Source organism: Pocillopora verrucosa, chromosome 5, assembly GCF_036669915.1.
Source record: "Pocillopora verrucosa isolate sample1 chromosome 5, ASM3666991v2, whole genome shotgun sequence".
Classification (NCBI taxonomy): domain Eukaryota; kingdom Metazoa; phylum Cnidaria; class Anthozoa; order Scleractinia; family Pocilloporidae; genus Pocillopora; species Pocillopora verrucosa.
Window position 1 is genome coordinate 12,724,011 of NC_089316.1, and position 60,948 is coordinate 12,784,958.

Genomic DNA, 60,948 nt, shown 5'->3' on the forward strand with positions numbered 1-60,948 from the left:
ATTTTGTACCTAAGGAAACTTTGATGTCTCAGTGAAGAAAGTAGTTTACAGGGTGTTCTCGAGGTTAAGATACCTGGCTTAAATACGTATAAACCTCGCGCAGAGCTTGTTACGCAAGCTCTTAAGGCCATGAAAACGTAATTAAACGCAAGTATTTCATCTGCCAGTTAATCCATACATCGTCGAGTCTCAGGCACTGAGATTTAAAGACTCGAAAATCTTCCCCATTTTCTTTAAATTGTTCTAGAAATCACTCTCTGAATGATGCAATAACTTTGAAATGGTTATGAATTTTGCCGAGAAACACAAAACGTGTGACGTAAAGACATGTTTATCGACCAGTGAGAGTGCGAAAGCGATATCGAATATTTTTCAAACAAATGAATTTAATTTCTCTATTCTTTACTGCTGTTTTTCTCTTATTCAGCAATTTCTTCTCTTTTTCACCCTATTGAACGGTTAAGGGTATCGGTAGAAAATTTTTGACAAAACAGAATATCCCTCGGCTAAAGAATTCTTTTCAAGATGCTCAGCCTAAACCTAACTTGGTGTGAACAACAGACAGTTGTATTTGTTTTTGTGGCAATATTTTTCCCAATAGGTTTGAGTGAATCAATTGCAAAGAAAACATGAGCGCCAAAATTAGTTACTTTTCTGAGAAAACATCAAGATGTGAAATGGGGAATGGAGATAGCAGCCCACCTGGCCTCTTAATTATTCCGCGCACCATATTAACCCATTGGCAAGCATGAAAATAATGTCTTCAAGCGAGAAATGAATTAATGGTTCTAAAATAGATTTCTCACAGTTTTTGTATTGTAATTCCTTAATTTTTATAAGCTAGAGAATTCTGTGCTTAGACATGTCGTGCATATTATGTTAAGAATAAAGGCAAAGATTGACTGAAATATGCAAATTTTTTGAACGCAGAAGCCTTTGATAACTGCTTCAGTAATGCTGTTGGAGTTTCCGATTCAAGTATCATCCTTGACGGCTTCCTGAGGGCATCAAGTCATTATCAAAGAAACGGTTACATAGCCCTACCATCGTATGGACGTCTGAACGGTACCAGAGGCGATGGATGGTGCGCCGAAAAAAATGATGATAATCAGTGGCTTCAAGTCGATCTCGGGAAAATTATTGAAGTTTGCGCTGTTGCAACCCAAGGAGACATCAGTGGCAATCAAAGGGTGATAGACTTTAAACTAGCGCTGTCTAAATCCTATGAGGAAGTATGGCCAACTTATAAGGATGCTAACGACTTAGAAGTGGTACGATTTGCGCCAAAATATTGTTTTACCCCGGAAAATTGATCATTTTATGATGGTGTCCAATAAGATCTTAAAGTACACAGTTTGAACCCAGGATTAACTCTAAATGAATATGAAAGTGATATTCGCAGTAATGAATGCTACTTTAGCAGTTGTCAAAATAAGGCCCGAAAAAATGAAATTCAGGACGTTACGGGATGACCTTTGCGATACCGATGCAATGCGCTACCAACTGAGCAAACAACCGGGTTAGTTACGTTAGTTATATTAATAACGGTGAGAGCATTTGATATTTTAACCCGCTCCTTGTCTACGACTAAGTTCGTCTTTGTCTTCAATTTAGACAACAAACTACGTCGCCTATCATCGGTGTGTAGGTAACGGAAGTTGTTTGGCTGTAGGATTCACGAGAGTCGCAGACCTACTTATTGTTCGGTTTATGTACTGAACTTATAGGAATTGTTTTGCCGTTCGTCGTTATACAAGCAGATTGGGAGAGGGGTGTTTCGTCGGAAGAAGTCGTTTCGTAATTTTTCTTGGAGTGAGACGGTTTTGTTTTCTTCTGATAAACTGTCTGGTGTGTTACTTATTATTACATGTTAGAATCCAGATAGCGGTAACTTTGTGAGATGTCGGTCCCTTGTTCAGTTAGAGCGATAAATGTATTGCCAACGTAACATAATCAAAACTGCATCGTCTGTTAGTAGGTCGAAAGGATACGATCATCAATGTACTGCTTCTCAATTTCGACAACAACATGGGAAAAATGGGGGTCCATAGATGTTCCATATAGCTGTCTGAAATTTTTATCGTCATCAAAATCGTTTTTTTAAGTAAAAAGGATTTTCCAAAATATGTTACTTCATCAGATTTTCTCGTTTTGTTAGAAATTTCGCAGGGAAGGTGGATCCAACACAATTAACCAACATCCATTGGGAGTTCCAGTTTATGCAAGATACATTCGTTTTCTTCCAGTTACTTGGGAAGCTCTTATCTGTCTCAGAGTTGAGGTTTATGGATCCGTTAGTAAGTTTGCTATCTATAAATGAGCTTACAATAAAGAAAAGAATGGTAGAACTTTTTTTTTTTTCCGGCCTAATCATGGTGGCAATTAATTACGCGTAAAATGTGTGGAAACTTTAAACTTCAAAACGTAAATGAATCAGATGTAATTCATATCGTGTGGTGCCACTGGGGTTTGTGCCAAAAGGCTATGATTTATATGCTTCTTTTGGTAACTGCATCAAGAAGTATTTTGAAAACTCAGTTGTTATTTCCGGAGAAACTGAGTGAGAGTTGAGGGTAAAAATTCAAATTTAATTAAATGACTTTTGAGGTGGGGTTGTTCTTGAAGTGGAAATTGAACTTATAACTGAGGTCGTCGAGATTTTTCGATTTTGCTTGCAAATAATTTAGAAACTTTCCTGACTTCTCGGTAAGTTCATTGCTGTTCTATTCATTAACCCTATGACTCCTTTTTCTCTCATAAACCGAACGCACTATCACACCTACTGGAAAGAGCTTTCCGTATTCAATGCTTGTTACATAAGTTTTCATTGATTCGGTAAAAACTTGGTGTAGATGTTGTCAATATGATGTAATGAAACAGAATAAAACCGTGGAGTGTAAGAATACTTGACAAACGAAAAATTAGGGCACGCTGTAAATTGACTTGAAGTAGCTATTGCAATAAAAACATGATATTTGTGTTTAATACAAAACATTAATGCTACTCAGGGTGTGCAGAAGCTCTAGGGATGGAGAGCAAGGCCATCGCCGACAAGCAAATTAGTGCCTCTTCTCAATGGGATCACAATCAAGCTGCTCATAATGGAAGACTTCACTTTAAACAATCAGGTTACAAAGCAGGGGCTTGGGTGGCTCGCATAAATGATGAAAACCAGTGGCTCCAGATAGCGCTGATTAATCCAAACGTTAAAATAACTAAGGTTGCAACGCAAGGACGAAACGGTCCAACTGTGGTGTGCTGGGTAATCAACTACAATTTAACTTACAGCAACGATGGAGTAAAGTTCCACATTTATAGAGAACGTGGACATATGGAGGCGAAGGTTTGATAATTATCTTAAATAATCTTCATCAGTAGTCCATCTGTATTAACTGCGATTTTATAAAAAATAAATACACTATAACAGGCAAACCATGCACTTCTCTAAGCGATCAATTCGAAAGTACAAATTTCAGCGTGAATTAAGATGAACCACTGCGTTGCTTAAGGGAATAAACACCTAAGTCTGTGCTGTTCATTTCCCACAGCCTCCTTCTGTGGTGAATAAAATAATTAAAGGAGTCTAATCAAAGTTACAGCGGAAAAATTAAAATCACGAATAAGATAATTATATCAAAAATCACGTGACTTGATTCGGAATCTCGCTCTTAGCACACTTTTATCTTAACAGTCGTTCGGAATAGAGTCTAAAGAACCTCCAAAAAGTGTTAGCTCTCAATTTTATAGGAGAATTAAGTCTTTAATGTTCTGTGGATATTTTTGTTTTTCAAAGACGGAAAGTAGTTTAAGTGATGATACCAAAAATGTGCTGTTCACTTTAAGAAATAAGTCATGTTCTCTGATAAAGACTGACATTCATGTCGCGCGGACTATGGATTCTTGCGGACTATTTTAAAATGGTGGATTTAAATTTGACTTAGATAGTTGAGACAACCCAAGGTAGACGAATGCAGTGCATGTAGCATAGACAGCAAGTTTACGTTTCACAGCGTGTTCATTTCATTCTAGAATTTCGTTGGAAACACAGACAAAGACACTGTCGTGTCCCATGATCTTTTTCCACCAATTAGAGCAAGATACATCCGTTTTCGGCCGACAGCTTGGCATGTGCGGATAACAATGCGAGTAGAGCTGTACGGCTGTTTAGGTAAAGATGAAATTGATTTGTTGATAACGAGTAATACGTTGATTGACGTGTAATTCGCAATTCACTTATCTTCTATTTGTGTTTCATCATTCCATTCCTTTTCCATTTTACGCCCAATACAAATGCCTCGGTTAGTCTTAATTTTATTTTATCGGTTTTTTTTTAAATTTCTTCAGTAATGACTCCAACAATATCATTTTTCCCTTACGTTTCAAAGTTGATTGACATACCCAGTTGGAATATGCTCTACCATGAATATCTACTTCTCTTTGTCCCTTTATAACTCAGTTTTGGCAAGGAAGGCAGTTGAATATATATTCTTAATTAAAACTTTGTGTATTTTATCTGTAAATTTAAAGAATGTCAAGACCCTTTTGGTATGGAAAACGGTGCCATTTCTGACGGAAAAATTACTGCCTCTTCAGAACTGAAAGCAGCTCATGCGGCGAATAAGGCCAGACTAAAAGCTTTAGAGGGAACTTGGCTGCCTCTCACGAACAATGCCGACCAATGGCTTCAGATTGATTTGCTAGAAAACAATATCATCGTAACGAGAATTGCCACACAAGGACTGAACAACCCTAACATGGCTAAATGGGTTACTAGCTACAATCTACAATATAGTAACGACGAAATTAATTTCCATTATTACATAGAACAGGGGGAGACAGTAAAAAAGGTATATTAGAGTACTACGGGCTAAATTAGTATTATCAACTGAGTTGAAAACGTAAATTGGCCGCCGTAAAGAGTTTCAAACCCGAAGTTTCGAGCGTTGGCCCTTCGTAAGAGCAAAGGACCACCGCTCGCTTCGCTATGACGAAATTACCCTCTTATACCCTCCCACCGACGCAGCATCACAGTTCCCTTATATTTTTGCCTTAAAAGAAGCTAGTATTGTGAAACAAATCCATAGATTGCATCATGTATATCATGAATTTGTTTTTTTTTCCTTTTATTGTTTCAACTCATGCATAGATCTGGAAAATCTGTATAAAACATTCTGAAGTATCATTGAAACCTTTTGAAGTGGCCGGGGTGCGCGGTCAGTTAGATATGTCATCGGAAGAAGGAAAATTCTTTTCATTTTGGTACCAAATCTCTACCTCTCCAGACGAACATCTTGCATGAACATTTTATACTTTTACCACCTCGACCACTTTACTTTTGAAACTGCCGTCCCACGCTGACCAAGAACTGCCATATCCTCTTTAGTTGCTTTTTACTTTAAATTTTAACTTACAATTTCAAAAATTTAGTGAGATTTAATTATCGTAACTTTCTCGATTGAAGATATCAGCAAATTCTTTTCCATTTCTTTTTTTTTACATATCAAGGCTTTTGATGGAAATAATGACAGGTATGCAATAGTTTACAACGACTTAAATCCCTCCATCGTGGGACGTTACGTCCGATTTCGTCCAATTAACTGGAACGAGGGAATTGCCATGAGGGTGGAGCTGTTCGGTTGTTCAGGTAATTCTAACAGTTGGACATAAAGTTTCATGTTAAGTCGTCACAAAGCCGTATCTCGTATGAAACACACCCAAAAGTGACGTGAAAGCCCCATATGCAGTTGTAATCTCCCATTCCCCGATGGAAATTGTCCTTGCAACATCCTGAGGCAGGATGATAAGTTCAAGACATAGATTCATGGGTTCTCATTCCCGCGGACCAAGGCACCATTAGCTCCGACTAAGGAACAACTATCATCCAACAACATGCTGGGAAAACCGAGACAGCTCAAGCTAGCCACTTGGCTCATGAACCTTTTGGTCACATCGCGTACGCTTTTCTGCTTTTATAGAAAAATTTTCCCGAAAAAAAAAGGAGCCTTATACCAAGTAGAAAAACATGTCCAATACAATCTATGCGCGAATTTGTCTAACAGCGTATTAGTCCTGTTAGGAAACACACGCATACGCACACTGAAATGTACCAAGAATTACGCTCTCTGTACTCTCTAGGACGGACATGTGGTAGGAAGTACGATTCGACAGACTGACAAAAAAAATTAAATAAGATAGGATAGGCAGGACAGACGCACACAGGTACTTACATCATCTGATATGATTTTTGCAGATGTGGATGAATGTCAAGAGCAGAAACACTATTGTCACGACATGGCACATTGTAACAATACTGTGGGCTCATTCAATTGCACTTGTCTTCAAGGATTTACTGGAGACGGTTTTATTTGTGTTGGTATGATATTTGACTGACTCCACCTGCTCAAATATTTCTCGACTGAAACCGGGAATACCCGGTTATAAAGACAAGTGATTTTCCGTAACCTTCAAACGGAATGCACAATTTAAGATAGGATTGTCTCATTTTGTTGTTTAGGATGCATAAACGTCTTTTTCCTACTTGCCAAAGAGCTTTGGACGATAAAATTTTGTCCCAAGAAAAAAAAAGCTATTTGAAAGATCATCAAGTCAATATTTCCTAATAGGCTCGAAAATATGCTCGCAGATATTTTCTTGAAAAGTATGTGTGTTCCCAAGCTCCCAGTTTTCACCGTGCTCGCTCTCGAAAACTGGTACCCTTCTCTGAACAGACGATGTTCACAGTCAAATATTTGACAATTTTTGATATGAATAACTCTTCAAAGATTCATATGCAGCTCAGCCCAATCTTATCCCTACATGTATGCTCACATTTCCTGTGATATTAATGCGTACCTTGGTATCGTACCCATTTTCTCAAATAAAGTGAATTATAGATCACTTTGAACCACGTAACCCTTTACAACTTGACGAGCAACATTTAACTCCAGATTTGGATAGGGTATGCTATACAATATTTTCAAACTCCGACGAGATCGTTCCATCAATAATGATTTGTTCTCATGCAGAAAAATAATGCGTACCAGTACAGAAAATGGGTACCAAGAATTCCTTGTTGGATTCTCAAAAGACTCGGTATTTTGCGAGTTTTGCTGATGTTTCTTAGTTTTGAAATTTATTTAGGAAATGGAAAATTTCACTAATTATCACTGAGAAACGTATACCTCAACAAGTAAGCGCGTTGAAGATTTGGATGTCTGGTCATGTTTCCTGTATCATTTTTGCCTCCTCGTTTCAAAATAAAGTCAATGTTTTCTTTGAGGTTAGAAACGAGGGCCATTTTCCAAATTGGATCAAAACAACTTCTTGTTTCACTTCATCTAATGCAAGCTGTTATTTACTTTTATAATGACCTCTAAATCCATAGATATAAACGAGTGTAAGGAAAAACTGGATGACTGCGCTCCTGAGGCAAATTGCTCTAATGGAAATGGATCATTTGTATGTACATGTTTACCTGGATACTCTGGAAATGGACGATTTTGCAATGGTATGTATAACAAGCTCAATTCTTTGGCTCACCTTTACGAACTCTACCGCTGACATTCTGAAGGAATTGTTAGCTAAACGTTCTGGTGAACTTTGACATTACGTCGATGAAACTGTTAAAAAAAGACCTTAGATACTCATGCGACTGGAAATGTTGATAAGAATTAAAATAATAACCTTGATTAAAAGACAACAATGATAATGGTGATAATAATAACAATACTATTGACAGAATACCTGTCCTTACAATATGGAAATTTTCAAAATGTAATCTTACAGCTTTTGATGTTTATGAATAAGATCTGTTTCATGACATTCTTTAGAACAATTTGAGAGTCACTTGATAATCATCACTGTCAATGACAAAACATCATTCATGTCCCATTCTTCTGGATATGAGCCATGAGAAAAATTATGAGGTCTTTTTTCTTTGTTTGTTTGTTTGTTTCTTGAGATTAGGTTTTAGAGCTATATAGTCTTAAATACTTATTTCTTTTTTCGTAGATATTAACGAATGCAACACAAATGTGCACAACTGCAACCCATGGGCAGTTTGTAATAACACAATTGGATCTTTTAATTGCACATGCTTGAAAGGATATGAAGGAAATGGTACAAGTTGTGTTGGTAGGAAATATTTGCAAGATAAACTCTTTCTTGTTGTCTTTTATTTACTGGGGCACTCATCCTTGTAATAAGACTGAAACACATTTATTAAATTATTTAGATGTCGATGAATGTGCAACCTCAACTCATAACTGTCATGGAGTTGCTCACTGCTTTAACAATCCGGGATCCTTCAGTTGTGAGTGCCGCAAAGACTATATTGGAGATGGAATAGCATGTGAGCCAAAGGGTAAGATTAAATTCAAATTTCAGCCAAACAAAACCGGGCAAAAATTAATCAGTTCGTTAAGTTCTATAAATTTCTATAATCGAGCAAGGTAGTCTGAGTCCAATTATTATATTTAGTTCAAGGTTTTGATAAAAGTGAACCAAGCCTTAGAATACTTCATAACAGAAGCCCTGGTGTGAAACACCAGAAGATAATTGAGTTTGTTGTTAAAAGCATGTTACAGAAAGCTTGTTTCTTTGAGGTTGAAAGCTACATGCAGATGTTTTTCCAATATATTCTTAGGAGACTTCTCGGTGACCATCAGAAATATTTCAAAAGACAAGTACCATGCCACACCTGTAAGTCGTTCAGTCAAAAAGGTTCAGGAAGCCGTGATACAGGGTCTAAATGAAGACTTGACTGTACTGAAAAGCACTTTCGAATGGAGCGTGGTTAGTGAAATGGAGCTTGCTGCTTCCGAGTCAGCACTAGGTACTTTAGTTAGTCAGGGAACAACGGAGTGGACAATAAACAGAAGATCCATACCAGCAGGTATCTACCAGGTCAAATTCAATGCTACAATTACAGTTGGAGGTCAAGAATCCCCACGGATGCTCAGTGCTTTTGATTATGGTTTCATCGAGGTTATTGCAGCTCCAGTGCGAGCAATCATTGATGGGGGAAGCAGTGTTCGATGGGGATCCAAAAACATTGTGACTGTGGATGGTTCCCTGAGTTACGATGCTGATGTTGGTCCTGGAATACATACTGGGCTCAACTTCACGTGGAGCTGTCGGAATCAAACTGGTGTGAGCAACACTTGTTTCGGTTCCTTTCATGGTGAAGGACACTTAAGCTCCGCAATAATTAGAATTGATCCTAGTGGACTTGAAACCGATACGACTTACTTCCTACGACTTACCGTTTCCAAGGATGTAAGAAGTTCATTTGCTGAAATGTCCTTTGCCATAGCTGCTGGAGAGGTACCTCAGGTGACTCTCAGGTATTTTTTTTTCGAATTATGACAAACCAATGTTCACAGGCCGATTCTAAAGTACTTGGGAAAATATTTTGATTTCGAGAGATTCGAGGAAGCAGACAGTGGTATATACATCGTTATTAAAAGATAAGATTAGAATCTTAAGAATAATTTCAACAAATTGGAGGTAAGAACTTCATTAGGTATCTCAGTGTTTTGCCAACGTGCAGTGCAGCTATTAAAGACCTGCTCCACTAGTGACGGGTAGGTACTGATTTTTAGGAGTCAAATCGCCATGCAACTGAAACACTTTTTTCAAGCGCGTGGGCATATTTGAATTCAACTATAAATCAATAATTGCTATTGAAGCTGCAACTGTTTTGATAGTTCTCCTCACTGCTCCTTGCTTTTGTTTATGTTTGTGTAAGTTCTTTTTTGTTGTTGTTGTTGTTTTTCTTTTTGCTTTTATAGTTTTTTTTTTCTTAGATGCTTTGTGGATTGCGGCGCAATAGTGTCTACATCAAACAAGCTCCGGGTGACATCAGAGTGTCTTAACACTCCTTGTAATGGATCCACTTATGAATGGCGCTTGTCCAAATTGAATGGTTCAAAATGGGTAAACCTATCTATTTTACCCAATATGACTTCCACTGCTGTAAATGCTACTAATATGATCATCAGGAAGAATTCATTACAATCCAAATCAAAATACAATCTAACATTATTCGTAAAATCATTGGAGGGAACATACGGGTTTTCTATGCTCCTCTTTGAAACTGCAGGAGAGCCGCATAGTGGTTACTGCACGCCTTCAGTCTTTGAGGGTGTTTCCCTAGAGACTGAGTTTACTTTCAAGTGCTTCGATTGGCAGGATGCAAGCTTACCACTCACTTATGAATTCGCCCTTGGAGAGGAGCCTATATCTTATGGCACATCACCCTCGTCTGTATCGACAGTGTTACCGACTGGATTACCGGACAAAGATTTTCTGCTAGAAGTCACTATTGTTATCAAAAATGCAGTTGGAGTAGCTGTTGAACAGAAATTATTTGTCAAGGTGCAGTGATTGATATTACAAAGCAAGAAAAATTCGGAACTCAACCAAAGATTTCCATGTTTTAAAATTTTGATCTATATAAACAGTATGTTCTAGGTTTTTTCTGTACCTACTAACCCCTAGAGTTTTTCTTCCAAGATCCTCCATTATCATGGCATCGTTGCTAGGATCCATTTAAAATCTGTAATATTAACTACAACGCCTAAGAATTCTTACCCCTAAGAATTCTTACCCCTAAGAATTCTTACCCCTGGACACAAATTTTCGATTCTCCTCACAAAAGACTACAATAAAACTTTTCCTCCGCAGGTAAAGCCATCATATAGCCTTGATCCGTGTGTTTCATCACCCGAGCAAGTTGCAAACAAGTTAAAAAGTTTTGTAGTCATGGAGGGTAATAAGCTTGATGGATTTCTCAACAAAGGTGAACTTAGCCAAGCTGTTCAACTCGGTATATCTGTCATAAAGTCTGCGAATGAAAAAAGCGAATGTGAAAAAGAACTGGACCCTCAAGACAAAGCTTTGGTACGTGAAAAAGAACTGCTTAATTGTAATATGCAAGACTTAAACATGTTTACAGTAATTTCGTTTTCATTATCTGTATTACTACACAATTTTATTGCGATTTCTATTTATCTTGAGTGGTAGGTGAGCGTTGAATATCTTTAACACAATTCTTTTTGTAGATCTTCAGCACATTAATTACGAAGTTTACAGCCATAACACCAGAGAATCTTGAAATGTCTCGCCTGGTTATGTCAGTGGTGAGCTTAGCTATGGGTGCTGAGGTTGATGTCAACGATAACAGCAACAATGAAAACCTGGTGCGCCCTATAAATATATTGAATTTTTCCTCTTTTTCTATACTTTTTGATTGAAACATATTCGATAAATCAATTTTGGCTTGTGCATGGTAATGGGAAACGAACTGATCTCTGTTGCAAGTCCATTAAAGTGATATTGAGTTTAAGCTAATGCCTCCCTAATAATAGATAAACTCGACTACTAACTGAGCAATGCTCACTGTGTTTGAGCGAAAGAGTCTCTTACTTGCCCCTAAAGCACTCTGATTACAAAAAAATGAGAAATTTTGACCTGAAGATAACAACGAGAAAAGTAACGATGTCAAACCTACAGGTAAACTTAATTAAAGAACTTGCGTTTGACTTACGTTAGAATCTCAGAAAATGCCTTTTTTTTGTTTTTTTTCCCCGAACATTGTGATCCGTTTTCTTGCTATTAATATTCCGAAGAGCAAGATGATTCGTTGATATTTTATATATATGTATATATATATTTTTTTTTAATCTTTAATTTTTTATTATTTTTTTTTTTTTAACAGGAGTTGACAATGCAATTGACCGAGAGTACTTCAAATATGATGATCTCTACCCTTAACGATCCAGAGGAGCCTTTTACACCGGCGTTGGAACTAACAGCTTCAAGTGTTACAGGCTGTCTTGCAAATGTTCTGAAGTCTGCCGCAGGCTCGAGTCAAGATAAAGCCGAGTCGGCAGCTACCACGCCATCTCAAGAGGTACGGTTTGCAAACGCAGCTTCCACAATAAAAATGTATTCCCCCACGTATTCCCTTGCTGGAATAAGTTTTTTGACGACAATTTTTGATGACTCGTTTTATAGGGCTATGAAGGAAAATTAAGAGTCTAAGGAAATCTAACAGTCATTTTTCAAACACGATGTGGCTTACAATCTCTCTCTCTCCGTCCAGTTTGTAAAAAAGGCCTCCGAAATACTGAGCAGCATGAGTGATGCATTTCTTGGCCGTTTGGTGCCATCAGAAGATCTGGTCCTAAAAACTCCGAACTTAGCAATATCTCTGAAAAAGGTCACGGCCAATGATGCCAAAGGACTCAGCATGGGAGATGGGCCAAGTAAATTCAAACTCCCCAGCAGCCTTGGAAATATAGGTAGTGGAGAGATAAATGTAAAGGTATGATGCCATTCTTATCTTCATCTTTTAACGAATATGAGAAAAGACAAAGGTCATTAGTAATCGCCGATAATGACGTTAGGTTGTTCTTTAAGAAATTCAACTGCATGTAGTTTATTCGCGCGATAAAATATGAAAGCAATCTGCATTGATCTTCTCTGAATTCAGAAGACATAATTTCGTCAATTCAATTGACCGAACAACCATAGCTGAAGTCATCACAAGAGTCAGTTGCCAGAGTTGGAGAGTCAGACTCTAACAGACTGTGTCCTATTTCAGATGCAAGCTGTTGATTTTAATCCTTTTACATGGGACAATAGCAGCAAGAAAATCAAATCAAGCGTCACGAGCCTCGAGCTTAAAAGTAACAGTGCAGAAAAGCTAAATGTGTCAAATCTTGATAGTGACATCGAGATCGTCATTCCGATTTCTAATCCACCAAAGAACGCCAGCAACACAACACAACATTATTTCCTCAAGCCTGACCGCACATCATTCCGAAGTTATTACGCAGACCTGGCCGACGTCCCTGTCTCTTTAAGCTTGGGTTTGGCCATAACAGGAGTGCAAATTGAAATGCGGATTAAATTTGGACAGCGACCAACGATGGTGGACTTCGACCACAACTTTACCTTTGCGTTTAAGTCTAAATGTGACAACCAAACAGTTTTTGATACAACCTGCTTTACCAAAGGTGGGTCTGTTAAAGTAACGCCTTCTAAGCCGGGTTTTCTCTACGTGGGCTTGTTGGTCAAAGGCTCTAAGAATGAAAGTCAACATTTAAGGCAAAGAAGATCATGTTTCGATCATCATCGCGAAAGACGGTCATGTGTCGGCGTTAAAGATCCACCACCGAAAGGAGTCCTTAAAACTATGGTTCCGCAATATGATCCAAATACAGACGTTAACTACACTTTAACCATCAGCCAGTCAAGCTGTTTATATTGGTCAGAGAAAACAGAAACGTGGACTACGGAAGATTGCAGGGTAAAGTAAATAAAGCAAAATTTTTCAACTCCTGATAAACCTATACATTAGGTAGGTGAAGTCCTTCGTGTCTCACTTTTGTCCACAACGAGGAAACCTACCAGCTCTGTATTAAAAGTATATCAACTGGAAACAAGTTTTTGATTCCAAAATTTCGGGATTTTGTAGTCGAGGAGATGATACTCCTTGGAAGGTGCGTCTTTTAGAGCTTATGCCAAAACTTAGCCATATCCGATATCGGTTCCTTTTCTTGCGGACTGAGTTAAGGTTGGTAACTTAAGGGGAAATCGATTTACCAAAACTCTTTATGTTGAATTTAGATGATATCTTTGAGGACATTTATATCCACAGGTCAGCCAAGATTCAAACACCACGCATCTGGTATGCCTGTGCAATCATTTGACATCTTTTGGTGGAAACTTCATCCAAGCACCGAATCCAATTGACTTCGACAAAGTTTTTACTGAGTTTTTAAACCTTGCTGAAAGTGGCAATATTTCAGTACTTGTGACAATTACTTGTTGTTTCCTTCTGTACTTCGTCGTATTGATCGTTGCAAGAAGAGCCGACAAGGGAGATGAAGAAAAAGTATGGTCATGGCTGCTAGTACATCTAATTCAATATTTTTATTCCTAAATAGACTGATTTTTTCTTTTTAAGCTACTATTGAAATATAAATCAAACGTGCTACGTTCTTACCGGTAGATGTCAACCCTCAGGTGAGTATTAGAGATTATTTTTAACACCAGAATATATCCTTCTTTTCAGATTTGCCCTCCTAGATTGATATCAGTTGTTAAGGGAGGAACATATTACTACGATATGGTTATAAGCACCGGAGTTTGGAAACATTCAGCAACAACAGCTAACATAAGCATTAGTATCAAGGGCGACAAGAACGAGCAGAGTCAAATTCCATTGCGAGAGAAAGGGGACACGAGCCAGTTTTTCGGACGAGGGAGTATCAATAGCTTTGTTCTGGTGGTGGCTGAAACCATTGGCACATTAAAAGAAATTACTTTGGAACACGACAATTTGGGTGATAACCCGTCTTGGTTTGTGGAGACTGTGGTCATTAAAGACCGGCAGACGGAAGAAAGCTGGGTGTTCCCCATTAATAGATGGCTTGCGTTGGAGAAAGGCGACGGTCAAATAGAGGTTACTGTGGACAGCGCTACTTACTCTGCCTTCTCGGCTCAGGTTCGTTCGCGCTTTGCTCGAAAAATTGCCGACAGTCACCTGTGGATGTCAGTGTTTGGAAAAGCATGTAGCAGCACCTTCACACGTGTGCAAAGGGCTTCATGTTGCCTTTCAGTTCTGTTTAGTGCAATGATAGCTAATGCCATGTTCTATAACATTGGTGGTGAATCCGATGGTACTATACAGGTTGGGCCTTTTAAGTTTTCTTGGAGACAGATAGTCATCGGAGTACAAAGTGGCATTATCATTGCACCTATAAACATAATAATTGCCTTCCTCTTTAAGTCTAGTAGACCGAGGAAGAAAAGGAGTGACACATACCAAGTGACAGACGAGGCCCAACGACTTTTGGATGAAATAACGGACACTGGCTGTATGCTTCCTCATTTCTTTGTCTATGTGGCCTGGTTTCTCTGCTTCTGTACGACAATGGCAGCAGCAACGTTTACGCTGTTTTACAGTCTGATGTGGGGAAAGGAAACCTCTGAGCAATGGCTTGCTTCCATCTTGATTTCCAATGGACAAGATATTTTCGTTATGCAGCCCACGAAGGTTATGATAGCAGTCATCGCTATTTCCTTTCTCCTGATCAGAAAGAATAAGGACCAACGTGTAGAAAAAAAAGAGGAAATCGCAATCGATCCAATTTCAATTAGAATAGACTTTGTAGGTGATGATCCCAAACAGCGATTTAAGAAATATCAGCGGGAAAAGATGAGGGAGAGATCAAAAAAAGAAGCTCAGTTAACAAGCATGACAAGAGACATTATCCTTCATCTGATATTTATGTTTCTTCTGGCTATCGTTTCTTATGGCAACAAGAATGGAAATCGTTTCCTGATGACAAATGAGATGAGAAATCGGTTCACTAAGTTCAATGTGGTAAGATTATCGTTTTAGCCAAAACACAATTTCAAGTTTATAGTTAGAAGGCATTTTTGTCATTATTGCCCTCTTGCAAGACAATCCTAAAACCGTTGAAGAATTGAAACGACCTTTAAAAGAAAAATTAGAACCAAGGTGAACCCTTTAACTCTCAGATCAAATCTGTAATCTCCTTACTGTCAACCATACTATTCTTATAAAGTTAGTTCGGAGAATTTAGTATTAGATCAACTTAGTATCCCCAAATTGATATTTTTCTTTATTCTCTTTACTTATCTGGCTGATATTGTAAGGAGAAATTCTGTGTTGGTCACTCATGGGAGTTAAAGGGTTAAAGCATTGATCCCTGTAGGTGAGCTGCAATTAGAGAAAGAAGGCTCTAAGGCTTCGACAGGATGTCAATCTGTGCCTTCCACATCCCAACTGATCTACAAAGCCATTTGTTGGAAAATGGCTAATTGTAGTTAGTTTTTCACTCCCGGTAAGGAATCTGAACACTTTTGATTAAAAATACATTTCAATTTAAAAAATAAAGTATTTCAATCAAATGCAAGAACGAATACAGTACTGTGAAAAAGTAATGCAAACGATTATCGCGTTTATCGCGCTTTATTCTTCCGATATATTGTTGATTTTCTTGACACCTTTAGAACGATAAATCGACGAGATATCGGAACTTTCCTGCGAGATCTCGTTCCAACGATACATCGTTCCGGGGATATATCGCTAAAACGATATATCGTAGAGCGTGAGGAACATCATCACGATATATCGCTTCAGCGAAATATCGTTTCAGCGATTTATTTTTACAGCGATTTAACAAAACAACATAAAAATAATTTGGTTGAAGAACATAATACATTTCATCTAAGTAACTCTGTGTGAGGGTTACTTTTTGTCCGGGTCTGATAGGAGACGGATCAGCTATGTCCGATCGAGACACTTCAGAATACTGACTTCGGCTCCACTTTACTTGAACGAGTGTTTCTTCAATGTTTTTTTTTTTCATTTTGGTTCTTTGTGCAATGGTGGGAACTGTTTATGTTAAATGAATTAGGTTTTCCCCTCTTCTAGAAATTGATGCCCGTAGATGGATCGAGATTTTTATCAGATGACTGGTTCCTACTTGGTGTTTTGTTCTCCATAACAATAGAGGCGTAGGCTTCATGAGAGCTTTTCATATTTAAATTAACTACACGCGAAAGGATGTGAAAAAGGTGTGATAAAGCGACTTAATTTTTTGATAGAGTTAATGGAACCGCGGGCTAATTTCGGTCCTTGGATTGTTATGTGAGTCGGCGGGTAATTTGAAAGTGCTAAAATTCTTGTTTTTGAGTTTAATGAAATATGCACACACGCTTTTGTTTTTGTAGCACGTGCAGAGAATAAGTAAGGAAACAAGGAATATCAATGCCCGATTCTGTTAGCTCTTAATTAACCATATTGTATTTTTTGGAAGAGCGAGGTTCAACTAAAACAAAGTTTTTGTCTCAGTTTTGGTCTCGTGCGCGCAAAAAAGGTAAACGTATTGATGATATGACCTACACATGAGTAGCCTATTCTTTAATGTTTAAGAGAGCGGTTCATAAAAGTGCCAATATTCTTGTTTGTCTGTTTGTTAAATTGATCAACAATCATAAGTTTTTGTAAGCATAAAATAATAGGGTACATAGAAGGCAACTTTCACGGTGTAAGTCGTGCAAAGACTGTTTCACTAATAAGATATCAAGATTATTGTTTTTTTTTTTAAGTGTAAAAAAGGCATGTAGTTACAGTTTTAGTCGTTTTAATAACCACTGTTAATTTTTTATTGGTCAATGACTTTTGTGAAATTTGTGGCTCCTAAAGGAGCAGTTTTGTTTTGAGTTGTGAAATCGATCTTTAAAATTGCATTGCTGCTCCTTTTGCCTCCACTGCCGCTGGGACGACTTTCTTGAGCACGTGGTCGATGTACTTAGTGCATTTCTCTTCCGTCACCCTCTCAGCCCAAAACGCCTTTATTTCGTCAACCAGGTCTTGTTTGTTTTGCGGCTTCACTTTCGATTCTAAGTAAAATTTCAGTTCGTGCCATAAGTTCTCGATGGGATTTAAATCCGGACTCTCTAGGGGAGTATGCCAGCAGTTTATATCATTCTCTTCGAAGAAGGCCCTCGCTCGTCTTGACGTATGTTTGGGATCATTATCCTGCATAAATCTGTGGTCTGGCAGCGTCTGATTGATGAATGGTCTCCAGAATACGGCAGTGCAGTTCTAAATCCATTTTACCATCGAATATGCAGTTAGTAGCTCCCTTTCCGCTGATTTCTGCCCATACGTGTAATTTAAGTGGATGTTTAGGTTTCGATGTTCTTTTCAATGGCTCGTCGACCTTTCGGTAACATGTACGTCTGTATTGTTCCAGGGAGACTGAGCATTCATCAGAGAATGCAACATTATGGAATTTATCACCGGAATCCAGGATTTGTTGTGCATACTCTAGTCTTTTTACCTTATTAGCTACTCTTATCAGTTGACAGTAGTGGGTGCGCTGCAGTGTCTCTCCCTGTTTGGCTCGCGATCTTTGCACAGTTGAGGAGTTCACAACGATTGCACGCTTGGCCAGTTGTTTTTGAATCTGAATGCTTGTTGCCTCGTCTTTTGTACGCATTTGCTTTTTAATAAGAGCTTTAGCATCTGCTGGAAGCTTTGTCGGCCTTCCTGATCGAATGCGGTTTTCAGTGGATCCAGTTTTCTGTATTTTGTTGATGATCCTGGTGACACTTGCTAGGCTTCCTTGTAGATTTTCGCTTCTCAAGGCTTTCAATATTTGTACGGGATAAAATACTTCCTTATGGAGACAAGCAATTCTTTTTCTCGTAGATAAAGTAACCATCGCTTATGGTTAGGGTTAGGGTTAGGTTACGCTAAAACTGACTGTCAACGGTAGTGTCCCGCAGGTACATTATATGCAAATACAGGTTGGTTTCCATGGGGATGCAATAACACATCGCAACGCGTTAAAAAAAAGTAAGCTTTGCACCCTCCCTGAGTACCGTTTTCACGAGCTGTCTTTTTCTCGCTCTCGCTATTCTCGTTTGTTCGATAGTATCATAATAAATATAGTATTTCTTATAATTTGTTCTATTTTGTGTAGTAGCGAACTTGCTTAACTGATGTGCAGCGAACGTGTGGCAAACTTCGACCATAGCCGACTCTGTATGTAGCGAAACTGGCTTATATTCATTATACTGCCCTTTTCACGCTGATGAAACAGACTTCGAAAAGAATGATACACTAGATTTACTTTCCTACCCACTCAGACAGTATCAGTCTGATGAAAAATTCGCCGAGCGGCGCAATGTTGCCTCACCGATCTAACACTTAGCCACGGCGATATCCTACCGACGCAAACCATATATCGCTATGCTGCAACGATATGTCGCTTAGTTTAAACGAGATATCGTTAGGTGGCAGCGACATATCGCTGAGCTCAAAGGATATATCGCTAAGGGAAACGATAATTCGTGAGGAGCTCAACGATATATCGGCAATATCCCGCAGTTGTTAGAGCAATAGCCCTGCGATATATCGCCGATATCTCGCGATTATCGCGATAAACAACGATAATCGTTTGCATTACTTTTGCACAGTATTGTATTAGGATCCGCCTTTTTTTTTTCTTAAACTATTGTTTTTTTTTCAATTTAAATATATCATCCTCATCAGATAACAATGTCAACAGCTTTCAGAGTAATTTTTTTTATTTTAGGTATCTGATGCACAAAGATTTGAAGCATGGTTAAGGAACGAATTTCTATCGAACATTTATAATCAGGTTTGGTATAACGGACTTAAAGAGAAAAACGACGTGTACATCGAAAACAAAATGTCCATACTGGTTGGAATGCCCTGGTTGCGACAGCTCAGAGTTAAAAGAGGTACTCAATTGAGATTGATCTATTTTCTTTTTTTCTCTTTTTTCAATGCACAGAATAAGTTTCGAAGGCTCTTGTTGCAAAGTGCATAGACCAATGAAACTCATAAATTATAGGAAATGTATAGAACGCCCTATTATGAACTGCTGCGGCATACCCACTTCTACTAAGCGTATTTGCTTCTTATTAAAGTCAGTTTTCACCTTTGATGATCATACTGTTGCTCACTTCCAGGTGTGCTGAAAATTAATCGAACAAAATCTTCCTATTTACACACCTTGGAAATCGCTGGATTTTTCAATAGGACACTGATTTTGAGTTATAAATCTTAAAGAATCAGTTTGAGTATTTTCTTTTCACCGTAACGTCATTAATAGAAGCTTAAGGTTTTAAGTTCTGACTTTGTATTTTTCCTTCAAGGTTCCTGCGAATCCCCTCCTAAAATCATTTCAACTTGCTACTACGAATATTCCTCAGACAGTGAGGACACTACTCTCCTAAGCCTTCCCGGCTGGAAGCCTCTTCCCTTCAACACATCGTGGCCAAATGCTTTAGAAATGTGCCCGAAACCTTGGCGATACCAATCAGCAGCAGAACTTGGCAACCATCCTATCCAGGCCGCATACAATTCATATGAAGGGGGTGGTTATGCAGCTGTCATGGGATATGACGAAACCACTGCACAAGGTGTCCTCGACGAAACTATCGGCCACGGTTGGCTTGATCGCCAGACTCGAGCTGTAATTCTAGAGTTTGCTGTTTTCAACGTCAATACAAACTTGATTAGCGTCGCCACATACTTTTACGAGGCCATAGCTACTGGTGCAGCCTACCCTACAAGTAGAATTGAAACACTGGAGTTGTACAGCACTGAGTCAGGAGCTCTGATGTTTTTCTTAATTGGCCAGTTTCTGTTCATGGCAATGGTTCTCTTTTACTTCATAGTTATGTTAGTTCACCTTTATCGACAACGCTTCGGGTTCTTCAAGTCTGTTTGGAACATGGTGGATTTCTCCTTGATAATTTTCTCTGTAGCATCTGTAGCATTCTACATGATCAGAGCTAAAAGCGTTTTGAACACTATCAAATCTATTCAATCAAATCCATATGAAGTCATGCATTTCCACACAGCCTTGGATTGGCTTAACCTGGAAAATGCATCTATTGCTGTTGCTGTTTTCATAGTGACAGTCAAGCTTCTGAATCTAATTCGTTTTAATCCACATGTGATATACCTGTTTTCATCTTTTCGGCAGTCTGTGGGCTATCAACTCTCGTATGTGTTCTTCTTTCTGATCGTGTTTAATGCATTTGTCGTAACAGGTATGCAGTTATTTGGTGGTATAGTCCTTGAGTATTCTAGTTACCTTAATGCTGTAATGTCACAATTCGAATTCTTGTTAGGAAAAGCGGTTCCGTTACAAGCTCTGCGAAGTGACAAACCCTTTATGGGTCCTACGTTTGTATTTTTGTTCTGTCTATCCACTACTATTTTCCTAATGAATATGTTAGTTTCTATACTCAATGAGTCCTATGGTGACGCCAAAGCAAACGCCGAGGAAAGCGCAGAAGAGCTTGAAATGGCGCGCTTCATTGAAGAACGTGCAAAGGAAATGTTTCATGAAGGGAGCAGTCGGACGGAATTTAGGTTATTTTGTGATGAGACAACTTTTGTTAACATGTGCCTTTTTGAAGCAGAGCCCTTCTGTTTGAATTCTGAAGCTATTATCCGGAGCACAGAGCTACGAATGGAAAACGTGGAGAAAAGATTGTTTGCGATCACTAAACGAACAGAGAGCATGAAAGGTGATCTCTTACAGGAGGAAAATGACTTTATGGATCTCCTGCACACAATAGCAAATTCGTTTGAACACGTTTCAGACAGACAATCGGAGCTTGATCCCTGAAATAGAAAGTCCTCCTGCTTATTCTTATGAAGATACAATTACATTAATTATGACGAGCAGTAAACTATATCGCACTTACGAATGTTGTTTTCAAAGGTATCCAATCTTATTGCGGATCTAAAATCTGGCGATAGTTTCTCCATAACCTAGGCCCATTGGGTTCTTTAACCCTTTAACTCCCAGATTAAATTTGTTATTCTCCTTACTGTCGACCATACAATTCTTATAATATTAGTTTAGAGAATTAAGTATTGGATCAACTAGTTATCCTCGACTTGATATTTTTCTTTATTCTCATCACTTTTCTGGTTGATATTGTATCGACATTGTTAGGAGAAATTCTATGTTGGTCACTCAAGGGAGTTACAGGTTAATAGGTATTGTGACTGAGATGATTTATTTTCTGCCACATGCAATCGTTTTAATGGAGAATTTTGAACGTGGCAAAGAATAAAGCAAATGAAAGAGCAGCATGTTCCATTTCAGTCCAAAAGATTGCGAACTGAAAGCCTACTGTTTCAAATGGATTCCTTCGCACTTCGTGGATACTGTCATGCATAAACTTAGCTTTTATAATGTAAAACACAATTGCAAGCGAGGCACTCACAGAGAAGTATCGTGATATATACTGATACCTTAAAAATAAATACCAATGACACAATAGTTAAAAGCTGTATGCCATAGTTTGAAAATTAAACAATTGTATGGTGTCAATCCTTTCGTAAGTAAGCCCAAGTTCGAAAGGAAGAACTTCGTAATGGTATGTGATGATGCTCATTAAGTTACTAGTCATGTTTAGGGCTTGAAATTTAAGCAGAATTGCCCTTGTTCTTCTATCAATCCAGTCCTTGTCTTTAACAGCCTCCATCATACGGATAGCAGTCGGTTTATCGTATTCCAAATCGAGAACGCTTCCTCCACCGCCATATATGTGATTTTGTGCCCAGGAAGGAGAGTTATTGAGTTCCTCTGCAGTGGAATAACGCCAAGGCCGGACAAAATCGTGATAGATTGTTCCAGCTAAGCTGTGAGTCTGACAAGTGAACCCAGTGAGGAAGAAAAAGGCCTGTTGTATCCTCCTCTGACATCGAGCAAAAGTCGTAGCATTTTTGAAACAAGTTGAGCAGAGACTACACATTAAAACTCAAACCTTAAGAGATTAACAAAGTACTTCTGAAAATGATCGTCATTTTTATTACACAACCACTTTCTACTTTCGACATACGCAAAGTACGCAAATCTATCACTTTAAGTCTCTGTGGAAAATCATTCCATTTCTCTCTTTACGAACATGATAAAAAGGTTGAAAACGACAAATACCTTCATTTATCCTCAACTGTCGAAGACGAGGCATTCCAATAAGCATGGAAGCTGTGTAAGCTGTTGGTAAATCAGGAATAAAATAACTTTGTAGACGTTCATCATTTCGGGAAATCTGGATTTGAACTTCACCTGTACTGATAGCATATATAATTAAATTGTAGCTTAAAAAGGAGTAAACGTGAGGGAGTCCGTAGACTTCAAATTAAATTTCAGTGGGTAAAACTTCACCGCGAATTTATATTCAATCCAATGGGTTGAAGTATCACTAAGAAATTTTTGTTGTGTGTTTTCCGAAAATTCTCTATCGTCAAGACATATTTTTGCACAAATCTTGTAGAAATACGCAAAACCGTCACGCGTGGCTTTAGTCATCAGGTACCTATGATAATCCACCAGGTGGAGCGTTGCCAGTCACGTTGACATCCTTAGTAGAACTCTCAGTTCCGTAGATTTTAGCAAATATGCTTGCCGATGTCTCCAAACTCCGGTTGTTATGGTCACATCGTATTTGTGTGAGCTGTTCTCGTTGGGTTTTACGAGAACGTATTCGGATGCCGTGGGATAGAAATCGCAGTTGGACCCAACGCTGATTGATTTCAGGACGATTTCTTTTTCCTAGGTGAGCAAATTTGAAAATCGTCTGATACCATCTGTGGTTAGAATCTTATTGAGTCGTATATATCAATATGGCAGTGAAGATGAGAATAAAAAAATATTTTGAAGAACTTGGGACGAAACCCCACAGCTCATTTCATTGCTGCTGATAGCATCTGACAGCTCCCACAGGTCTATGGTGTGATAGCAGCGCTGTTTCTCTCTGAAAAAGAAAAATTGGTCCATCGGAGCGTGACTCGGAAAAGAAATTAAAAGATCATCTCTGAATGCAGAGATGTCTTACTGTATAATTTAGCCAACTTTTCTTTAATTGAAATTGTTTTGGCTTTTCTTGGAAGCGTAGATATTATTGAATGTTTTTTAGGTAATTTATCTTATAAGTAAGGCTTGATGGAATATTTTCAGCAAATAAATTGGCAAATGCAATAAACGACATTTTTTCGTAGTCGGATGTCATTGTAAATGCGAGTGCCTGTACTAATACATTTTATTGTAAAAAGTTTTAGAAAACAACGCAGGTTGTGTTTTTCAGTGACGCCGACGTAGTATACCTTAGGACTCTAAGATGTGCGATCATGTTCATCAACATCCTGTACCGGGCTCTCAGTCAGCCAAAACAATCAAAACGTGTGTGTACCAAGGTTAACTCAAGGAAATCACTAAGCGTCGCTCACCTGCTATTTCACTTGTTTTCCAAGACCAATGGCCCGAAAAAGGCTACTTCAACCGATTAAAAAAAACAAAACTCCACGAGGAGGTGAAGAAAGAGATGTATTGGGAAATTATTCTGTCTCATAACAACAAGAGGTACAAAAATAAAAGATAAATTTCCTGTTACATTCAATCTAAAAAATTATTCGTATCTATTTGACTATATCACCATCAATTTCCCTTCTTCAACCATTGCAAAAACCTGATTAAAAAATTGATTTTTTTTCCTTCACTAGAATCTCAGCGGGGAAATGTTTCCTGTTAGTAAGAAAATTATAATTTAGAGGATTATGTATTGGAAATATGATTACGTAACATGCTTTTGCTCGGTTTGGAATAAAGAAGAGACAAGATGAATGCTCAAAGGCTCTTTCTTACTTTTATCAAAGGTGAGCAGGCTGACTTTTGAATGTTTTCCTTTCATGACTGTTATACTGAGAGATCAACGTATTTTTTAACCTACAGAACAAAAAATCCCTCTCTCGATAGGTTCAAATCTTGATCGTGGTAACTAGTAGAGGTTTAGGGAGTTGAGGTATGTTTTATCTCGTGTAATTTTATACTAAAGGACACTCATATCTGAAAATTTGGTTTTTATTCGAGATTAGGACATTTAATGAACGAATTTTTCTTGCTTGGTATCTATCGCCTTTATTCAAGGGATGTTTTATGTTACAACGAAATTATATCGTTATGTTACAACGAAATTATATCGTAAGTAGGATAAATGTGTTTTACTGGAACAATCATCGTAGAATTGCATACAGGGCTTCCACGCTTCATAAGGCATTACTAAAACGCTGCTGACAAAAGTTTATTATTGCAATCTACCAATAAAGATAAAAGAGCTTTCAAACTTAACTTGTCAAGGCAAAATAATTCAAAGACATCCTCGTGGAGCACGATAAGTTATTATTTAAAAGAAGTTGAAAGTATTGCATTCCAGCTTACGCGAAGTGTATGTCTAAAATCCCAAGCAGGACGGTTTGGACGAGGTGAATTTGCCGAATTTGCAAAGTATTTTCTAACCTTAGATAAACGAATTATCAAAATTAATCTATTATAGTGCGGAAAAAATGTTGCAATTTTTTTATTTCATAGCCTTTTTTTTGTTTGTTTGCTGGTGGATTCTATCCCACGGCATCCGCCCCTGTACCTTTTCACGCGTCCTACGTCCCGCTTATAGGTAACAAAAAAGTCCAAAACTTTCCCTTTTGTAAAAGGAATGATCCTGTTACTTTTAGTGGACAGTGAACGGCGATAAGGTAGGTTAAAGTTGTGATTAATTGAGTATTCAAATTTGCTGAACGTAGAAACCCATTATAACTGCTACAGTAATGCTGTTGCAGTTTCCAATTCGAATATCATTCTTGACAGCTTGATGAGGGCAAAAAGTCATTACCAACTCAACACCCTACCATCATATGGACGTCCAAACGGTAACAGAGGAGATGGATGGTATGCAAAATTAAACGATGACGAAGAGTAGCTTCAAGTCGATCTCGGAAAAGTTACTGAAGTGCGCGCTGTTGCAACCCAAGGAGACATCAATGGCAATAAATGGATGATAGACTTTAAACTATAGCTAGCGCACTCTAAATCCTATGAGGACGGTTGGCCAACTTATATGGGTGCTAACGGCTTGGAAGCGGTAAGATTTGGGTCAAAATGTCCTTTTAAATCCGGAGCATCTAACATTTCACGGTGTTGTATGGTTAGATTCAGCTTTCTAGAGTAACTCACTTATTGCTGTAGGTCAGATGCATCGCATAGAGGTTCATTCTCATTATCTCCTGGAAGGCTTAGTTATCTTCTGATCTAAATTTTTTTTATTAAAATTTCAAATGCCGCCGAAATTGCTGACCTCAGCGCGCGCCATATTTGTTAACAGTTACTCAATCTTATATCGTGATTTCTATATTATCGTCAATTATCATGCACCATTTGAACGAAAACGTGATAATCTATGACAATGGATGAAACTTTAAACAATGGTCGACTATCATCAACTATCATGAGCGTTTATCGGGGCTTAACTCAAAACTATACAGGTACCAATGTCAAACATATCCCACCACCAAACAAATTCAAACATTCGCCGTATTTTAAGGTGATTTCTTGACAGAAAAATTATCAAACATTTTTTCAAAACTTTTCTTAAATTCTCTCTAAATTGAACAATTTGAATTGTAATTTTTTTTTGAAAAATCGCGCTATTCTTAATGAGATCAGCTCAAAACGTTCCTCGAGTAATCAGGCTTCGTAAACGCCTTCAGCTTTATCTTTTTTTCCCTCCGATGAATTTTTTAAAAATTTCTCCACTTTTAAAAGGATGATTTGTACACTGAGATGATGCAATAATAATGTAGTCACCGTGCTGCACTTCAAGAGCAAGGTTTTTACGGACAAGTAGTTATGATGACTTTAAATCGGCTTGATGGAATACCCAACTTATTTCATATTACTAGTGGAGTTTTTCGATAGGTGCTCTCCATTTTCGCAGAATTTCCCACTTGTGTTGCTGAGAATTGCGCACACGCTGGTTCGGTAATCTTGGACTGTATACTTTCTCTTGATTCAGGCTTTATTGGCGACAATTCAGCATTACACGTTCCGTTCTGCGATCTATCTTCTCTATTACAATCTAATCTTAGAGTTACAAAAATGTTACATTTAATAGCTGAGGAAATCCGCACCCAGATGCGTAGTTCCGTGTGGGATTCAAGATTCACTCACGTTCTACAACGATCCGTAGGCAGTTATTTCCTATTAAACATGGCTTTACTTGAAAATCATGCTGCTAAGTTCCTACGCACTTAAACGCCCTGCAAATACCTAATTTCATTCATCACTGCTGGCTGAACTAATTTGATTTTCCTATGCCGCTCCCAATTACATGTTACTTCTAATTATAACGTTGACTCTGTGCTTTAATGGTAACGAAATTACAACTCACACAATAAAATTCATAATAAATCTAGGAAATAAATTTTTGCATGGAAACATTTCACAACATCCATAAAAAATAAACAGAAATTATCAACGTTTCTGTGTGTTAAATTGCAAAGAAAGTAAGGGTGAGACTCGGTCATCAAATAAACAAAGTCTTTTGATTGGTCTAGTGTCCCCGTTTCCTCACTCTTGTATCACACTCTGTGTCCGTCGACCTTTGCCGATTCGTACTCTGCTTCTCGTAAATTTACTTTGGGGAACAACAGTCAAACTGTAGCCACAGTGCACAAAAACACAGTGTGACATAGGCCCTTCTTTAGAGGTTATTGAGGCAGAGGTCCGCCAAAATATTCATTTGTGCACAACAATCGAAATGTGACGATGTGTAACGGCGAAAACTATAATAACCATGTACGAGAAAAAAAAAGGTTAAAAATAAAAGAACATAAGCAAGAATACACCGAGACAGCATTTTATTTCAAGAATTAAAAGCTATATTTAAATAATTCCTTTAAGAAAATAATTGTTTTCGGGAGACTGTGTTAATTGAAAACTATCAATACAAGCTGCTATTGAACCCCAGTTATCGCTATTGTCGGTAGATCCAAATTAACTGCGTATCTAAGAAGGTGTATATATTTATAGTGCTTGAACTTAGCAGCAACAATAATTGTTTAACCGAGAAGCTCCTATTTACAGCTAAAATTTTGCAATATTAACACACATTTCTCTAATTTTCCCGAAAAATACATAATACTCTTTTTATTCTTCAGGAATGATTCATTATTCGAACTTAGGCGTGATATAAAATTTACGCAGTTTCCCTACTTCAATTACGTTACTAATATTTTTAGAACATGCTTTTTCGTGGCCATTGCGAAATTGATTTTCACACTGGTTAATTGATTTTTTTTCTAAAATGCAATCTCAGCGGGGAACGAAACCTGTTGATAAAAAATTAAGATTAGGATAGTTATGTAAACAACATCAACATAACAAAAAAACCTTTGCTCGGTTCGGATGAAATAGCGACAAAATGAAACTTCAAAGGCCTTTAATTTTGCTACAGGTGAGCCTGCCGGTCTTTACATATGTCTTCTTTGTACTTCAGAGATAAAACTATTTTTTAACCTTTAAAAAATATCTATCCTTCCGCCCTATAGGTTCAAGTCTTGATCATGGTAATTAGCAGAGGCTCAGCGAGTGGAGGTAAGTTTTTCTCGTGGGATTTTGTGCCCAAGGAACCTTTGATGTCTCAATGAAGAAAGAAGTTTACAGGGTGTTATCGAGGTTAAGATACCTAGCTAAAATATGTATAAATCTCGCGCAGAGCTTGTTACGCAAGCTCATAAGGCCATAGTTTGTCTGGTATCAAACACCTTTTCAGGAGATATTTTATATAATGAAACTGTAGAATCGTAAGCGTTTGCCGTTTCATCTTGATAACGAACAACAAATACAATTTTATTTAGCCGTGCCACTCTTTTTTACTTAAACGCAAGTATTTCGTCTGCCAATTAATCCATACATCGTCGAGTCTCAGGCACTGGAGTTAGAAATGACTAGAGCGTTAGACTCGACATTTTCCCCTTTTCCTTTAAATTGTTCTAGAAATCACATTATGAATCTTGCAATAACTTTAAAATGGTTCTAAATTTACATTATGAATCTTGTAATAACTTTAAAATGGTTCTAAATTCACATTATGAATCTTGCAATAACTTTGAAATGGTTATGATTTTTGCCGAGAAACACAGAACGTATGACGGTATAGGCATGTTTATCGACCAATGTAAGCGCGAAGCGATATCGAATATTTTTCAAACAAACAAATTTAATTTCTCTATCCTTTACTGCTGTTTTTCTCTTATTCAGCCATTTCTTCTCTTTTCCACCCTATCGAGCGGTTGAGGGTATCATTAGAAATTCTCGACAAAACAGAATATCCTTCGGCCGAAGAATTCTTTTTAAGATGTTCAGCCTAAACCTAAATTGGTGTTAACAACATAAAGTTGTTTTTGTTTTGTCGCGATTTTTTTCCCAATAGGTTTAAGCGGATCAATTGCAAAGAAAACATGAGCGCCAAAATAGGTTACTTTTCCGAGAAAACATCAAGATGTGAAATGGGGAATGGAGATAGCAGCCCACCTGGCCTCTTAATTATTCCGCATCCTATTAACCCACTGGCAAGCATAAAAATAACGTCTTTAAGCGAGAAATGAATTAATGGTTCTAAAATAGATTTCTCACAGTTTTGTATTGTAATTCCTTAATTTTTATAATCTAGTGAATTCTGTGCTTAGACATGTCGTGCATATTACGTTAAGAATAAACAGTGATAAGGAAGGCAAATATTTACTGAAATATGCAAATTTTTGGAATGCAGAGGCCTTTGATAACTGTCTCAGTAATGCTGTTGGAGTTTCCGATTCAAGTATCATCCTTGACAGCTTCCTGAGGGCATCAAGTCATTACCAAAGCCACGGTTACTATACACCACCATCATATGGACGTCTGAACGGTACCAGAGGCGATGGATGGTGCGCCGAAATAAATGATAAAGATCAGTGGCTTCAAGTCGATCTCGGGAAAATTATTGAAGTGTGCGCTGTTGCAACCCAAGGAGACATCAATGGCAATGAATGGGTGATAGACTTTAAATTAGCGTACTCTAAATCCTATGAGAAAGTATGGCCAACTTATAAGGATGCTAACGACTCAGAAGTGGTACGATTTGCGCCAAAATGTTGTGAAATGTGAAAGCGATCTTCGCAGTAATGAATGCTTTCTTAGCAGTAGTCAAAATAACGCCCGAAAGAATAACTGTACGGGATGACCTCTGCGATATCGATGCAGTGCGCTACCGGCTTGTTGTCATACCGTCTTGTGTTAAGGTTGTTACGTCTCTGTGATCTAGATGGCTCCACAGACAGAGCATTTGATCTTTCAACTTGCTCCTTGTCCACGTTTAAGTTCGTCTAAGTCTCCAATTTAGACGGTAAATTACGTCTTCTATCATCGGTCTGTAGGTGACGGATATTGTTTCGTTGTAGGATTCACGAGCGTTGCAGACCTACTTTATTGTCCGGTTTGTGTACTGAAATCATAGGAATTACGTTACCGTTCGTCGTTACACAAGCAGATAAGGGGAGGGGTGTTTCGTCGAAGGAGGTCGTTTTTGTAGTTTTTCTTGGAGTGAGACGGTTTTTCTTTCCTTCTGATGAACTGTCTGGTGTGTTGCTTACTATCACACTGTAGAATTCTGATAGTGGGAACTTTGTGAGATGTCGGTCCCTTTTCTAGTTAGGGCGATAAATGTATTGCCAACATAGCATAATGAAAACTGCATCGTTTGTCAGTGGGTAGTAAAGGTGCGTTCCTCAATGTACTGCTTCTCAATTTCGACATCAACATGGGAAAACGGTGGGTCCATAGTTGTCCCCTGTCACTGTCTGAAATTTTAGTCGCCATCAAGATCTTTTTTGAAGTATAAAGGATCTCCAAAGTATGTTACTTCATCAAATTTTCTCATTTTGTTAGAAATTTCGCAGGGAAGGTGGATCCAACACAATCAATGAACATCCACTGGAAGTTCCAGTTTATGCAAGATACATTCGTTTTCTTCCAGTTACTTGGAAAGGTCATATCTGTCTCAGAGTTGAGGTTTACGGATTCGTTAGTAAGTTTTCTATTTATAAATGAGCTTACAATAACGAAGAGGATGATAGAACCTTTTTTTCGGCCTAGTCACGGTAACAATTAATTACACGTAGAATGTACGGAAACTTTAAAGCAGCTTACATTTACACCCAGAGTTGAAGCGTAAACGATTCAGATATAATTCATATCGTGTGGTGCCACTAGGGTTTGTGTCAAAAGGCTACGATTTATGTTTCTTTTGATAAATGCTTCAAGAAGTGTTTTGAAAACTCAGTTGTTATTTCCGAAGAAACTGAGTGAGAGATGATGGTAAAAAGTCAAATTCAATTAAAACGACTTTTGATGTGGGGTTGCTCTTGAAGTGGAAATTGAACTCATAACTGAGGTCGTCGAGGAAATTTGCTTGCAAATAATTTAGAAACTTTCCTGACTTCTCGGTAAGTTCATCGCTACTTTATTCATTAATTGTATGACTCATTTTTCTCATATAAACCGAATGCACAATCACACCAACTAGAAAGAGCTTTCCGTATTCAATGCTTTTCATATTATTTTTGATTGATTTGGTAAAAACTTAGTGTGCATGATGTCAGTATGATAAAATGACATGGAATAAAATTGTGGAGTGTAAGAATACTTGACAAACGAAAAAATTAGAGCACGCTTTGATTGACTTGAAGAAGCTATTGAGATAAAAACATGATATTTGTGTTTAATACAAAACATTAATGCTACTCAGGGTGTGCAGAAGCTCTAGGGATGGAGAGCAGGGCCATCGCCGACAATCAAATTAGTGCCTCTTCTCAATGGGATCACAATAAAGCTGCTCATAATGGTAGACTTCACTTTAAAAAATCACATGACAAAGCAGGGGCTTGGGTGGCTAACACAAGTGATGAAAACCAGTGGCTCCAGATAGAGCTGCTTAATCCACACGTTAAAATAACAAGGGTTGCAACGCAAGGACGAAACAGCCAATCTTCGTTGAACTGGGTAACCAGCTACGAGCTAACTTACAGCAGCGATGGAATAAAGTTCCACACTTATAGAGAACATGGACATATGGAGGCGAAGGTTTGATAATTATCTTAAGTAATCTTGATCAGTAGTCCATCTGTATAAACCATGCACTTCTCTAATCGATCAATTCGAAATTATAAAATTCAGCGTAAATTAAGAGGAACGAGTGCGTTGCTCCAGGGAATAATCACCGATGTCTGTGAAGTTCATTTCTCACAGCCTCCAAATGTGGGGAATAAAAGGAGTTTACTTAAAATTACAGCAGAAAAATTACACTCACGAATAAGATAATTATATCAAGAATCAGAGTAGAGAATTTTAACTGGCTTGAATCTCCATGATTTAAATCCGTGGATAGTCTAACATTAAAAGAGACGTTTAGGGCTTGTTTTATACCTATTTTTCATCGTATCACGAAAGAAATGACGTGACTTGATTCGGAATCTCGCTCTTAGCACACTTTTATCTTAACTGTCGTTCGGAATAGAGTCTAAAGAATCTCCAAAAAGTGTTAACTCTCAATTTCATTGGAGAATTAAGTCTATAATTTCGTAGAAAAGGTTGTGGTTATTCATCGTGGTGAATAGCACTAAAAGCTAAGTTTTCGTTTATCTCACGACGTAGTCACGTGTAATGTAGATCGCAACGTTTTGACTGCATACTGCTAATCTTCTTCAGGCGAGGAAGACTAGCAGGATGCAGTCGAAACGTCGCGATCTACATCACACGTGACTACATCGTGAGACAAACCGGCGAAAAATTTAGCTTTTATTTTTAAGTCTTTAATGTTCTATGGACATTTTCGTTTTTCAAAGACGGAAAGGAGTTTTTAAACTCCTTCACTTCATCACTTAAAAGTAATGATGACAAAAAACGTGTCGTTAAATTTAAGAAATAAGTCATGTTCTTTGATAAAGGCTAACATCAAACAACTGTCAAATTTCATGCCGCACGGATAGCGTCACTAACGGCTTTTTGCGGACTTTTTTAGAACGGTAGATTTGAATTTGGCTTAGATAGTTGAGACAACTCAAGGTCGACGAGTACGCTGTATGCAACATAGGCAGTAAGTTTACTGCCTACTTACTGTTTTTCATTCCAGAATTTCTCTGGAAACACAGACAGAGACACTGTCGTGTACCATGACCTCTTTCCACCAATTAGAGCCAGATACATCCGTTTCCGGCCGACAGCTTGGTATAATTGGATAACAATGCGAGTAGAGCTGTACGGCTGTTTAGGTAAGGATAAATTTGACTCGCGTTGATTGACGGGTAATTCGCAATTCACTTATCTTGCGATCTTCTTAATTGTGAAAGTTATTGTGTTTAATCATTCCATTTCTTAAACATTGAGGCGTAAGAGCACCAAACCTCGTTTTCCAATTTACACCCAATACATATGCCTCAGTTAGTCTTAATTTCATTTTATCGGTTTTTTCTAAATTTCTTTAATAATGACTCCAATAATATAATTTTTCCCTTACGTTTAAAAGTTGATTAACATACCCTGCTGGAATATGCTCTACCATTAAGACTTACTTCTTTTTGTCCCCTTATAACTCAGTTTTGGTAAGGAAGGCAGTTAAATATACACTCTCAATAAAAACTTTGTGTTTATTATCTGAAAATTTAAAGAATGTCAAGACGCTTTTGGTATGGAAAACGGTGCCATTTCTGACGGACAAATCACTGCCTCTTCAGAACTGAAAGCAGCTTATGCGGCGAATAAGGCCAGACTAAAAGCTACAGAGGGAACTTGGTTGCCTCTCACGAATGATGCCGAACAATGGCTTCAGATTGATTTGCTTGAAAACGATATCATCGTAACGAGAATTGCCACACAAGGACTGAATAACCCTGACATGACCAAATGGGTTACTAGCTACAATCTACAATATAGTAACGATGAAAGTAACTTCCATTATTACATAGAACATGGGGAGACAGTAAAAAAGGTATATTAGAGTACTACAGGGTAAGTTAGTATAACCATCTGAGTTGACAACGTAAATTGGCCGCCGTAAAGAGTTTCAAACCCGAAGTTTCGAGCGTTAGCCCTTCGTCAGAGCAAAAGACTTCCACTCGCTTCGCTGTGACGAAATGACCCTGTTACCTTCCCACCGACTCAGCACCACAGTTTCCTTATATTTTTTTTCCATAAAAGAAACTAGTATTGTAAAACAAACTTGTAAATTGCATGATGCATACCATGAATTTCATTTCTTTTTCCTTTTATTGTTTCAATTCATGCATAGTTATAGAAAATCTGTACAAAACATTCTGAAGTATTCTTAAAAAACCTTTGAAGTGGCTGGGGGGGCGCGGCCAATTGGAAATATCATCGGAAGAAGGAAAATTCTTTTCTTTTTGGTACAAAATCTCCACCTCTCCAGACGAACATCTTGCATGAAAATTTTATACTTTTACCACCTCGACGACTTTACTTTTGAATCTGCCGTCCCACGCTGACCTAGAACTGCCATATCCTCTTTAGTTGCTTTTTACTTTAAATTCTAACTTACAATTTTCAAAAAGTCAGTGAGATTTAATTATAGTAACTTTCTCGATCGAAGAAATCAGCAAATTCTTTTCCTTTTTTTTATATATACATCAAGGCTTTTGATGGAAATAATAACAGGTTTTCAACAGTTTCCCACGACTTAAATCCCTCCATCGTGGGACGCTACGTCCGATTTCGTCCAGTTGACTGGAACGGGGGAATTGGCATGAGGGTTGAGCTGTTCGGTTGTTCAGGTAATTTTAACAGTTGGACATACGCATTCATGTCAAGTCGTCACTAAGCCCCATCTCGTATGAAACACACCCAAAAATGACGTAGAAGCCCCATGTGCAGTTGTAATCTCCCATTCCCCGATGGAAACTGTCTTTGCACATTCTTAGGCAGGATGATAAGTTCAAGAAATAGATTCATGGGTTCTCCTTCCCGCGGGCCAAAGCATCATCAGCTCCGACTAAGTAACAACTATCATCCAACAACATGCTGGGGAAAGCGAAATAGCTCAGATTGTGCTAGCCACTTGGTGAAAGGTCACATCGCGTACGCTTTTCTACCTTTACAGAAAATTTTGCTCGAAACAAAAGGAGCCTTATACCGAGTAGAAAAACATATGTGATACAATCAATGCGCGAATTTGTCTAAAAGCTTACTAGTCCTGTTAGGAAACACACGCATACACACACTGAAACCTAGGAAGAATTACGGTCTCTATACTTTCTTGGACGGAAATATAGTAGGACGTACGACTCGGCAGACTGATAATAAAAGTAATAAAATAAGATGGGATAGGCAGAGCAGACGCACACAGGTACTTACATCATCTAATATGATTTTTGCAGATTTGGATGAATGTCAAGAGCAGAATCACAATTGTGACGGCATGGCGCATTGTAGCAATACTGTGGGCTCATTCAATTGCACTTGTCTTCAAGGATTTACAGGAGATGGTGTCAGTTGTTTTGGTATGATGTATGAATGAGTCCACGTGCTCAAATATTTCTCAGCTGAAACCGGAAATACCCGGTTATATAAACAAATGATTTTCTGCAATCTTCAAACTGAGTGTAAAATTCAAGTCAGGATTGCATCATTTTGTTCTTTAGGATGCGTAAACGTCTTTTTCCTACTTGCCAAAGAGCTGTGGACGAGGAAATTTTGTCCCAAAATAAAATAAAAGAACACTATTTGAAAGATCATCAAATCAATATCATCAAATCAATATCTTCTAATAGCTGGCAGATATTTTCAGTTTTCATCGTGCTCGCTCTCGAAAACTGGTACCCTTCTCTGAATAGACGATGTCCACAGTCAAATATTTGGTAATTTTTTATATGTATTAGTCTTAACAGATGCAATGCAGCTCAGCCCGATCTTATCCCTACTTGTGCGCCCATATTTCCTGTGACATCAATGCACACCTTGGTATCGTACACATTTTCTCAAATAAAGTTAATTATCGATCACTTTGAGTCACGATAACCTTTTACAACTTGCAGAACAACGTTTAACTCTGGATTTGAATAGGGTATGCTAAACAATTTTTTCCAACTCCGACGAGATCGTTCCGTCAATAATTATTTCTTCTCGTGCAGAAAGATATTGCGTGCCAGTAAAAAAAGGGTACATATGCCTCAACAAGTACGCGCATTAAAGATTTGGATGTCTGGTAATGTTTTCTATATGATTCTTGCCTCCTCGTTTCAAAATAAACTCAATATTTTCTTTAAGGTTACAAAGAAGGCCATTTTTCCAAATTGGACCACAAAAACCACTTGTTTCACTTCATCTAATGCAAGCTATTATTTACTTCATAATGACCTCTAAATCCATAGATATAAACGAGTGTAAGGAAAGACTGGATGACTGCGCTGCTGAGGCAAGGTGCTCAAATAGATATGGCTCATTCGAATGTATATGTTTACCTGGATACTATGGAGATGGACGATTTTGCAATGGTACGTATAACAAGCTCAAATCTTTGCGACCTCTACCGCTGACATTCTGAATGAATTGTTCGCTGAACGTTTTTGTAAACTTCGACATTACGTCAATGAAACTGTTAAAAACAGACCTTAGATACTCATGTGACTGGAAATGTTGATAAGAATCAAAAGAATAGCAATGGTTAAAAGACAACAATGATAATGGTGACAATGATAACAATACTATTGACAGAATACCTGTGCTTACAATATGGACATTTCCAAAATGTGATCTTTCAGCTTTTATATCTGTGAACCAGATCTACTTTATGACATTCTTTAGGCAAATTTAAGAATCATTTCATAACCATCACTGTCAGTCTAACACCTCGACAGTAGTAACCAAATATCATCCATTATTTTTTTGGATATAGGCCATAAGAAATAATGAAGTTTTTTTTCTTTGTTTGGTTGTTCGTTTGTTCGTTTGTTTTGGTGGGGAGGGGTTAGGTTTGATAGCTTTATAGTCTTAAATACTTATTTTTTTTCCGTATAGATATTAACGAATGCACCACAAATGCGCACAACTGCGACCCATGGGCAGTCTGTAATAACACAATCGGATCTTTTAGTTGCACATGCTTCAAAGGATATGAAGGAAATGGTACAAGTTGTGTTGGTAGGAAATATTTGCAAGATCAATTCTTTCTTGTTGTCTTTTGTTTACTGAGGCACTTATCCTTGTCACAAGACTTAAAACACATTTATGGAATTATGTAGATGTCGATGAATGTGCAACCTCAACTCATAACTGTCATGGAGTTGCTCACTGCTTTAACAGTCCGGGATCCTTCAGCTGTGAGTGCCACAAAGACTACATTGGAGATGGAATAGCATGTGAGCCGAACGGTAAGATTCAATTCATATTGCAATGAAAGGGAACCGGGCTGAAAATTAATCAGTTCGTTAAGTTCTATACATTTCTATAATCGAGCAAGGTACTGTGAGAAAAACTATCATATTTATTTCAAGGTTAGATAAAAAGTGAACCAAGCCTTCGAATACTTTATAACAGAACCCCGGTGTGAAACACCAGAAGATAATTCAGTTTGTTGTTGATAGCATGTTACAGAAAGCTTGTTTCTTTGAGGTTGAAAGCTTCATGCAGATGTTTTTCCGATATATTCTTAGGAGATTTCTTGGTGACCATCAGAAATATTTCAAAAGACAAGTACCATGCCACACTTGTAAATCGTTCTGTCAAAAGCGTCCAGGAAGCCGTGATACAGGGTCTAAATGAAGATTTGACTTTACTGAAAAGCACTTTCGAATGGAGCGTTGTTAGTGAAATGGAACTAGCTGCTTCCGAGTCAGCATTAGGAACTATAGTAAGTCAGGGAACAACGGAGTGGACAATAAACAAACGATCCATACCAGCAGGTATTTATCAAGTCAAATTCAATGCTACAATTACAGTTGGAGATCAAGAATCCCCACGGATGCTGAATGCTTTTGATTATGGCTTCATTGAGGTTATTGTAGCTCCAGTGCGAGCAATCATTGATGGGGGGAGCAGTATTCGATGGGGATCCAAAAATATTGTGACTGTGGATGGTTCCTTAAGTTACGATGCTGATATTGGTCCTGGAGAACATACTGGGCTCAATTTCACGTGGACCTGTCGGAATGACACTAATGTGAACAACACTTGTTTCGGTTCCTTTCATGGTGAAGGAAACGTAAGCTCCACAATAATAAGAATTGATCCTAGTGGACTTGAAATCAATAAGACGTACTCCCTTCGACTTACGGTTTCCAAGGATATGAGAAGTTCGTTTGCTGAAATGTCCTTTGCCATAACTGCTGGAGAGGTACCTCAGGTTACTCTCAGGTAATAATTTTAAATTATGACAGACCAGTGTTCACAGGCCGATTCTAAATAACTTGGGAAAAAATTAAGAGCTTCATTGGGTATTTTAAGGTTTGGCCAACGTGCTGCGGAGCTATTGAAGACCTGCTCCACTAGTGACGGGCAGGTACTGATTTCAAAGAGTCATATCGCCATGCAACTGAAACACATTTTTCAAGTGCGTGGGCATATTTGAATTCAACCATTTACGTAAAGTCAGTAAAGTGCCATTGAGGCTGCAACTGTTTTGATAGTTCTCCTCATTGATTTTTGCTTTTTTTATGTTTATGTATGTTCTTTTTTGTTGTTGTTTTTGTTTTGGCTTGTTTACAGTTCATTTTCTTTTTTTCTTAGATGCTTTGTGGATTGCGGCGCAATAGTGTCTGCGTCAAACAAGCTCCGGGTGACATCAGAGTGTCTTAACTCCCCTTGTAATGGATCCACTTATGAATGGCGCTTATCCAAATTAAATGGTTCAAAATGGGTAAACATATCTATTTTACCCAATATGACTTCAACTGCTGTTAATGCTACTAATATGATCATCAAGAAGAATTCATTGCAATCTAAATCAAAATACAATCTAACATTATTTGTAAAATCTTTGGATGGGACATACGGGTTTTCTATGCTCCTCTTCGAAACTGCAGGGGAGCCGCACAGTGGTTACTGCGCGCCGTCAATCTCTGAAGGCGTTTCACTGGAGACTGAGTTTACTTTCAAGTGCTTCGATTGGCAGGATGCGAGCTTACCGCTCACCTATGAATTCGCCCATGGAGAGGAGCCTATATCTTATGGCACATCAACCTCGTCTGTATCGACAGTGTTACCGACTGGATTACCAGACAAAGATTTCTTGCTAGAAGTCGCTATTGTTATCAGAAATGCAGTTGGGGTAGCTGTTGAACAGAAATTATTTGTCAAGGTGCAGTGATTGATATTACAAAGCAAGAAAAATTTGGAACTCAACCAAAGATTTTCATGTTTTAAAATTTTGATTTATAGAAACATTATGTTTTATGTTTTTTCTGTACTTACTAACTTCTGGAGTTTTTCCAGCTTAAAATCCTCCAATATTACGGCATTGTTGCTAGAATCCATTTAATATCTGTAATATTGATTAAAACGCCCAAGACCTCTTACCCCCCGATCCAAATTTTCGATTTCCTCACAAAAGCCTAAAACAAACCTTTTTCTCCGCAGGTAAAGCCATCATCGAGCCTCGATCCATGTGTTTCGTCACCCGAGCAAGTTGCAAACAAGTTAAAAAGTTTTGTAGTCATGGAAGGTAATAAGCTTGATGGATTTCTCAACAAAGGTAAAATTAGCCAAGCTGTTCAACTTGGTTTATCTGTCATCAAGTCTGCAAATGAAAAAAGCGAATGTGGAATAGATCTGGACCCTCAAGACAAAGCTTTGGTACGTTAAAAGAACTGTTTAAATGTAATCAGCGAGACTTAAACATTTCTCTTACTAGTAATTTCGTTTTCATTATCTGTACATGTATTACTACACAAATTTATGGCGATTTCTATTTATCTTGAGTGGTATAGGTAAGCGTTGAATATGTTTGACGCACTTCTTTTTGTTTGTAGATCTTCAACGCATTAATTACGAAGTTTACAGCAATAACACCGGAGAATCTTGAAATGTCTCGCCTGGTTATGTCAGTGGTGAGCTTAGCTATGGAAGCTAAGGTTGACGTCAACGATAACAGCAACAATGACAACCTGGTGCGCCCTATAAACATATTGAATTTTTCCTTTTTTCTATACTTTTTGATGTAAACATATACGATAAATCAATTTTGGTTCATACATGGTAATGGGAAACGAACTGATCTCTGTTGCAAGTCCATTAAAATGATATTGTATGAATATTGGAAGGTTACAGCTTTAAAATTTTAAGGAATGACGGAGTTTAAGCTGGTACCCCCCTAATTGGACTGCAAACTGAGCAATGCTCGGTGCCATTGAATAAAAGAGGCTCTTTCTTGCCCCTAAAGGATTCTGATTACAAATAAATGAATAATTTTGACTTGAAAGTAATAACAAAACAAGTAACGAAGTTAAACTCACTGGTAAACGTAATGAAGAGACTTGCGTTTGAGTTTGCGTTTTTTTTTCGAGCATTGTGGTCTGTTTTTTTCCAATTGATATTCCAAAGAGTAAGGTGATTTGTTGATATTATACTAATTTTTTTCTTTTATCAGGAGTTGACGATACAATTGACAGACAGTACTTCAAATATGATGATCTCTACCGTTAACGATCCAGAGGAGCCTTTTACACCAACGTTGGAACTTGTAGCTACAAGTGTTACAGACTGTCTTGCAAATGTTCTGAAGTCTGCTGCAGGCTCGAGTCAAGATAGAGCAGATTTGGCTGCTACCACGCCATCTCGAGAGGTACGCATCGCAAACACAGCTTCCAAAATAAAAATGTACTCTCCTACTTATTACCTTGCTGGAATTAGTTTTTTGACAACAATTTTTGATGACTCGTTTTATGGGGCTACGAAGGAAAATTAAGAGTCTAAGGAAATCTAACAGTCACTATACAAACACGTTATGACTTACATCTTTCTCTCCTTCCAGTTTGTAAAGAAGGCCTCCGAAAAACTGAGCAGCATGAGTGATGCATTTTTTGGCCGTTTGGTGCTATCAGAAGATCTGGTCCTAAAAACTCCGAACTTGGTTATATCGCTGAAAAAGGTCACGGCCAATGATGCCAAAGGACTCAGCATGGGAGATGGACCAAGTAAATTCAAGCTCCCGAGCAACCTTGGAAATATAGGTGATGGGGAGATAAATGCAAAGGTATGATGCCATTCTTATCTTAATTTTCATCTTTTAAAGAATATGACAAAGGACATTAATAATCGCTGATAATGACGTTTGGTTGTCGTTTAAGACATTCAACTGCTTGCACTTTACCTGAGAGTAACCTGTCGTAAAGCTTATCATCGTGTAGTCTGAGTGTTTGAATGTATAGATTCCCAGTAATAGCAACCGACGTCTCAACGACCATAGTTGAAGTCATCACAAGAGTCAGTTTTCAGAGTTGGAGAGTTAGACTCTAATAGACTCTGTTCTATTTCAGATGCAAGCTGTTGATTTTAATCCTTTTACATGGGACAATAGCAGCAAGAAAATAAAATCAAGCGTGACGAGTCTCGAGCTTAAGAGTAACAATGCAGAAAAGCTTAATGTGTCAAATCTTGATAATGACATCGAGATCGTAATTCCGATTTCTAATCCACCAAAGAACTCCAGCAACACAACACAACATTATTTCCTCAAGCCTGACCGCATATCATTCCGAAGTTATTATGCAAACCTGGCCGACGTCCCTGTCTCTTTAAGATTGGGTTTGGCCATAACAGGAGCGCAAATTGAAATGCGGATTAAATTTGGACAACGACCAACGATGGTGGACTTTGACCACAATTTTAGTTTTGCGTTTAAGTCTAAATGTGACAACCGAACAGTTTTTAATACAACCTGCTTTACCAAAGATGGGTCTGTTAAAGTGACGCCTCCTAAGCCAGGTTTTCTCTACGTGGGCTTGTTGGTCAAAGGCTCTAAGAATGAAAGTCAACATTTTAGGCAAAGAAGATCATGTTTCAATCATCGTCGCGAAAGACGGTCATGTGTCGGCGTTAAAGATCCGCCACCAAAAGGAGTCCTTAAAACTATGGTTCCACAATATGATCCAAATACAGACGTTAACTACACTTTAATCATCAGCCAGTCAAGCTGTTTGTATTGGTCAGAGGAAAAAGAAAAGTGGACTGCGGAAGGTTGCAAGGTAAAGTAAATAATGCAAATTTTTCAACTTCTGATAAACCTATTGGGTGAAGTCCTTCGTGTCTCATTTTTGTCCACAATGAGGAAACCTATTAGCTCAGTATTAAAAGTATATCAATTGGAAACAAGTTTTTGATTCCTAAATTTCGGGATTCTGTAGTCGAGGAGAAGATACTCCTCGAAAGGTACGGCTTTTAGAGATTATGTCAAAACTTAGCCATATCCGATATCAGTTCCTTTTCTTGCGGACTGAGTTAAGATTGGTAACTTAAGGGGAAATCGATTTACCAAAACTCTTTTCGTTGAATTTAGATGATATATTTCGGGACATTTATATCCACAGGTCAGCCATGATTCAAACACCACGCATCTGGTATGCCTGTGCAATCATTTGACATCTTTTGGTGGAAACTTCATCCAAGCACCGAATCCAATTGACTTCGACAAAGTTTTTACCGAGTTTTTAAACCTTGCTGAAAGTGGCAATATTTCAGTACTTGTGACAATTGCTTGTTGTTTCCTTCTGTACTTCGTCGTGTTGATCTTTGCAAGGAGGGCCGACAAGGGAGATGAAGACAAAGTATGGTTATGGCTGCTACTACATCTAATTCAATATTTTTATTCCCAAATAGATTTATTTTTTTTCTTTTTTAAGGTACTATTGAAATATGAATAAAACCTGCTGCGTTCTTACCAGTAGATGCCAACCTTCAGGTGAGTATTTCGGATTATTTTTAACACTAGAATGTATCCTTCTTTTCAGATTTGCCCTCCTAAATTGATATCAGTTGTTGAGGGAGGAACATATTACTACGATATGGTTATAAGCACTGGTGTTTGGAAACACTCAGCAACAACAGCCAACATAACCATCAGTATCAAGGGCGACAATAACGAGCAGAGTCAAATTCCTTTGCGAGAGAAAGGGGACACGAGCCAGTTTTTCGGACGAGGGAGTATCAATGGCTTTGTTCTGGTGATGGCTGAAACCATTGGCACATTAAAAGAAATTACTTTGGAACACGATAATTTGGGTGATAACCCGTCTTGGTTTGCGGAGACTGTGGTTATCAAAGACCGGCAGACGGAAGAAAAGTGGGTGTTCCCCATTAATAGATGGCTTGCGTTGGAGAAAGACGACGGTCAAATAGAGGTTACTGTGGACAGCGCTACTTACTCTGCCTTCTCGGCGCAGATTCGTTCGCGCTTTGCTCGAAAAATTGCCGACAGTCATCTGTGGATGTCAGTGTTTGGAAAAGCATGTAGCAGCACCTTCACACGTGTGCAAAGAGCTTCATGTTGTCTTTCAGTTTTGTTTAGTGCAATGATAGCTAATGCCATGTTCTATAATATTGGTGGTAAATCCGATGGTGCTATACAGGTTGGGCCATTTAAGTTTTCTTGGAGACAGATAGTCATCGGAATACAAAGTGGCATTATCATTGCACCTATAAACATAATAATTGCCTTCCTGTTTAAGTCCAGCAGACCAAGGAAGAAAAGGAGTGAAAAACACGAAGTGACAGACGAGGCCCAGCGACTTTTGGATGAAATAACGGACACTGGTTGTATGCTACCTCACTTCTTTGTCTACGTGGGCTGGTTTCTCTGCTTCTGTGCAACTATTGCAGCAGCAACGTTTACGCTGTTTTACAGTCTAATGTGGGGAAAGGAAACCTCTGAGCAGTGGCTTGCTTCCATCTTGATTTCCAATGGACAAGATATTTTCGTTATGCAACCCACGAAGGTTATGATAGCAGTCATAGTTATCTCCTTTCTCCTGATCAGAAAGAATAAAAATCAATGTGAAGAAGAAAAAGAGGAAATTGCAATCGATCCACTTGCAATTGAAATAGACTTTGTAAATGATGATCCCAAACAGCGATTTAAGAAATATCAGCGGGAAAAGATGAGGGAGAGATCAAAAAAAGAAGCTCAGTTAACAAGCATGACAAGAGACATTATCCTTCATCTGATATTTATGTTTCTTCTGGCTATCGTTTCTTATGGAAACAAGAATGGAAATCGTTTCCTGATGACAAATGAGATGAGAAATCGGTTCACTAAATTCAATGTGGTAAGATTATCGTTTTAGCCAAAACGCTCTCTCAAGTTTATAGTTAGAAGGCATTTTTGTCGTTATTGCCCTTTGCAAGACAACCCTAAAACCGTTAAAGAATTGAAATGATCTTTGAAAGAAAAATTAGAACTAAGGTTAACCCTTTAATTCCCAGATCAAATTTGTAATTCTCCTTACTGTCAACCATGCTATTCTTATAATGTTAGTTCTTAGTTAAAGTTAGTTAGTTAGAGAATTTAGTCTTGGATCAACTAATTATCCTCAAATTGATATTTTTTCTTATTCTCATCCCTTATCTGGTTGGTATTGCGTTGATACTGTAAGGAGAAATTCTGTGTTGGTCACTCGTAGGAGTTAAAGGGTTAAAGCATTGATCCCTGCTGGTAAACTGCAGTAAGAAAAATCGCAGAAAAGAGGCTTGTAAATGCTCAGGCTTTGACAGGATTCAAATCTGTGCCTTCCACATCCCAACTGACCTACGAGGCCATATGTTGGAAAAAGGCCAAATATAGTTAGTTTTTCACTCCCGGTGAGGAATCTGAACACTTTAGATTTAAAATTACATTTCAATTTAAAAAAACCAATTATTTCAATCAAATGCAAGAACGAATATTAGGATCTGCCCTTTCTTTGGTTAAACGATTGTGTTTATTTGTTATTTTGATAATTATATCAACCTCATCAAATAACAATGTCAACAGCTCTTAGAGTCATATTTTTTATTGTAGGTATCTGATGCACAAAGATTTGAAGCGTGGTTAAGGAACGAATTCCTATCAAACATTTATAATCAGGTGTGGTATAACGGACTTGAAGAGAAAAACGACGTGTATATCGAGAACAAAATGTCAATACTGGTAGGAATGCCTTGGTTGCGACAGCTCAGAATTAAAAAAGGTATACACCAATGAGATTGATCTATTTACTTTTTTTAATGCACAAAATATATTTCCAAGAAGGCTCTTCTTGCAAAGTGCATAGAACAGTGAAACTCATAAATTATAGGAAATATATAGAGAGCCCTATTTTGAAATAATGTGGCATACTCACTTCTACTAAGCGTGTTTGCTTCTTATTAAAGTCAGTTTTCACCTTTGATGACCACAATGTTGCTCACTTCCTGGTGTGTAACATTACACCGCACCTTAGAAATTACTGGATTTTTAGACAGGAAATTGATTTTAAGATATAAATCTTAAAGAATCAGTTGTTTATTTTCTCTGTTCATATCGTCATTACCAGAAGCTTAAGGTTCTAAATTTCTTTCACTGCATTTTCCTTCAAGGTTTTTGCAAGTCCCCCCCTAAAATCATCTCAACTTGCTACTACGACTATTCCTCAGACAGTGAGGACACTACTCCCTTAAGTCTTCCCGGCTGGAAGCCTCTTCCCTTCAACACATCATGGCCAAATGCTTTAGAAATGTGCCCGAAACCTTGGCGATACCAATCAGCAGCAGAACTCCGCAACCATCCTATCCAGGCGGCATACAATTCATATGAAGGTGGTGGTTATGCAGCTGTCATGGGATATGACGAAGCCACTGCCCAAGGCGTCCTCGACGAAACTATTGGCCACGGTTGGCTTGATCGCCAGACTCGAGTTGTTATTCTAGAGTTTGCTGTTTTCAATGTCAATACAAACTTGATTAGCGTTGCCACATTGTTTTACGAGGCCATAGCTACTGGTGCAGCCTACACTACAAAGAGAATTGAAACAGTCGAGTTGTACAGCACTGAGTCAGGAGCTCTGATGTTTTTCTTAATTGGCCAGTTTCTGTTCATGGCAATGGTCCTCTTTTACCTCATGGTTATGTTAGTTCACCTTTATCGACAACGCGTCAGGTTCTTCAAGTCTGTTTGGAACATAGTGGATTTCTTCTTGATAATTTTCTCTGTAGCATCTGTAGCATTCTACATGATCAGAGCCAAAAGCGTTTTGAACACTATCAAATCTATTCAAGCCAATCCATATGAAGTTATGCATTTCCACGCAGCCTTAGATTGGCTTAACCTTGAAAATGCGTCTATTGCTGTTGCTGTTTTCATGGTGACAGTCAAGCTTCTGAATCTAATTCGTTTTAACCCACACGTAATATACTTGTTTTCATCTTTTCGGCAGTCTGTAGGCTATCAACTCTCGTATGTGTTCTTCTTTCTGATCGTGTTTAATGCATTTGTCATAGCAGGTATGCAGTTATTTGGTGGTATAGTCCTTGAGTATTCTAGTTACCTTAATGCCGTAATGTCACAATTCGAATTCCTGTTGGGAAAAGCGGTTCCGTTACAAGCTCTGCGGAGTGACAAACCTTTTATTGGTCCTACGTTTGCATTTTTGTTCTGTCTATCCACTACTATTTTTCTAATGAATATGTTAGTTTCTGTACTCAATGAGTCCTATGGTGACGCCAAAGAAAACGCCGAGGAAAGTGCAGAAGAGCTTGAAATGGCGCGCTTCATTGAAGAACGTGTAAAGGAAATGTTTCACGAAGGGAGCAGTCGGACGGAATTTAGGTTATTTTGTGATGAGACAACTTTTGTTAATATGTGCCTTTCTGAAGTAGAGCCCTTCTGTTTGAATTCTGAAACTATTATCCAAAGCACAGAGCTACGAATGGAAAACGTGGAGAAAAGACTGTCTGCTCTCACTAAACGAACAGAAAGCATGGAAGTTGATCTCTTACAGGAGGAAAATGACCTTATGAACCTCCTGCACACAATGGTAAATTCTTTTGAATACGTTTCAGACAGACAATCAGAGGTTGATCCCTGAATTAGAAACGATTTCTGGTGAAATGATAACGTTGAAATGGCACTGTGTCTTAATATTATTGTCAATATCAGTAAACAAAAGACGCTAAGCAGATCATTTTACCTCGACACTGTTCACATGAAATCCATCAAGAGCGTTCTAACATTTTTTCTTAGTCAATTGACTGTCAAATCCAACATAACTTGAAAATAGACGGAACCGCATTGGCAGTAAATTACAAAATCGACTGGTACATGACGTCTTAAGGTCATCTTGATAATGTAACAGAAGACACTAAAGTCACTAAATATAGTGTTAACGTTGGTCCTCCAATAGATGGGAGATAATTTTAAAAGATAGGAAATGATAAAACATTAGAAAAAAAAAACACTGCTTGCTATAGCATAGAAGCCTAAATAAATTCCTTTGTACACGCATAAAGGAACTTCCTTTTATTTTAGTTTTTTACACAGGCATACTTGGAAAAAGGGGATCCTAGTGTTTTTAACAGAAGTCAAATTAAAGATCCTCTGATGAGATTTTTACAGAAAGATGCCGCTGGTTTAGAATAGTGTGCATGTTGTTCTTGAAAAATTTACCCTTCTTGTCTCCTCAAAAAAGTGTCCTTCCTTGAATTCTGGTGGAATTTTACAGTTAAGTAACTTCCTCTTTCTGGCGATGTAGGCCAAATAGAAGTGTTTTGAAAAATTCTCCCATACTTTATGCTTCCTCAAGTTTCTCTTCGTCGTCCTTTATATCGTGTAAATTGATATCAAGAATAGACACAAAAATGTTGATCAGAAGAATTGCAAGTGTGACCATAAAACTGGCAGTGAAAAGAATACCAAAGACTCTATTGACATCATCGAGTTGGACAACGTGAAAGGTGTTCCCAAGTGCTAATTAAAATTCAAAAGCGAACAAGCCGATGAACGATGAAAATGAAAACACAGAGCCACCCAAAACCATGTAAGCAAAATGCCCATGTGCAATAAATAGTAATCCGAAGAGAACACTTATTGAAAAAATATCATTTTTCGCAATGGCTAACGACCACGCTAGTATTTGTAACTGCGGATTAAGTCGAATGGAGTGGAGATTTTTAAACGTGGCAAAGAATAAAGCAAATGAAAGAGCAGCATTTTCCATTTCAGTCCAAAAAATTGCGAACTGAAAGCTTACTGTCACAAATGGATTCCTTCGCACTTCTTGGGTACTGTCATGCATAAACTTCACTTTCATAACGTAAAACACAACTGCAAGCGAGGCACTCACAATTTGACCAATATCTATCCAGTTCCATATTCGCTTGAAAAATGCACCTCCTTTACGACATAGTCTTATAAGAAGTATCGTGATATACACTAACACCATAAATATAAATATCAACTGGCATATTGGGTAAAAGCTGTAGGCCATAGTTTGAAAATTAAACAATCTCATGGTGTCAATCCTTTCGTGAGTAAGCCCAAATCCGAAAGGAAGAACTTCATAATGGTAAGTGATAATGCTCATTAAGTTAGTGTTCAGGTTTAGGACTTGAAATTCAAGCAGAATTGCCCTTGTTCTTCTGTCAATCCGGTCTTTGTCTTTAACAGCCTCCATCATACGGATAGCAGTCGGTTTATCGTATCCCAAATCGAGAACGTACCCTCCACCGCCATATACGTGATGTTGTGCTCGCGATGGAAAGTTATTGAGCTCCTCTGCAGTTGAATAACGCCAAGGCCTTGGTAAAAGTTGTGATAGATTGTTCCAACTAAGCTGTGGGTCTGACAAGTGAATCCAATAAGGAAGATAAAGGCGTATCGTATCCTCCTCTGACATTGAGTAAAAGTTGTAGCATTTGTCAATCATATCCTCAAGCTCCTTCACGACGGTGCATGATTCTATTTTTGAAACAAATCGAGCAGAGATTAAACAATAAAACTCAAACCTTAAGAGATTAACGAGGGACTTCCAAAAATTATCGTCATTTTTATTACACAACCACTCTCTACTTTCGACATACGCAAATTTATCTCTTTAAATGTCAGTGAGAAAGCATTCCACTTCTCTCGTTACAAACATGATGAAAAGCGTGAAAACGACAAATACCTTCATTTATCCTCAACTGTCGAAGACGAGGCATTCCAATCAGCATGGAAGCTGTGTTACCAATGTACTCTGTCGTCGGCTCAAACTGTCTATTGTACCACTCACCGGCATAAGAGTCATGGATGAACTTTCCCAACATGTAATCCCACATTTTGTCACCAGTGTTTACCTACAAAAGACAAAAAAATGCAATGATGTTTGGTAAACCAGGAATAGAATAACGTTGTTGACTTTCATCATTTTGGGACATCTGCATTTAAACTTCACCTGTATTGACAGCATATATAATTAAATTGTGGCTTAAGAAGGAGGAAAAGTGAGATAGTCAGTAGATTTTAAATTCAGTTCACATTGGGTAAAACAGTGGGTAAAACTGAAATTGAATGGCTGACATTGAAAAAGAAGTCCTTTGGAACGATATTTAAATTCATGTTGCCCAAAAATTCCACCCTATGTCATTATAAAATCATGCCCTCAGGCATTCAAACTGACGTACTCTTTTTGGCACTTTCTTACTGTCATCCTGGTTTGTTCATACAGAGATTGACATGCGGCAAAATTGTAAACCTAGTGTCTGTAGATCAATTCAGTTCGGACTACCATCGGCACTGCCAATGGGTTGAGGCATCACTAGATAATTTTTTGTTGTGGCAAAGTGAAAGATGAATGTAAAGTAGTTTACCGAAAATTCCCTATCATCAAGACATATTTTTGCACAACACTTGTGGAAATACGCTAAACTGTCACGCGTGGCTTTAGTCATCAGGTACCTCCTTGTCTCCATAAGCTACAATCATCAAAAAGAGATAAAAGGCCAAAAAAGCCAAAAATTGTCGCGCAAATCTAAAAAATTTTGCCTTCCGTAATTCATAAGCACGTTGCTCCTGTATCTCCTCTGCATAGGATGTTCCATCGCAATTTTCAGTTTCATCGAGTGGCTTAGGTCTTTTAAAAATTAGACTCAATAACAAAGCTAATACTAGGACTTTAGAAGGTTGCCAGATGAAAACATCTTCGACACAAGATACCAAGACAGAAACTAACCATTGATCAGCAATTTCCTTACCCCATTGAAGGCTGTAAAATACTGTAAACGTGGCAGCCGTCGCTGCTGTTGCAATACAGAGAAACCAGGCAGGATACACAAAGGCATGGGGAAGTAAGAATTGTTCATTGTTATTTTTAGCTGAGGACATATCAGGAGAATTATTGTTTGAATCGCCGTCTTCACTCTCTCCGTTCGTTTTTGCCTTTCTGAAACGGAATAACGCAGTTATGATAATATTCACTGGTGTAACTATCAGTGTACTCTCAATTCCAATAACTAGCTGGCGAAGGGACATTTGCAATGGCCCTATCTGGATCAAATCCTCGGAACTGCCAACTACCAGATAAAACATGGCGTTACACACCATTGCCAAATACAGAGAAGAAAGGCAGGAAGAGGCACGCTGAACGCGTGTGAGGAAATTGCGTGGTGGCCTGGTAACGACAGAGGCCCAGATGTGGTAATCGGCCAGGTCTGCTGAAGTCATTGAGTGAAACATACTTTTAAACCCTGGGCTGTGCTTACCATTATCACGGGACATGAGAGTCGCAGCGATCGTTCCATTATCCTTTTGAAGAGCTAGCCAATTATGATAGAAGAAATCCCACTTTTCCCCTGTACTTCTTTCAACAATATGAACTTGATCAAGGAACCAGGAAGAACTCTTTCCATTGTTGTCATACCACATTTCAACTTTAAATACACTTCCTATCAATGCTGCCTCTTGCAAAAATTTTTCTATCAGGTGGAGCGTTGCCAGTCAAGTTGACATCTTTAGTAGAACTCTCAGTTCCGTAGATTTTAGCAAATACGCTTGCCGATGTGCCAGCTTGTCTCCAAACTTCGGCTGTTATGGTCACATCGTACATGTGTGAGCTGTTCTCGTTGTGTTTTACATTCACAGTTGGACCCAACTGCCAAGAAAAAGTTATTATCATGCTATTAGACGACGGTCAATTACGTCTCTTGTAGCAATTCCAATGAAATCCGTAGAATAACTGGTTAGGTAAATGATAGTGATTATCGATACCTTACATAACTTCGAATGCGCAGGTGCATCGAATTTCCAAGAATGCTTTTAGTATCAACAAGAAACATGAGTAATAGACCACCCTTATTTATCGGTTAACCGGCGAAATAACTCACGCTGCTCAGGATGTTAAGAGAACGCGAAAAAAGTCTGTAAAGTGCTTAGGGCGGCGAGTGATTTACAAAAATTATCAGTGCCCTCCGAAAGTCCCAAGATACTCATTGCGTTTGTGAACTGATAGAAAGTGCAGTCTATTGCTTTTATAAAATAAATTCCTAAATCTTAAAAGAAAAAACAGTATTGTTTTCAATTTTCTATGGGTCTACCAGTGCAATAAACAGTAAGTTCTTTTAAGCAACCAGTGCGCTTGTAGCCTCTCCGACATTCCATAGCCAACAAGTCAGCGTACCTTTCTTTCGTCTAACATATCCGCTTTTCTCGCCCAGATAATTACCAACACATAAACGCCAAAAATGCCACACACAGTTGAAAGTACTACATAATTTCCTGTTTCACCGAGCCTGGTAAATTCTATGGCAATGAAGATGAAATAAAAAAAAAGCTTTTTATGAACTTAGTAAGAAACCCTACAGCTCATTTCATCGCTAATGATAGCATATGACAGCTCCCAGTTGAACCAGTTATCTAAACAAAGGTTAGCCGTTGATTGTAAAAACTGCGTTCTACACTGTCTTCGATTAAGCTGAATCTTTTTCTAACCATTTATATTTGTGAACAGTGTCCAGGAGACGAAACCTAGCAATGGAAGTTTATTTATTTAATCAAATCAACATTCTAGAGAGAATTTTAGATTCTTCTTTAAATTCTAGAGCGATTTTTCTGAACTACTACCATCGACCAACTCCTGTGCCTCCGTTGTCAACAACATAGCCGGCATTAGCTGCCAAGCCTTATGTGACTCCATTGAGAGGAGATAATCCTCAAAGGCACTTGTGTTTTTAACGAGAAGCTCAAAGAGATCCATACTGGCGTTAGATTTGAGCGGAGTGACCTGCAAGATACAAACTTTCTTAATATAGTTATTCTTTCTTAATGTACATGTAATGTGCGTTCATGCAAGGTTTAGTTCACAAAAATTACTATTCTAACTCCATTTCATTTGAGTATACTCACCGCTGGTTCGCTGAATAATGTATTGATATTGTAATGAGAAGTCACATGTTTTCACCTCTGGGATTTAAAGTGATGACGTAAACAGATAAACGTGTTATATGGTTATGGTTCCTTTACTCTCTTTAGCGATCATTCACAACCCAGCTCCTTCCCCCCATCCCCTTTTTCCCATAATTATCACACCTAACGTTCATAAAAGAATCATTATACTTTTAAATGTAGATATTTAAACTCCAACTAAACGGTGAGAAAATACAGCAGAATATCTTCAAATCTCTTACCCTATCAGGAACATCCAACTCAGCGGTTGCCCCGTTGCTTCTTAATACGAAGACTCTGACGTTCGACCAATATCCATGAGAAGCATTCCCTTGAGGTAACACTGACATTTTTTTAGCTGGAGGACGTGATGATAGCTATAGTATATGGAGCCTTCCCCGGAGATTTGAATTTCATATGTGAACGTTTCATTCACTGCAAACCATCCAATACATAGCAGTTCAAATAGGGTATACATTGCCTCACCAGGCAACTCAGAGGATTAAAGATAGGTTCGTTAACCTGTGGGAGATAGTCCTCTACTGAGGTATGTTGCAAGGACCAAAACCACCCTCTAAAAGACCCATTTCATACCTCAGGTCATACGGGCCCCCGAGTTTAAATGTATAAATTTGTGCTAAATAGAGATCACAAGGAAAACATAGTCGGTGCAAATATCCATCTATCGGTTATTCGCAAGCGGTGCTAGCGAAGACAATCAACTGTGGTGAACATGTACTTGTTGCTTTAATGGAGTGGCATTTATTAAGAGCCAATTTATAAATTAATCCCTCGAGCTCGTTTAAAGGAATTTATCTCAGTTTGAGACAAACCTTAACGTGATGGTAAATGAGCGCGAAAAGTCCCTGGCGTAGAGAGCTCTGAAGGTAGATAATGACCTGAGCTATGGACCGCGTCTTTCAAACGGTAGTTTCCGTCTGACCAACACACCGTGGTAGAGTCTCATAAGTTAATGAACTTATGTTAAATCTCCAAACTTTGCCAGAAACAAGCAAACTCATATCTACTCAATGGATACAACTCAACTAATAAGTCATTCCTAATTTGTACAGCTTTACATTCCTTTAAATTTTAACAATGACTTTTAGATCATGCCCTTGAAAGTCGAAAAGAGAGATGCCCGATGTTTCTATTGCTACGGGAGAGATGGTTCGAGAGGAAAGTATGGCTGGCAAAATAGTAGGTATTAAGACAAAAATACATTGAGTATGTATCATCCACTATTTATCGATTGGGGAATGGAAGGGGGGGTGGGGAGTGGGATGACCTTAGTTGTGTCACATGTGTCACGATAAAATTTATCTGATCTCCCCATAAGGCTCTGCAATACTCTTTTTGATCAGCACCCCCCCCCCTCTCCCCCACTCATTGCCAGTTAATTAGCAGTCAAATTTTTATCTTTTCCCCATTTACACTCCTCTGTTGCCGACGAGTAATACCCCTGGGACTCTAAAGTGTAAGAGAAATAAGATGTGAGTCGCTCTTGGGGTTTAAAGAGGAACTGAATGTCAATGATTATCAAGTCATATTCCAAGTTTGTCCGGCGCTAAAGTTTTTAGATAGCACTCAATTCTTACTGTTATTCTGCTGAAATAATTTTTCTCCTCTATCATGACGCCAAATATTAGGATTTCTTTCACGCGGCAATTTGACCATATTTCTCTTCACCGTCTCCACGGAAAATTACTCATAGCATAGACATTTTGCAACAAAATCTGCTACGTATTTGAACATCGGAGAATATCAACATTTTGCCATGCCTTATAGAAAATGTATGACTTTGATTTCGCACCAAATTTGTCATACCATTAAAAATTAGCTAAGCACAATCCCGCGAGTACATGAAGTAATTAAAATTAAAGAAGAGAGCACAAGAGTTACACAATTGATGCCCCAACAGGGTTTTAGCCCACTGACCAAAAGCCGAGAATTACATTTGGAATACCTGCGTTTAGTCAGAGGTGTGGGTTTCCTTTTTTGTGATTCCCTTCGAGATTGAACCGGAATCTTACGAGAATACTACTAGCGAGTGGTGAGATAGATACGCGGCCGAGACTCTCTATAGGCTTGATCAGAATTCTGCCCAGCGATCGGTTAGTTACGACACAGAATTAAAAGAACAATCCACTCTGATTATGTGATAAAGACGTAAGATCAAGTGCGTGTGCGCAAGTGCGCTTTTCTGATTTCACAAGGCCCCTGGCATAGTTATTTTTTCCCTTAACATGATGGTTTTCGGTAGAAGATTGGTTTTTTGGCAAACGTAGAAGATAGAACATAATTTCGTTAAGCTCTTCTTAGTCCTAAACTATGAATTTTCAGACGGCATCGTTTGAAGACCTCCTCGTCAGGTTATTATTTACTTTTAGAGTTCTCTACGCCAGAGAGTTTTGGCGCTTATTTACAACAACGTCAAGTTTTGCTTAAAACTAAGATAATCCCACTAAACAGCCCCAGAGCTTAATTTATATATTGGCGCCGAATGGAGATCACAATGACAAACATAATCAGTGGAAATATTTATTGACCGGTTATTCGCAAGCGGAGCTGGTGAAGATTATTTGTGTCGACTATCTATTTGGTGCTTCAATAAAGTGCCATTCCGGTCTCGTTTTCCATCTTTTGCTCAATTCTCACCGGCAGCGTCCATGATGGTCGCTGTAAAAAAAAAAACACAATTCAAACCTATTGAATGAAGTGTTTTTGAATACAAAGAACAGAAAAGAACGGTAGCTATCCAACTCGAGAGGAAAAAAGAAAATAAGACTCAGAGGTAAAGAATGGGTTTATTGTAGTTCCCTTTCCACCTTAAAAGTATCAGTTCTTACGTAGTTCATATCAACCCTTAAACCCCACCTCACTTGAAATTTAAACTCTTATATCTATCAGCTGATTTCCACCAAGTTCACGCTGCAAACATGTTTCCAAGATAAACAAACAGCTTCTGGGGGAGGGACATTTGCCAAGATAAATCTATCCCCCTCCTTCCCCTTGTCCGTGCGAGGGTTTTCTTTTCGTTTTTTAATTTGAGATGACACTTACCATGTGCTTGGTGGGCAGCATTCGCGGATACTTATTTTGTAACCCATCCCATGGCAAGACGGACAGCCAAAATCCCTTTCAAGGTCCTCCTGAAACGCACCATAATTCAGTACATTTAACATTTATTTACTGGGAAGGGAAAAAATCAACTGTATTGTCAGTGAACTGGTACTGACTTAGCTTATCCTTGAAAATACAAGAAAACATTCACTGACCCCAATTATCACAAATACGTTAAACTAATATTTTTTGTACCACTTTTGAAAAACGAATTTGCTGTTCAGTGCAACATCTCAATTGTTATACGTCGACTTGAATAATAATTATGTAATTAGCCTCTGCCTCACCACATCATGATAAATCTTTTTATGGATATCATTTTTGATCGTCTTTGACGTAGTCATAGCAACAAGGGCCAACAGCACCAATACAAGTCGTAGGTTCATCTTGATCTTTTAATTGCTAAAAAAAAGAAAGAAAAATATATAATTAAAAAAAGAGAGGTTAAACCATTTTATCACATAAACTGCGGTGTTATAAAGGGATTTCCGGCTCTGAGAAAAGCCGTAACAACACACTTGAAAAAATATCGTATCGCCTTAACGATTCTCAATACAAGTTGTTTGTCGGAGCTTTCTCGAATTACGGCGGCTAAAACGCTAAAAAATCCGTAACGCTGACAGACTGTGAGGTTCAAACTTTCTTAGAAGGAGAAGGAAACCAATAGACTAAAAGAAAAACCGAAATTTACATATTTAGTGGCTTTGGTGTTAGCATTTCTCTCGGCTGAGGAGGAAAATCGACAACAGGAAGATTTGCCACTGGCTGATTTTGGCTGTTTACCTGAAAGACTTCTTCTGTCGGTAAAGACAAAGTCAATAAATGAGAATTTTGTAAAGAGAAAATTACGACCATTGTTGTGTTTGTAATCATGATTCAACGCATTTTTCCTTCTTAAGAGTTAGCGCCAACGCACTCTGCGATTTTTATTCGGGGATTGTCATTAATGAAGTCGGCTTTTCTTCTCAGTAAAGGGCAATTATGTTTATATAATAAACAAAATAATACATGGTTGCTTGTAGATATGGAATTTCTCTTCTCGTGTTCAACTCGACATCTCGCTATCGAGTTAAACGCTCGAAGAGAAATTCCATATCTACGCGCGCCCATGTATTATTCTCTATTAATAAAGTGTTTGTTTCTCTCGGCACATGAGGATCTGTACATAGCAGTGACCGAAAATGCTTGTGGAAAGAGGAATGAGATAAGGCCTTGCAAGCATAGTCAAACAAATCATTGGTTTAGAATGAAGTCGTGAGAAATCTCATCAAAAACATTTCCAAACAGGGCGAACGTTTCTTGGGAGAAACTCTGACGATCCAAATTTAGTCCAACAATAGAAGACCTAGGGCGATTGAAATGCAAGCTGATCGTGAAAAAGACAAACAGATATGTGAGGCGCAATCTATTCTAAAATGATTTGGTATTGTTAGACATGTCTTGATGGTGATTAGCTCAGAATGAACAATGGAAAAACAGGCGTTGGTCAGAAGGCATGCAGCGAAGAATGGCTGGCTGCTTAGAGGTTTCTGCACGCCAAAATAAACTCCGTGTTATACGAAGTATTTTTTTTTCACAAGCATCAGCCAGTTTTCATATATTTTCCTTGTTATGATGACAAGGTACTTCCCAGAAGAAGTTTCGGACTAACGTAACTAATGCGCTATGATTAAGTTTAATCTCTATAACCATATACCGGGGTTTGAGAGGCTCAAAAAAACGTGTATTTCGTTGATGCCATTTTAGAGCTGAAACCGTGAACCAAATTTTGCCCAGCTATAAGATGTCTCATCATTTGCAGTATATATGAGAGGAAAAATGTGTATTTCTCGCATTATTGCTATCCGTGTTTCGGTCTGTTTATGAAACGAGACAGTTTTGTACTTAAACAGCCGTAAAGTTTTATTACAGCTCAATTAACTGTAAGAAAAGGAAGAGAAAATACGAAAAATCAGCACCTAGTTGCTCCCTGATAGGAATTTTTACTTGAGGTAACTTAGTGCGGATTTCAAACTGCGCACGTTACAACTTCCTTACCTTAACGCAGATGAAGCTGTGCAAATATGAACAGGATGTTTGTTCTTTCGTGGAATGCAAGCCAAAGACTGTACGCAAGCTACAGCTTCTAGAGGTTAAAAGGAAATAACACCGCAAGGTTTCTGCATTCTTGCTCTTGAATTGTCCAGTAGCATGCCTTGTAGTAATAGGGTCAATTGTTAGCCAAAGAACCGTCAACTCACTGAGAACTTCTAAATACCAGTCTCACTAATTAATAAATTACAAAAGAGATTTTGACTTGAAAAGTATCATAATTAAATTGTATCAAAAGTATCATGAATGTTTTGTATCAAAGTTGTATGCTTAGATGGTTAATATTGTAAAGATGTACGCTTTAACTAATCAGGGCATCTTTTTAAAAAGCCTGAAAACTTTATTATTTTGTTTGCGTGCTTTTCGATTTAAATCGAGCTATTATTTGTTTTTTTAACATTCCAAATTAATAACCCACCGAGGGCCTAGACATCTCAAAGAGTTCATAATTCATTTATTCCTACTCGTGAAAGTTCTACAGACTTATGCCTCGGTATATTTATTCCTCAAGTAAAAAATAGTGAATAGAGGGCTTTAATAGGGTTAACTGTTACCCAAAAGAGTCGTCAACTCACTGAGAACTTCTAAATACTAGTCTCACTAATTAATAAATTACAAACGAGATTTTGACATAAAAAGTATCATGAATGTTTTGCATCAAAAGTTATGACCTTAGATGGTTAATATTGTTAAGATGTGCGCTTTAACAAACCAGGATATCTTTTAAAAAAGCTTGAAAACTTTGTTGTTTTGTTTGCGAGCTTTTCGATTAAAATCGAGCTGTTATTTGTTTTTTTACCATTCCAAATTAATCACCCGCCGAGGGCCTAGATATCTCAAAGAGTTAATGATTCATTGACTCCTTCTCGTGAAAGTTCTACAGACTAATTTTACCTTTCCAAATTAATCACCTGCTGAGGGCCTATGTTGTATGCCTAAACGTAAAAACTGTTCTTAATGTAATAACACTTGGTCCTAAATGTTATAAGCCCTCAATGCAATCGTTTAACTGCGCAAGTGCATTGTAGCAGTTTTTTTTCCTTTTTGAACAAAACCGCGTTCTAAGCTATCTTTAGCTTAACTGAACAATATCTGAATATTTATGTTCGTGAGCAGTGTTTGTGTGAAACCGCAGTTTTGGTCAACCGCAGGTAAATAACCGGCCCTAAGTGTTAATATATCATGTCATAGTCTCGTCAAAGAAATCCAGCAGGCATATTCATGCAATCAGTTACGTTTATATTTGTTAATGATTGGCTTGTATATTCCTCACAAAATTTGGTTTTCAATTTACGTTCGGGAATAAATGGCTGTAAAAAATGGCTGTAAAAAAAAAAAAAAAAAAAAAAGAAGAACATAATTCAAACTTATTGAATGAAGTGTTTCTGAATGCAAAGAACAGTAAAGAACAATAGCTATCTATCTCGAGAGTATTTCCCTTATCAACTTAAAGTGCCTACGACACGAAATTTTTTTTTTTGCACTTTTTGGTTGATAGCTGTATTCAAAATGAGAAATAATCGATTCAAGCGCCTAGCGAGTTCTCCTTGACCATTTTTTGTGCATTGAAAGTACGATTTGGCGGCCAAAAAGTGTCGCCATTAAGCGCGCGGCCAAAACGATCATGTTACATCATTATGACGTAGAAAACTATGAAGACACGTCGGCAACTATGTTGGAGAAAGGAGAAATCTAGAAGATAGGACGAATATATTGCGTGGTTGGAGCGCCAAATGATGTTAGCTACAAGAATAATACGCATATACCGGGTATTTCTATACACTACTTTCCAGAGGATGTAGCTGTATGGCCAAATGGACGCGTTTCGATCGTCGACATCGAGGAGATTTTACTCTTCACTGAATGTCGTCGGCGTTATGCTCCGTACCGGCTCTGAAGGCGGCTGTTACGAGCACATACCACTAGACAAATCAGGGGAAGATAGCCAAAGAATTCAGCTTAAAAGAATGCCGATTAAGGAGCCTGTTTCCACCGTAAACGATTGTTCAACATTATTTTCGGCTGACATGTCACAAGCGAAAGATGGTGAGCTCCTTATCGTTCAGGTTTATTTCACGCGGTTGAGATGTACTCATACTCTTTGTCTTTCCACATGACTTCATTTGCGCTTTTCTTACCGTATGAAAATCCTACTAGTTGTAGTTTCCATCGTATTTTATTACCAGAAATACAGAATTTGTGATAAAAGTTCAAGCCCTGTCCTGAACTGGTTGATATCCTGTTGTGTGAACAGTGCGAAACCTCTGGCGGGTACTAGCATAATCACAAGCTCGAAGGGGCCGTGTATTCTTCTAACCTAAGTTTCCGAAAATAAATCCCTCGAGCCATCAGTTCCCCCCTGTCCTCAAGAAACAAAAAGTAGCAACAGTAGCAATGTCAACGTGATAACAGCACTCCAACGAGATAGATAAAAAAACATAAAAATTTATTGATTTAGATGGTAGCGAAATCAAGCGTTGTGTGCAAAATGGATGCAAGATGAAATATGCAATGCTGCATTTAAACTAAAGAAATTTTCTCCATTAAAATTTCTATTTGAGGTTAACTTGAATCAGATAAATTTGATCGTTTTCCGTTTGACCGGCTCGACCACGACAGCCTCAGCCTTTGCAATCTTTGAGGAAAGAAGCAACTTGCAGTGAAACTGCCCGATGACTTCTCGGCACAAAATAATCGTGCCTCGTGATGCAGCCGATTCTTTCGTCAAAAGTTAGTTTGTGGTAAGCTAAGGAAATCATTCTACCACAACGAAACTCAAGAGCACTGACCAAGGGGAACCTTCGCCGCACTTAGTGCGAAGGAATGAAATGTTATGTCAACAAAACGAACACAGCTACCCATTCTTTTAAAACATAGATTTCGCCATTGAAAACGAAACACAAACGAAACAAACTAAACATTAAGAAGGGGAGTTTTTCGTTCTGATCTTGACCTGAACACCGCACGCGAGAAACCGTCTCAGTAGTCAGTCCAATAATAGTCCAATAATACTATACCTAAGCCGACTGAAATGCAAACAGACCGTGAAAAAACAAACAAGTATTGTTTGCGAGGTGTAATCTATTTTGAAATGATTTGGTATTGTTCGACATGTCTTGATGCTGATAAGCTCAGAATGAACAATGGCAAACAGGCGTTGGTTGGAAGGGCATGCAGCGAAGAATGGCTGGCTGCTTGGAGGTTTCTACAAGCCACAATGTATTTTTTGATCTATGTGTGCCTTTCTCAACCCTGCCTTAAAATCCAGTTTGATTCTGTCATCAGATACCTTTCCGAGACGAAACGCCGTTTCATACTAGCTACGAGTTATTCTTTTTTCCACAAGCGTTAGCCAGTTTAGTAATGTTTTACTTGTTATGATGACAAGCTATTTCCTGTAACTTTGCTAAATCGTATCTCTAAGAATGTCGTTGCATACTTCTTCATAAAAATGTAAAGTTTCTGCGGGAAATGGCACGAAATAGGGACCTCAATTGTTAGTAATCGCAAAATTTTACCACCAGTTTCGGACTAACGTAACCAGTAAACGCTATGATTAAGTTCTCTTTAACCCGTCATATACCGGGGTTTGAGAGGCTCAGAACGTGTATTTCGTCGATGCTATTTTAAAGCTGAAACCGTAAACCAAATTTTATCCAACAATTAGATATCTCAACATTTGCAATAGCAAATATACCAAACTTAGATGAAGATTCAGAGAGGGAAAAAGTATATTTCTCGCGTTGTTGTTATTCGTGTTTAGGTCTGTCTATGAAAGGAGACAGTTTTTTACACCCTTAAAGTTGCAATCCTCTCATTTAGCTGTAAAAAAAGGAAGAGAAATCACGAATAATAAGCGCCTAGTAGTTTTATGATAAGAATTTCTACTGGAGG

The 60,948-nt window shown here is 38.1% G+C and overlaps 3 protein-coding genes across 3 annotated transcripts; 2 read left to right on the forward strand and 1 right to left on the reverse strand.

Moving 5' to 3' along the window:
- Window positions 1-12,139: 12,139 nt before the first annotated feature.
- LOC131784820 (polycystin-1-like protein 2) lies at window positions 12,140-21,221 on the forward strand. Its single transcript, XM_059101650.2, has 6 exons — window positions 12,140-12,328; window positions 12,608-13,320; window positions 13,672-13,903; window positions 14,084-15,397; window positions 19,149-19,317; window positions 19,735-21,221. The coding sequence occupies exons 1-6, from the start codon at window positions 12,140-12,142 to the stop codon at window positions 21,219-21,221; spliced, it is 4,104 nt and encodes a 1,367-aa protein (XP_058957633.2).
- A 6,779-nt stretch (window positions 21,222-28,000) lies between these two features.
- Window positions 28,001-46,843, forward strand: LOC131776740 (polycystin-1-like protein 2). The gene is made up of 22 exons (XM_066166382.1): window positions 28,001-28,031; window positions 29,110-29,549; window positions 30,363-30,501; window positions 31,222-31,556; window positions 32,605-32,743; window positions 33,140-33,459; window positions 34,120-34,258; window positions 34,862-34,984; window positions 35,855-35,977; window positions 36,501-36,623; window positions 36,725-36,853; window positions 37,136-37,835; window positions 38,208-38,778; window positions 39,057-39,272; window positions 39,449-39,586; window positions 40,066-40,260; window positions 40,450-40,671; window positions 40,955-41,667; window positions 42,010-42,241; window positions 42,425-43,738; window positions 44,470-44,638; window positions 45,027-46,843. Exons 1-22 carry the CDS (start codon window positions 28,001-28,003, stop codon window positions 46,511-46,513), a joined length of 7,998 nt encoding a protein of 2,665 aa, XP_066022479.1. The 3' UTR covers window positions 46,514-46,843.
- Window positions 46,844-47,395: 552 nt separating this feature from the next.
- Window positions 47,396-50,325, reverse strand: LOC136280715 (polycystin-1-like protein 2). The gene is made up of 3 exons (XM_066166383.1): window positions 49,360-50,325; window positions 48,590-48,758; window positions 47,396-48,381 (listed from the first exon to the last, which is right to left on the reverse strand). Exons 1-3 carry the CDS (start codon window positions 50,323-50,325, stop codon window positions 47,396-47,398), a joined length of 2,121 nt encoding a protein of 706 aa, XP_066022480.1.
- Between the last annotated feature and the right edge of the window lie 10,623 nt (window positions 50,326-60,948).

Coding starts and splice junctions, on each gene's coding strand:
- LOC131784820 (XM_059101650.2), top strand. CDS start 12,140: ATGAGTGATGCATTTCTTGGCCGTTTGGTGCCATCAGAAGATCTGGTC. Junction 15,398..19,148: donor GGTTCACTAAGTTCAATGTG/GTAAGATTATCG, acceptor TTTTTATTTTAG/GTATCTGATGCACAAAGATT. Junction 19,318..19,734: donor ACAGCTCAGAGTTAAAAGAG/GTACTCAATTGA, acceptor TTTTCCTTCAAG/GTTCCTGCGAATCCCCTCCT.
- LOC131776740 (XM_066166382.1), top strand. CDS start 28,001: ATGGTAATTAGCAGAGGCTCAGCGAGTGGAG. Junction 33,460..34,119: donor ATGGGGAGACAGTAAAAAAG/GTATATTAGAGT, acceptor ATATACATCAAG/GCTTTTGATGGAAATAATAA. Junction 44,639..45,026: donor ACAGCTCAGAATTAAAAAAG/GTATACACCAAT, acceptor TTTTCCTTCAAG/GTTTTTGCAAGTCCCCCCCT.
- LOC136280715 (XM_066166383.1), bottom strand. CDS start 50,325: ATGTGGTATGACAACAATGGAAAGAGTTCTTCCTGGTTCCTTGATCAA. Junction 48,759..49,359: donor TAGCTTATGGAGACAAGGAG/GTACCTGATGAC, acceptor TGTCTTTTGTAG/GTAAACACTGGTGACAAAAT. Junction 48,382..48,589: donor ACAGTTGAGGATAAATGAAG/GTATTTGTCGTT, acceptor TTTCAAAAATAG/AATCATGCACCGTCGTGAAG.